The sequence below is a fragment of the Wolffia australiana genome, chromosome 2 (assembly GCF_029677425.1).
Source record: "Wolffia australiana isolate 7733 chromosome 2, ASM2967742v1".
In the NCBI taxonomy this organism is placed as follows: domain Eukaryota; kingdom Viridiplantae; phylum Streptophyta; class Magnoliopsida; order Alismatales; family Araceae; genus Wolffia; species Wolffia australiana.
In genome coordinates, this window is record NC_135836.1 from 16611014 (window position 1) to 16675480 (window position 64467).

At 37.6% G+C, this 64467-nt stretch overlaps 4 protein-coding genes and 1 long non-coding RNA gene across 9 annotated transcripts; 3 read left to right on the plus strand and 2 right to left on the minus strand.

Moving 5' to 3' along the window:
• Positions 1–19506: 19506 nt before the first annotated feature.
• Positions 19507–20762, plus strand: EXPA13 (expansin A13). Its single transcript, XM_078592337.1, has 4 exons — positions 19507–19785; positions 19853–20019; positions 20097–20236; positions 20307–20762. The coding sequence occupies exons 1-4, from the start codon at positions 19605–19607 to the stop codon at positions 20614–20616; spliced, it is 798 nt and encodes a 265-aa protein (XP_078448463.1). The 5' UTR covers positions 19507–19604; the 3' UTR covers positions 20617–20762.
• Positions 20763–38933: 18171 nt separating this feature from the next.
• LOC144717027 (histone H4) lies at positions 38934–39405 on the minus strand. The gene has a single exon (XM_078592341.1). The coding sequence runs from the start codon at positions 39374–39376 to the stop codon at positions 39065–39067; it is 312 nt and encodes a 103-aa protein (XP_078448467.1). The 5' UTR covers positions 39377–39405; the 3' UTR covers positions 38934–39064.
• A 246-nt stretch (positions 39406–39651) lies between these two features.
• APG5 (autophagy protein Apg5 family) lies at positions 39652–44219 on the plus strand. 3 transcript variants are annotated; one of them, XM_078592340.1, is made up of 10 exons: positions 39652–39864; positions 40254–40378; positions 40502–40568; positions 41255–41344; positions 41957–42044; positions 42146–42280; positions 43247–43357; positions 43426–43726; positions 43814–43859; positions 43932–44219. In XM_078592340.1, exons 1-8 carry the CDS (start codon positions 39748–39750, stop codon positions 43686–43688), a joined length of 996 nt encoding a protein of 331 aa, XP_078448466.1. In that variant the 5' UTR covers positions 39652–39747; the 3' UTR covers positions 43689–43726; positions 43814–43859; positions 43932–44219. The 3 variants fall into 3 exon arrangements, with proteins under 3 accessions (XP_078448466.1, XP_078448464.1, XP_078448465.1); XM_078592338.1 differs by having other exon boundaries at positions 43935–44219; XM_078592339.1 differs by having other exon boundaries at positions 43426–43859.
• A 3760-nt stretch (positions 44220–47979) lies between these two features.
• Positions 47980–49625, minus strand: LOC144717028 (protein VACUOLELESS GAMETOPHYTES-like). 2 transcript variants are annotated; one of them, XM_078592343.1, is made up of 2 exons: positions 48625–49625; positions 47980–48262 (listed from the first exon to the last, which is right to left on the minus strand). In XM_078592343.1, the coding sequence occupies exon 1, from the start codon at positions 49517–49519 to the stop codon at positions 48653–48655; it is 867 nt and encodes a 288-aa protein (XP_078448469.1). In that variant the 5' UTR covers positions 49520–49625; the 3' UTR covers positions 47980–48262; positions 48625–48652. The 2 variants fall into 2 exon arrangements, with proteins under 2 accessions (XP_078448469.1, XP_078448468.1); XM_078592342.1 differs by having other exon boundaries at positions 47980–48221; positions 48625–49622.
• A 641-nt stretch (positions 49626–50266) lies between these two features.
• LOC144715431 (uncharacterized) lies at positions 50267–51466 on the plus strand. Of its 2 annotated transcripts, XR_013584633.1 has the most exons (3): positions 50267–50352; positions 50510–50751; positions 51317–51466. It is a non-coding gene; the product is annotated as an uncharacterized LOC144715431 (long non-coding RNA). The 2 variants fall into 2 exon arrangements; XR_013584632.1 differs by lacking the exon at positions 50267–50352 and having other exon boundaries at positions 50504–50751.
• Positions 51467–64467: the final 13001 nt, after the last annotated feature.

The following is a 64467-nucleotide window of genomic DNA, read 5'->3' on the forward strand; positions in this document are numbered from 1 at the left end:
CAAAGGAATAAATCATGTAAATCCCTATCACAAAAGGATATATGCAACAAATAACATTTATGCTATAGTCTGAGATGTCATTATAAGATGGACTACATATTTTTACCTTGTTAAGATAGCTTGTAGCATGTTGAAACATATAGATGTTTTAATGGCTAAAGGATATTGCTCCTAAGTCCTTGCATAAAATTTCTCCAGAGTCCTGAATCAACATTAACTCAAGAAACTGTGAGAAATTCACCACTTGACTTTAGTTAAATCAATTGGGTCTAGTCTCATATTATCAGCACGAATGTCTAAGATGATGCATTTTAGGGGTGCAAAAAACATGTTTAGAACATATTTAATGAGAGAAGAATATTTTTATGATTTATTTGGAAATATGAAATTTTGATATAGATATTTGATGAATGGATGCAACTAAATTTCATGCTTATCAAATACTATGCCCTTTAATCAATGCTAGTCCTTTTGCTTTTTCCTTGGAATTATCTAGATATGCCTTTTCAGCTTCAAGACAGCCTACAAAGTGCTGTGGGGAGTGCTTACTTTCCTATATAGGTATCTGTTCTACATATAAGAAAATAAAAAAATAAAATAAAAATAAATATAATAAAATGACAGTAGATGAAAGGTTAAGTTGTAAAATTAGGTGGATCATAGCTGTTGTGGTCCATTTCCTTTAGATTGAGTGAGATTTCTTGGGCAAGTGACTCATTCTCCACGTAAGGCTTAAGCCTTTGGCCATTAACTTTCATTTTCTTTCCTGTTTGGATTAGAGATTAATGAATCACCACAATAAAAAATTTCATCAATAATAAATGGAACATCCCACCTACATTTGAATATACCCAGAAAAATCTTAAATCGAGAATTGTAGAGCCAAATCTGTTGGTTTACGTGGTATCCTCTTCTACTTAAATTATTGTCACAAAAGATTTTTTTTTGAATTTCATGTAATTCATGCAAATCTACAATTCTACTTTCCTGGTTTTGACCATTGGTATGTTTGATTATTTAATGGCCCAATGTGCTCTATGCCCGCAGGAAGATGACATTTGTTTCGAAAGACTAAACTATATGTTGACATGATTAGATGAGCTTTATATAATTTCCTATATGCCAATAAATCATCATAAACTTTCTTTAACCAATCTTTTACATCAAGCTTACAAATGTTTTGAAGAATTTTCTGATCTCTCTATTACACTTTTCTATTTGTCCATTAGCTAGTGGATGATTGATAAACTCAAATTTTGGGAACAATTACATCATTGTGGATTTGATCTTAATTAATAAAACCTATAATCCTTTACTCATAATGTAATTTAACTAGTTTGTGATGGGCCAGGGTCTTCTCCACAGGGAACAGATCTTAGCGAAATAGCTTTCCCATTAGGGTGAATTAAAGATGATGAGACGGGATACATATTTCATAAGAGGTAGCGGATGGATGAAGATGGTGATCAGAGATAGGGATAAATGAATATTACATGAGAATTATTTAATAAGAATAAGATGATTACATGAGTTCTAGATAATGCATCATAAATGAAGCGAGTGAAAACAAGATAGTAGGAAGAGTGAAGAGGTGGAGATAATACGAGATGAAAAGAAAGGAGAAATGATAATAAAAATATCTGATTGAGGGTTGAATACTCTAGGTTTTAAAGAAGATAGGAGGGTTTGAAGGCAAGAGGTGATAGAGATGATGGTATAAGACGTGGTGATGATGGAGGAGTAGAGTGATGAATCAAATGGATGAAGATTTTGATTTAGGTTTTCTTAGACAAATATAGAGGGGAGCACATGAAGAGATCATGAAAGATTAGATGATACATGATATTATGATGGTGGATGGTGATAACTTGCAAATTAGCATGCTTAATTAATGAATTTTACATTATATTTATGTGTTTTAATGACTATATTTGCATGTTATCATATTAAAATAAAGATAAATCACTTACAATTTCATTTTATTATTATTATTTTTTTTTATCGTTTATCACAGAGAATTTAACCTCATTTTAGTGAAGAAATATTTTTTCAGGGCTTTAAATATTTGGCCAAAGGTTGGTAAGGACTATTCAATTTTTTCTGCATTTTTTCCATATTTTAATTTTTCGACCTCTATATAGCCAAGAAATGATTTTTATATATTTAAATAATACATATTTAATTTATTGGGCATTTTATATATACTAAAGGGCATCCACGTCATTCCCCCTAAATTTGGGCGAATGATTGGACGATTATTGTCAAATAATAAGGAGAGAGAGATTTTTTTTTAAAAAATACGCCCACTAACATGCACGCGCGCAGCGCGTGCATGCGGCGTTAAGTTGCCGTGTGCATTTAACACACGCAGCAACCGACAAGCACGTGCAAATTTTTTTATTTATTTATGCGGCGTTGATTCGCCGCATCAACGCCGCATTTTTAAAAGAAAACGACGCCGCATTTTTAAAACAAAACGGCGCCGCTTTTTTTTTTTAAAAAAAAGAAAACGGCGCCGATAAGCTTACCTCCATAATTGTTTATTATTTTTTTTAGAGAGACGCGGTCAAAAATTGCGTCTGGAAGAATTAAAAAAATATTATATAAAAAAGGAACCTTTTGTCCTTTTCGTTTTTTTATTATTTAAGGTGACGTGGAGTCTTCTCAGCCATTCAAAAGAAGCTTCGATCTCCAATCATTGCGGGTGGCCGACGCGGACAACGATATGTCAGATCGCGATCCAAGAAGGTGGAAAACGAGGTTAAAATGTGGCAGCCAATCAGGAAGCGCCATTTCCTAACTCATTGGAGGAGAGATAAATTAATCCAACGGCTAGGATTAATCCTCAATAAAACTGCGATATCTTGAGATCTAACCGTCAGATTGGGCTGAAATTTTGAGGGCATATCTTTTCTCCCTCTATAATCCAGACGGTTGGTTCTTTATATGGAGGTCTGGAAATGGGCGAAAATTGCTTTTGAGAGGTTATCACCAAGCAATTGGCCAGGAAGGACACAGGAGGGGTTCTTGAAGTCAACAGATCTTGTTTCTGCACTCAAAATTGTAAGTTTCTGATTTGTATTTCAATCATCTTCTTGAATGATTCTAAAACGCCGAGGCATGGGCGAAATGTACATGCCCTAGAAGTTTGTTTTGAATGAAATTAGCACTTCGTTTTGATTCTGATTCAAGATCTGATTTTTGATCCTTAATTCTAAATCAATTTAGAACATTTCTGCATCATTTCTGCATCATTAGGGTCGGATTTCATCTTTTTCCCAAATTCTTCACTTTCTCTCTCTAGGTTAATTTGTCTTATTTCTCTCTCTAGATTTCGATTTTTATTGTTTAGGAATTTAGTTCAATATAGAAAAAACCTAAAAATAAAATTTGAATCGAAAATTCATCCATCTTGAAGTCCAATTTTTAAAAATCCCTTTTTTGATTATTTAATTCCCAATTTTAATTCATAAAAATTGTTTTTTAAATTTTATAATAATTGGGAAATTAATAATCTGAATTAATCTGATCTTAAAATTAAAATATTCCTATCTTGAATTTTCTGACCGAAATATTTAAAATCAAAATTAAGTCTTACTTAATTTTGATTAATTAAAGAATATTATTAAGTATAATTAAGATTAGTAATTGCAAAATTAATTCATCTTTGAATTAATTCATTGAAATTGGATAAAATTCTCACTTGCTGCCTCCCTGTGGTTCGACCCCTTACTTGCTCTATATTTCATATTTAGTAATTAAGGGAAATTATAAATTTTATTGTATAAGTCTAAATCCAAAATCAACGACATATTTACGTGCATTTTTAGGCTTATCAGATGGCGATAGAGGATGACGGATGATGGTGGATAGTGATGATGAATATTGACCACCTAAGTAAATGTGTTGGGGAATGATCAATGTAAGGCAAGAGACTAACCTTAGATCCCTATGTTCTGCCAAGATCACAACATCTTCTTGATGCAGATTAGCCTCCCCACTTTTCTGTTGACCTTCTCCAAGCACCACATGACACCAAATTTTGATGGACCTTCAAAACTTCACTTTCTTTCAATTTGCCTCTCTAGGAGGAAGTGTTCTTAGAGATATTTTTTTACAATGTTCAGGAACTAAATTTATTGATGGATAGATGACAGAAAGACAAAGCTACCCTCAATTTTCTAGGTCAGAGTTCTGGATTGTGGGATATCAAGCCCTAAAGTTGGACAATTCCTAGACGTTGATTTAATCCAAAGATTACTATCTCCTAGTCCTCATCAGTGCCATCATGTCATTTTTAAGGCTTTTCTCATCGTAGCATTAAAAAAATCATTTTCTTGGATTGGCCCGCATCATCCTTGATCAACGGCTCTCGTGGTATCACATGTCCCAACTGAAAAAGACAAAAAAATAGGATTACTTGTATTTATTATTACATTATATAATAAAAAGCAAATAAAAGTGAGACACGTGTGCATGTCTAACACAACATGTACATGTAATGCCACATGTCTCGTTACATGTTGGTAGTGCCACAATAGTAGACTGGTGGATGGAAAAAAATCATTATCTAAAAAAATTTGAGCCTCCATCTCCACTTCACATTTATCGCGTAAAAGTGCTTTTTTATTGGGCCACATCATATTGTAAAATAAAAGAAAGATAAATCGCTATCAATAAATGTAATTATGGCATCGCTAATTGTGCTGTCATAATGATTGGCTATTTCCAATTGTTAACCAATCACTGATTGGTCACCATTTGACGCATCGAATGGTGAAACATGGCACAATGGGAATAAAAAACCAAAAATATCTTAAAATTAATTATAAAATAATATATAAACCCATAAAATATAAGTACATACATATTTTGACTTAGAAAATCATATATTTATGAATAAAATGTCTATAAATTAGGAAAATCATATTAGAACTCAAAAATTAGTTTCTTGCAGAAAATGTTGCAGGAAAAAATCCCTGAAAATAATTAAAACTTCAAAAAATTGAAAAACTTATTCTGAAAATGGATTCAAACATTATAGGGCTGATAAAACTTATATATAACCAACTTAATGTGAATAAATATGTAAGTATGATCATATTAACGTATCAATACTGTGTGTTATCAATGATTAGGGTGGTCACTCTATGATGAAAATTCATAGAATGAGATCATCATTAAAAAGGCTCTAGGGTACCAACTCTTGAAAATATATTTTGTTTGATAGATCTCATACCTCCTTTCTTTCTCTAGTTCTAGTGGAAATAGCTTCTGTCCAATGAGAGACATAATTTAGTGGCGTTAAAATATATTCATATGCATGAGATTTGGGAAAAGATCCGAAATGTGATTGAAAGGATGCCTTTAAAGAAAGTAGGAAGGTGTATTTAATATAATATAGGGTTCTGAGGCTGTGATCAATGTAATATAGGAACAACTAAAGTCCTATAATATAAAGTGAATTATTAATGGATCATTAAAATAAATCAAAACCCGCTGTTGAATCACGCTAGAACGGATCAAATCTGTGATTTCTTGGTTTCTCAACTGAGTAATGTTTAGCTGTTCAAGTCTCTAGTATCCATGCAATCCTTGGCTTATTGAATCTTTCTTCTTCATCTTGGTGACTTTAAGGGGACCTTCCTCTGGTTAGGTCAGCCAAGATGCTTGCATAATGCTGTGTAACGCTCTTCTTGTTGCTTCAAACCACATAATGCAGTGGTTATCTCCTCGAGATGAACTATAACATCACCTAAGGAAGATGAGCCATAAAAGTTAGTTATTTTATCTTGTTCGCTATAATTGAATCAATTAGTGTCATCAATAATGGTCTTCCTTTATGGTGCCTCAGTGACACAGAGTGCTTAAGCTGGCTCGGACTACAAAGCACTTATCTTCTTGCACATAATTTTCAGTCACCTACTTTTACTCTTCTTCAAGAATAATGATCATAATCTTATTATTTGATGCCTTTTTCTGTGTTCATCATGCACACCTGCATACAAGGCATCATAGTTACAGGGAATGATCAAAAACCAAAGATTAATAAACTATATTGACACACATAACACATACTTTCGACTTCAAAAAATCTTCCAAAATTTGAAGGAGACTCTTGTTCATGTTGTTTCCTATTGAGGGATTTTTTATTCACATATGCCAAGCATATGCTCAAATATTTTCAATTCTACATCTACCCAATGCACAATTCCCCTGAGAAGGCTACGTTGTTTACAGAAGTCCATGCATCAAGCATGAGTGAGACTTTGTCAAAGTTGGAGAATTTTATTTGTACGACCTTCTTCATGTCCTTATACAGCAAATGACTTTTTCCCTTAACCCACCATTGATGGGACATAGATCTCTTCTTTCACAATATAATAGAAGTCAAATGAAGTTCTTCTTGGTAACCATATTTAATGAATCATACACATATATGAAGCATACCAGTTTTTTGGCTTCTCCGCTGTGCAGCCAGTTTATATTTGTTCATACCATCTAGTGAATAAATAAGATATTGACTTGTTGGCTAATCTTGAACTCCCCTTTACCTTTAGGGTAATATAGTACTTACGATGTAACCTCTGATGATGTCTCTAGAGTGGAGTGATAAGATTCATTTTTTGTACCAAATCTGACCATATTTACATGTTATTTGCATTAATTAAACTATATATGCATGTTATCAAGATTCAATTGATTAATTCATATTTGGAATGATACTATGAATTTTTGGCCTTTTAAAAGTTATTTTAGGGATTTTTATGACAATAGATTCTGCAAGAATATAATTTTTGGAGTCAGAATATGATTTTTTTGGAATTGTTTGACATGAAATTCAGAAAGAAACACTTTTCTACATCGAACTATATATTAATATGTATTTTTTGGACTTTTTTTATTAAATATGGATTTTTGAACTTCTTTTGAAAAACTTATTTCGCATCGCCACGTGTTTCTGTTTGATTCATCAAACGACGACGAATCATAGCTAACGATAATGATTGGTGACATCTAATCATTTTGCTAAGCAGTCATGGCATTGTGATTAGCGATGGCGAGATTAATGATTTGTGAATCACTTTTGACTTTTTTAGGTGAAGGGCGACGCGGACGAATAAAAAGAAGGCGATCTTTTTTTCACAATAAATGTGTGCATGGTCTGAGGCAAAAAGAAGAAATAACTTTTTCTTCTCTTTCTCTTTTGGAATAGTCAACAAAGATGGCCGTGCAATGTGGCTGCGTGACATGGTGCCACGTGTACACGTGGCATCGCATGTACACGTGGCGTGCGTGCGTCGGAAAGAGCAGTCTAAGGCGAAGACACTTACCTTAGATTCTTACATTGTTCAAGGATCACAGCAATTTATGAGTGCCATTAAGCTCCCCATCTTCTCTAATGCTTCTTCCCACACCCCCAAGACACCAAGAATACACTTGATGGAACTCAAATCTCACTATCTTTCAATCAACCCACATGAGTTGGAAAGAATTTCAAGATGAATTTCACAGTGATCTAGGCCTTTATTTATAGATCAAATGTTATGGATGGAAAGATTGGGGAAGACAAAGCAATGCTGAAAATGTCAGCTCAATCAGAGCTCTAGATATCGCCACCAAATCCTGGTGTTATGTTCTACTATCATTGAAGCAAGGAACTCCCAGTGTTCTGCCTCTATAAGAGCAGCAAAATGGCATTTTTTGGGAATTCAAAAGGCCACCAAATCGCACCATTCTGCAATTTGTTTCAAAAATATCTTGATCTATGTGTTTTGCTCCTTCCTCTCTCCCAGGCAGAACACTGGGAGTTCCTCTCTCCTTGCCATCGGCTCTAACGCTCCCTATTTTGCCGTTTTTAGTTGAACTGTCAAATCCTTGAGATTCCTCATCCTCTGGTCTTCTTCGCTCGCACTTTTTGGAGCTGCCACATGTACTTTTCTGGGAAAAGACAAAAAAGAATAATAAGACTGTATTATTTAAATATATTATAAAGTACTAGACCGCGGCTGATGTCTCAGCGCGTCAGCGTGTGCCACATAAGCGTTTTAGCTTAATTAGGGTTTACTATCACCTTTTTAATATTACCCTACATCCTTAAGTCCCCGTAATCTCATCTCTCTCTACCATCTCACCATTCACACACTCGAACACTATCATATCATATCTCTACCTCACTCATGTATTGTTTCGCATAATTATACATCGATTTTCTCTTTTCTTTGATAATTTTAAGTTTAAATTATATATATTTATATCCTTTTACTCGATATTACTACCTCGCCTAGTAAATTTTTCATAGTTATCTTTTCGCATATCGACAAACACTATGGTAACAAAATTGAATCCTTAACCACCGTTCCCTATGGAGACGATCTATACTCATCACTAGCTAAATATTCATAGGTAAGTACTGGTATATGTTTATTGAATAATCTCAATCACCAACGATGAGTGAAAACCCTAAATTTAAAATATCATGGAGTCCTGCTTTAATATTTGTTACATTCAATAATGTCACTGAAAATGTTTTACCTAAAATTTTGCCTTCCATGGATGTTGAGTGCCATAACACCTAACATGTATTCATGTGAGTATGTGTTTTTGTTTGTGTTACTTTTTTTCAATTCACTTTCAACAAAATATTGTAGGGAAGTCAGTATGTGGGACAATGCACCTTGTTCCATCTTATATTTTTCATCACTTTTCCAAAAAATATTTTTCAATTCAAAAATAGAATTTAAAGAACATAACAGGAACATACAACCCCTAATTTATGAAAAGCTCAAAGAAAAAAATGATAAAAAAGAGGGAAAATAAGAATAAAGGAGATAGGAAAGAGAAAAGAGAGGAGTGAAGAAAAAGGAAACAAAGATGAAGAATAAGAGCAAAAAAATATAGGAAGAGTGAGAATGGTAAGAGGAGGAAAGAATAAGAAACATGGATTGAAGAAATTAAGGAAAAACATATGGAAATTGAAGATGGAAATAGGAAGAAAAAGGAAAATACAAAGAGAAGATCAGATGAGGGAGAGAAGGGAAAATGGATATAATGGTAAGCAAAGAAATGAAGAAATGAAGGAACAAGAAGATAAAAGCTGAAGAAAAGAAGAACTAAAGAAGTGACAAAATGACAAGGAAAAAGAAGAAGAAAAAACTGAATAAAGGAATAAAATAGTATAAATAAATTATAAAGTTGAAGAAAGTATGAAAAGAAGAATAAAACAAGACAAAAAGAGAAGAGGGAGAAAAGGGAAAGAGAGACATAAACTGAAGAAATGAAGGAAGAAGGAAAAAATATCAATAAAGGAAGAAAGTATTTGCATAATTGCAGACAAAAAATAGAAAGAAAATAATGAGAAGATAGCAAGAGAATAAAAAAGGAAGAGGGAGAGAGGAGGAAGAGAATAAATCAAAGACTTCCAAAACCATACTCAAGATATACTCCATCTAATAAAGAGAAATTGAAAAGTCCCATTTCTCAGTTTTTTTAATTTCCATCCCCAATGGTTGCCTGTGTCTATCTCCCATTGAACCCTAGAGAGGATTCTAGGAGTTATTTCTAGACTATAAAATTCTAAGAATCTTTATGAGAATCACCACTGTAGTACCTTACGGTTTTTTGCTCCACCAATAAAATGTTTCATTCATGTTATTCCTTACTCCAACATCAGATTATATTGTCTTATAAGGATGCATGATTACGACAGAATCCATATTCTGTGCAATAGACATGGATGATAACATATTTGCCACTAAACCCCCTCCAAATAGTTCAGGTCATATTTTAAGAAAACAAAGTTGAGTGGTGTACAATATCATGTGGTTATTCTATCTCAGCATTATGTTGGGTCCAACATCATCTTAAATCAAAACAAACAAAATATCCATGCACTAACCGAAAGAGAGAAAAAAAAATTCAACCAAATAAGAAATAAACCATTCCCTAGGCTTCTACGCAGAAACTTTACCAAAGTCTATCCCAGGAGGTGGTCCGATGACATCCATATAAATGATTGGGTAAGGATTTTCAACCTCCATATAAGGTTTGAGTTTCTGCCCATTCACCTTGAGCAACGACCCTGTGTTTTGGTCTTAACTACACATTCAAAAACTCACACAACTATAAATGGTCTTACCATCTTGATTTCAAATTTCCAGGAAATAGTGTTAATTTATATCTATAAAGAAATAATTAAAGGTCCTCAAAGATTTCTATTATCCTCACATGCTTGTTATTAGATTATTTCATCATGGCTTTATTAATATGAGAGTTCTCCGAAGCCAATTTCCTGATTTCCAGATATTTGTGAAGTTTAAGCTAATGATTCTATTTTTGATAAACTTCAATTATTTGTCATATACGTGAAAAAGTGAATACAGTTATTCAGGAATCAACAAGTTATTCTCATATTTATTTTAAATTAACATTTGATTTGATTATCACCTAAAATATTTAATGATTAATAAATTTGATATGATGAGTATTCTGAGATTATCCGGAAATGAAATAAATTAAGAATAAATATGATGGTAATAACATAATAGAAAGAAGAAAGTGAGAACTATAAAATTATATATTAAGTTATGGTTATTCATAAACTGTCATTATGAATATGCAACTGCATTATTTAAGTCACAACTTAATTCAAAGGATAAACAAAAGCTGAAATAAGTGCTAGGCATTGATAAAATATCAATCAGAAGCCAAATATTTACAATCCCTATTATCTTTAATTAGGAAACCTCATGGTATAATAAGAACTCTAAATAAATTTTACTCCAAAAAATTTAAAAGTTTTGGGACAATACATATTTTTTAGACAAATTTCTCAATCACTTATTTTTTATAAAATGGGTTTGGTATTTTTGTACCCATATTTAAAATAAATGGTATTATATTCTTCATTTTTGGATATTAAAATTTTCAATTAATTAAAAGACATATTTTTTGGGGTTTGAATATAGCATATATCTTAGTTGTTTACTATTTCCATATTTGATAGTATTTATTTTGTTGATATGAATTGAAATGGGAGATATATACTATGAATTTTAAAATTGAATCAATATGTATTAAATCATATTTTTCATTTATTGTATACAGGTGATTCTCTGAAAGCTTTGACTTCCTAAATACCTTACATTTTAGCATTAAAATTTTAGAATTAACAAATGGTAAAGTAGACTATCATTTTTTGTGGCGCTTGTCCTTCCATGTTTGCGCACCCTCTCTTCCCCGTTTGCAATTGCCCCTTCATTTTTTTTTTACTCTTCCTATTTTATTCATTTATTTTCTTCTTCTTCTAGTTTGATTTTTCTTATCATCTTCCTTTGATCTTTTATTCTAATTAGTTTATTAATATTTTCATCTTCCTTTCTTATTCTTCTCTTTTTCCTTTTCTATTCTTCTAATATTCTTTTTTCTGTATTCCGTTCTTCTGATTTTAATATTCTTATCTTCTTCTTTCTGTCTTCCGTTCCTCCTATTTACATATTTGTATATTCTTCTTTCTGTCCTCCATACATCCGATTTTCATATTCGTATCTTCTTTCCTTCTGCATTGTCATTTTATTGTCTTCTCATTTTTTCATCTTCATTCTTCTTCTTCTTCTTTTTTCTTCTCCCATTCTTCCTCTCTTACTCTTCTATTCTTCGTCTTCATCTTCTTTATTCTTCCTTTTTTCTTCTTTCCTTCTTTTTTTATTCTTATTTTCATCTTATTTTATTTTTCTTTGACGTTGTCACTGACTAGTCAACATGACTGGACTGAGATTGGATCAGGATCTAACAAGACTGAACTAGAACCAGACCAAAGTTTAGGTCCTTGCTATAAATTGGGATCGGGTTGAGATCGTCAAACCCTATTTATCGTATCACCATTGCTTGCCACCACCATACTTTGGCTGCCTTGTGATAACCAACATTTCCCAGAGATGCTGCCACCTACATCGGGTCAAAAGTATCACCTAAAAACATTCATCCTATCTTATTTAAGAACAAATGTTGGATGTTCTGATACCATATGTGGACATGTGCCTTAGGATGCCTTTGGGTTGCTCTAAACCCAACATAGATCAAACCCTTGGGTTGTAAAGTAGTGTGTCCTTTTTCCCATAAATCTCTGAAAATTAATCTACCTTAAAATGCATTAGATAATTTTTTTTATGAGGAAAGAAATCCAATAAAATCTACAAGTGAAATTATAATAGTTAATTATTTTAAGAATAAATCATGAAAAATCTAGGAAAAATATGAATAAATCCATTCATAAAGTGACTTTCACTCAAAACAAAATGTTATGGATTATATAATTAAGGTCTTTTATCTCTTTTCAAAATATTTTTAGTAAAAAGTCATAATTAAATTATAATTGAGATTGAGACTTCGAAGATGATGTTTCTATTTTGGATAAATACTTTTAAAAACTTTGGAGCTCCCATAGTGAAAAGAATGTAATATTCTTCTCATACCATCATTGAATGACACATGGAATCACATATGGCTGATTTGTTGGGTTCTACGGCCTTGATCAGGATGAAAAATTAAAATCATTCTCATTTAAACATTTAATCATATCACCAGGCATGAATCACATTCGCAGTTTCTTGGATCATCGAGTGAGACGTGCGGAGCTGTTCATGTGGTGCAACATCTAGATGTATCCACACAATCCTCAATGCGTCAAATCTCATCCTTCACTTTGACGAGCTCCGTTCATGCCCGTCATCCTTATTAAGTTGTCCCGATCACATTGGGAACAAAGAGTAGCTATGGGGAGAAGGAAAAAGGAGGGGAAAGCCCTTGAAAATTTCTAGCTTTAGTGAATTTTGTGTAGGGCCTTATCCTATTTATACTAAGTGGGTATTTTTATATAACCCCCCAAACTTTAAGTATATCTTCAGACATCCAAAATACTATTTGTGTGTGGCCCTCTAGGCCCATGTATAAGTATAGTTAATGATTCAAATGGTCAAATAACCTTTATTGGCCTTCCAAATTAAGTAATTTTATCACCATATAGATAAATCAATGTCAGATCGATTTAACCCAATCAATATGTTGAGTCTCCCGCCTATGGGATGCCAAGCTACACCCTATGCTCTAGAAGATACAAAGGAATGTATATCAACTCACTCATGGAACCTGTATGTCATTGGTTATTGTATAATTATAGTTCCTAACCCACTTGACCCTCCTAGGATGACTTAGGGTATGGTCAACTAACAAACCCTAATCTATCATCCAAGGTAGTACTAATGCATTTGGAAATCATTAGAGATCTATTCTATGATATTCCATTGCCTCCGCCAAGGACTTCATCGGATCATCTTCCTTGAACTGCCTCCTCTTATACCGAGGGCAAACAATTCCATCTTGACTACTCAATCATCTTCTTGAATTCCGTGATGCACACGAATTAAGAATTTTTATAATTCTATGATGAGGAACTCATAGATCGTAATGAAAGTATGATTGTCCATCCACAACATGTCTTTGGTGTCTTAGGTCGAAGTATCACTTACACAATAGTGATGGGAATCTACCTAATTGACAGTTTGGTATAAAACCATTCAGGGATTCATATTAATCAATTTCAGTGAATTTTTTCATCTAAAGAGCACTCAATATCTATGATTGGTATCTCCACACTAATGGTAACATAACCAGCCATACTTAGCATATGTGGAATGCTAGATAGTGCTATTACTTCTGAATACTTCAACGTACTTCTTGATTATCCTTCAAACATAAATATTTGGAACATACGATTAAAAACTAGTGATATATGTCGAATGTATAAGTTAATTATACAATTAATATAATTAGACTATTACTAATGGGCCAATACTTATGGGCCTATTATCCGATTTATTTAAAATTGGATATATAACGGCTAGTCAAAATAGCCATTAGAGCTAGTCAAACTAGCCATTATAAATGGAATGCATAAATACCTGTATTGTGTTAATGAAAGTTAAGCTTCTTTTCTCCTCTTCTCTTCTCACCTTCTCTCTGTTCTCCTCGCCCTCTGCTGCAAGAGACCAGGCTACATCGACTGCCTGGGAGTCTTGTTAAAGAGAATCATCCTATGGGAGGATTTCTGTCCACTTTACAAGATTGGTGGTCTTTTTTTTTAGCTGAAGATCATCCTTTTGGAGGAGCTTTCAGCCTCTCATCTACATGGCTGCTGTAGAAGATTTGACAAAGCTTAATAGGGAACTAGGTCCATCATCATCAGGAGCTCAAGTACCTTTTGCTGATAGATGGCTTAGTCATCTTCCAGTATAGCCAAGTGCTATATATTCAATGGGAATAATCTCCTGCTATGGGAGAGAAATATCCAAGCTGCCTTAAGGCCAAGGAAGCTACTACATCATCTCATAGAAGATTGTCCAAGTGAGACTCATCTGAACTACCAGAGATGGGTTATGGAGGAGGAATTTGTGTTTGCCTGGCTACTAGACTCCATTGCATCAGAGAAACAAGCCAGGTATTCATCCTATGAAACATCTAGGACATCATGGGAGGCGATTCATCTTATTATAAAACAAAAATTATTGATCTTATTATACAATCCTACACTCTCAAACAAGGGGATATGGATGTCCTAACCTATTCAAATAAATTGAGGGACATCCATAATGAATTAGATCATTGTCGACCCCAACCCAGAGACCCTATTGACAGAGCTCATAAAGCTACAAATATATTATTTCAGTTCTTAAAAGGGCTACGACCATAATTTGAGATGATCAGGAGTCAATTGTACAACAGGGAAGATGAGCCTACATTTGATGAAGTTGTGACCAAGGTGATGCAAGAGGAAAGTCGATTAAATGCTGCTCAAAGAAATATTGAGAGTACAGCCTACGTCACTAAAGGTCAAAGCCGACCAAGATCAGATCAAGAAAAGGTGAATAAAGAAGAAGTAATTTGCAACGATTGCAAGAAAAAGGGACACATTAAAGACAAGTGCTGGAAACTCCATGGAAAGCCTCCCCATATTGCAAAAGCCCATCTATCACAGCAAGGAGAAAAAAATTCTGGTAATGATCTGCCCTCAGCTCAGGACTTCCAGAAGATGATGGAGGAACTCCAAAATCTGAAGACAATCACCAACTCTGGTTCCATCGTCGGCTCTACTTCTATGGCCAATACTGGTAAAAGGAAACGTCTAACAGATATAGCTCTATTTACTAAGGATCTAGCAAATGCATAGATCCTTGATTCAGGAGGGACTGATCATATGTCATCAAGGAGAGAATCCTTTATAACATACAAAAAAATCACTCTTGGCAAGCATGTTCAAACTGCTGATGGAACACTACTCCCAGTAGTGTTCCTTGGAAATTTGAACATACGCCCAATTGGTGAACTGCAAAACGTGTTGCATGTTTCCAAACTTTTTGTAAGTTTGATTTCAGTACAACAATTAGCTAAGATAAATAATATAATGTCTTATATGATAATATGGATGCCTATTTATGTCATAAGGAACTCGGGTGGAGGATTGGACTAGCTAAGGTCCAACAAGGACTCTACTATCTGCCCTGGCAGAATCCTGGATCATTAGGAGGAGATAGAACCAAGGTGGCAGATGTAGCCATACAATCAAAGAAGTCACTCATGGAGATCCATCAAAGAATGGGTCATCCATCCTTTCATCTTCTAAAACACATGTACCCCCATTTGTTCAAGGACATTTTAGTGGAGAATTTGATATGTGAAGCTTGATAGTTGGGAAAATTTAAAAGGACTACCTACCCTCCTAGTAATACCCACATGGCTAAGCCTTTCCAAATGATCCATTTTGATGTTTGGGTCCCTCTCCACAACAGGATATACTGGGACATCGATACTTCCTAGTATGTGTAGATGATTATAGCAGATACAGTTGGGTGTTTCTTTAGAAACACAAACATGAAGTGACTAAGAATATAAAAGAATTATGCACTTTTATTAGAAGAGAATTTGGTGATCAAGTGCAAGGACTTAGAACAGCCAAAGCCAAAGATTTTCTTAACAACGAATTGATGGAATTTGTTAATGTTGAAGGGATAAAACATGAAACCTCATGTCTTTACACTCCACAACAAAATGGAGAGGCTGAAAGGAAACTAAGAGATATAGTGGACAAGGGGAGACCTCTTTTAATCCATGGAAATGTTCCTGCAAACCTATGGGGATTTGCTGTAATGACAGCTACACACTTGATAAATCGACTTCCTTCAATGACCCTAGACTTTAAGAGTCCTTTAGAACTAGTGGAAACCTATTACCCAAATGTGAGATTGAAGACTAGACTACCAGTTAGAATATTTGGGTGTGTTGGATATGTGTATAACCATGCATACAAACAGAACAAGTTATCCACAAAAGGATTGAAATGTGTTTTTATTGGATATTCTATTACTCAAAAGGGATACAAACTATATCATCTGGTTACCCATAAGTACATAGTGTCCAAGGATGTGGTATTTGATGAAAAATATTTTTATTATAAGCCTCAAGGAGCTGAGACTGATAAAGACATATCTCAGTTACTGACTAGTGAACAACAACACCAGCAAGTATGGACACCAACCAAGATCCATCTGAGGAATACAGATTACCTGAAAATGGAATTAATATTATATCCATCGAATCAAATGAAGTTGAGCATGGAACAGAAAATGCAGATCCATGTCAACATAATGAAATAGGAGTTCAGACAATACAATAGGAAGGAGTACACCAATTAACCCCATATCCGAAATACTATCAGAGGAAGAAAAAGGAGAAATCACCAGGACTCACATTTTTGGATGAAGGGGGAGTGCTCCCTAATGCAGGGGAAGAGGTAGATAAAACTAAAGAAACAGAACACAATAATGAAGGAATAGACTGGCCAATCGCCCTAAGCAAGGGAACATGAGCATGTGTGAAACATGTACCCTATCAGATGATAAATTACTTAAATTATAAACAAGTCTCCCCTAGGTACAAAGTATTCCTCACAAATATACAAGACATTCCAATACCAAAGTCCCCACAAGAATCGATGAAGAACATCATATGGAAGGAAGCAATGGATGATCAAATGAGAGCTCTATTACAGAATAATTCCTTGGAGATAGTTGATTGGCCGAGGGATAAAAAATCTGTAGGTTGTAGATGGGTATACACAATAAAGTGTAAATCTGATGGTAGTTTAGACAGATATAAGGCCCACCTTGCAGCTAAAGGATACAATCGAACATACGGAATTGACTACCAAGAAACCTTTGCTCTAGTTGCAAAGATTAATACTATCAGGATTCTTATCTCCCTAGCAGGAAACTTGGATTGGCCACTAAACCAGTATGACATTAAAAATGTTCCTTTATGGAAACTTGAACGAAGAAATCTATATGGATATTCCTCCTAGATATGAAGACAAACAAAATCAGGGTAAGGTATGTTGACTTCGCAAGGCTATATATGGTTTAAAGCAGTCTCCTAGAGCATGGTGTGGGAAATTTGCCCAAGCTATGAAAATGCTTGGTTACAACCAAAGTAATGGGGAACATACTATGTTATTTAAACATCAAACTGAGAGGCTGATAACAATCTTGTTAGTGTATGTGGATGATATTATCATCACTGGAAATAATTTTAGAGAAATTAAGATCCTTGAAGACCATTTAGATAAGAATGTTAGAGATAAATAATTCAGACCCCTAAATATTTTCTAGGCGTAGAATTTGCAAGATCAAGTGAAGGGATACTAATGACACAACAAAAATATATTCTATACCTCCTGAATGAAACAAAACATATGAATTGTCATGTAAGTGAAATCCCAATTGAAGTTAACCACAAGTTGACTATCAATTAAAGCATTGTGGAAAAATTACTATATCTCTCACATACATGACTGGACAAATGTTATGCGGTAAATGTACTGAGTCAGTTTATGCATTCACCAAGAAATTCTCATTTTCAATCTGTTAACAGAATTTTCAGGTACTTGAAAGGAACACCAGGACTGGGCATCACGTACAGAAGGATAGGTAAGTTAGATATTGTTCTATACACTGATTCTGACTTTGCTGGTTCTCGTCTTGATTATAGGTCAACCACCGGATACTGCACATTTCTTGGAGGAAACCTAATAACATGGAGAAGCAAAAAGCAGAGCGTTGTCTTATAATTGAATACTGAAGCAGAATTCAGAGCAATGTCAAAGGGGATCGATGAAGCAATGTGGATCAAAAACTTACCGGATGACCTAAGAATTATGTATTCAAGGCCAATTCTCATCCGTTGCGACAACAAGTCCGTCATCAACATTGCTCACGACCCAGTTGATCATGATAGGATGAAGCACGTGAACATTGACAGATTCTACATACAAGACCATTTGGAGCAAGGAATCCTAAAGACTGAGCAGGTTAACTGTGAGGAGCAATGTGCAGATATCTTCACCAAGGGCTTACCAATCAAGAACATGCAATACCTTGTGTCCCAGCTTAGAATGACTAGTATACAGTCCCCCGTTTTAGGGGGAGGGTCGAATGTATAAGTTAATTATAAAATTTATGTAATTAGACTATTACTAATGCTCCAATACTTATGGGCCTATTATCCGATTTATTTAAAATCAGATATATAACGGCGAGTCAAACTGCCGTTAGAGCTAGTCAGACTAGCCGTTATAAATGGACTGTATAAATACCTATATTGTGTTAATGAAAGTTAAGCTTCTTTTCTCTATTCTTTTCTCCTCTTCTCTTCTCTCCTACTCTCTGTTCTCCTTGCCCTCTGCTGCAAGAGACCAGGCTACATCGACAATATATATTATAATCTCTAAGTCTGATCATGGATTCATGGACTTCATTATGAGCACCACATGTGCACAATAATGAAAGTGAGCTCCCCATCCCCTAGGTCGCCCCCTTCCCCGTCCATCCATTTGACCCATCAAAACCTTTTCAATCACATTATTGACGATAATTCATTGACATAACACCATCATTCATCCACCCATTGTGTACTAGTCCACAAACCCATTATGTTTATATTCCCATATACATTCGCATCCGCTTCTACCTATTATCCTTTTTATCCCCTGATGAGGCCTACCCCTCACTCCTCTCTTACCATATATCTCTATATCCACACCTCTCTCACTCTTACATTACAAAACATCCCTCCTCATCTCCTTATCATTGTTTCAAAGATAATTTCATTTCCTAATCTCTATTCCCTTTGAAGACCGCCCTTGCTCATCATACCTGATAAAATCTTTAGAGTCAAGGTCATCATTAAATAGTTTTGATTAAATTCAATGGGGATCATCAAAGGCCACTCACCCATGGACTGTAGAAGAAAATGTGACTAACTGTAGAAGAAAAAAAATCCCATCAATATCAAGAATCATCATGAACCTGAAGCACTTTTTGTCAAAAAGAAAACAAACGGCCAGGATGCACTGCCCAGTTCAAAAGGGTCGGTTCAAATACTCCTCCAGGAGCCACCGTCGCCATCATGCCACTAGGAATCCCGTGACAAAGAGAAAGAGACAGTGATCATACCGCTACAGTCCACGCTCTTCACCAAAAGCCATAGCCGGAGGGAAGATGCCGGCCCCAAATCCCACCCAGCGGCGCCGCCCCCATCTTCTCCTCAGCTTGCACTTCATCCTGGCCGCCACGGCGGCCTCGCACCAGACGTCGTCCACGTTCCCCGACGACGCCCTCAGCGAATGGAAGCCAGCCCGCGCTACGTTCTACTCCACCGACGACCCCCGCGACAGCATCGGTGAGCACCGTCGGATCTCACAAAAGATCAGATCTTGATCAGGATTTAACGGCTTCGATCTCCGCAGCGGGCGCCTGCGGCTACGGCGACCTCTCCCGCGTCGGCTATGGCCTGGGAACGGCGGGCCTGAGCGAGACCCTCTTCGAAAAGGGCCGCCTCTGCGGGGCCTGCTTCGAAATCCGCTGCGTTGAGGAGCTCCGCTACTGCATTCCCGGCACCTCCATCAAGCTCACGGTGAGGCTGAAATCTCCGCCAAGTTGAAGTCTTTTCATGTGAAATCAAATGGGTTTTCATGAAGCTTTTCTGGGTAGGCGACGAACTTCTGCCCTTCGAACTACGGCCTGCAAGACGGGCCCTGCAACCCTCCGAACCGCCATCTTGTGATGCCCATCGAAGCCTTCGAGAAGATAGCCATCTGGAAGGCCGGGAACATGCCCGTGCAGTACCGCCGGTGGGTTTTCTTTCTTTGTAGTTTTCGCTGGTTTAGAGGGAGGATTTTGAGGAGGAATGGTTCGTTTCAGGGTGAAGTGCTCGCGGGAGGGGGGGTTGAGGTTTACGGTGGATGGGTATGGAGTTTTCCTCACTGTGCTTATCAGTAACGTGGGGGGGGCGGGAGATGTAGCGGCGGTGAAGGTGAAGGGGGCGAAGACGGGGTGGCTGCAGATGGCGCGCAACTGGGGGCAGAACTGGCAGATCAACGCCGAGCTACGGGGGCAGCCGCTCTCCTTCGAGGTCACCACCGGCGATGGCGCCACTGTTACTTCTTATAACGTGGCTCCTGCTGGATGGACCTTTGGCCAGACCTTCGTGGGCAAGCAGTTTGGCTCTTGAAGGGGGAACGGAGAGGCTAGTTTTGTGAATCGACTGAAGTAAAGGTATGAGATGAACTTATCCACACAGAGAAACAGTGTATGTTGTTCAGCAAATTGAGGCAAGTGAGAGAGGAATATAGAGAACAAACTGGCCCTGATCTTTGATCTTCTTGACCCAAACGTAGAATAAGGGATCAGAGAGAAAGATAGATAAATACATCACGGTTTTAAGAAACATCAACTCTCACGCATCATTGATCAAATCACCTTGCACGGCACTAAATATGCTTAAATTAGCTGTCTCATGAGGCACAAGTGTCTGACCTCTAGACATACCCACACAGTCCATGGCACATCAGATCTCCTGGTCATCTTCTCGTTCATGCCGCCATAGATCTAGTAGGGTCTTCTTATCATTCTAATCATAAAAGGACGGGAGGACACTCAAGAAGCAAGGGAGGAGGGGCATCAAATGTGAGATTTGCTTGTGGGTTACTTAGAAGGGATTTAGTCCTTTTATACTAAATACAGATTTTTATAACAACTTTTATACTTCAAATATATCATTCAATATTAATGAAACCATGTGTGTAGGACCCTCTAAGCCCATGTACAAGTTTGGTAAATGATTCCATGAGCTTAGTAACTCTTTACTAGGTTACCCAATTAATTAACTATATCTAACGTATAGATTACTGAATTAATTACAGATCAATGTGACTAGATTGATAGGTCAAATAGCCAACACATGCTCTAAGTTAAACTACATGTTCTAGAAGATAAACATGAATTTATCAACTATTTTATGAAACATCTATATCTTTAGTTACTATGCATGTATAATCCATCATCTCTGTGACACTCCTAGAATAACTTGGGATATGTCAATTTGTTAAAACATAATCAACCAGCTAGTTATTACTGATGCAGTTTTAAATTCATCAGAATTAACTAAACCAGTGCATGGGCCTAGAGGGTCATGCTCACAATATTTATTAGACATGAGAGAAACTTAATCTAAAAATTTTTTTGTGAAAAAATTCTCATTGAGTATCAAAGGAAGCCCAAAAAAATTACCCTTGCTAGACTTTTTTTGAGTGCCCTGCTCAGTCCCTCCTATGGGGCCTCATGGTGTAATGAAAATGATGAGAAGGTCATCATAGAGAAATGTCATTGCTATATGAATAGAAGACGTGTATGTTTGATGTGTTATGGATTGCATTAGTACATTTAGAGGCTAGTCACATGCGGCTTATGATGACTCATTTGAGGAACCAAAAGGATAGCATATTTTGTTATGGATAAAGTCATTAAGTCAACATTTTGATTTGACTTTAAAGGTATGTTATGATTTTTTTTATTGTTATATGAATCATCTTTGAAGTCTATTGAAATGAAGAAATTCAAAAATAACTTTGAATCCTACTCTACTCATCAACCGACTACATCATACAATGTGTTATGACATCAGGTTTTATGTCTTCAACCTATTGTAATAGTTCATTGCATACCAAGGACGACGTGTCATGTTGAATTACATGAGAGTGATATTTTAACTTTTGAAACTTTATCATATCCCATTGCCACATTCCCTACTGGCCCGACATGAGCATCATTCTCAAGGACATAGACTATTCTCAAAGCTGAAGACTATCTTTGGACTGGTCAACAATTTTTACCTAATATAACATATAGTGAGTTACATAACAACCTTTTGTTTTTTGGAGATTAGGCCTTTTAAAACCTAGGATATTCAAAAAAACTTTGTTTTAGTTAGGGATTTTTACTTAATCTTTAAAATATATACAACCATCAGATGTTTAAAAATGGAGAAACAAGAAACTGCGTAATTGGTTTTAGAATATCAGCAACTTGTATCACAACCTTGTGGCAAAACAACAAATCACATCTCATGGGATAACATAAAATTTTGTCTATTGATTTATCATATATTGATATATGCTTAAGATAGGAACTAAAACTCATTGACAGGTCATGTAGTTTACAAATGTGAGTGTCCCTTGAATATTTTGAACTTGTCAAACCTAACAGCACATTATCATTTTCTTCTGGAAAACAATAACTTCAGGACACCTAGTTTTATAGGTTTTCACTCCACTCGAGATGACACAAAATAAAATTACACATTTTAAATAAAAAATAATATACTTAATATGTTTATCATATTATTTTTTGTTAAACTAAAACACGATAATTATGTTTAAAATAATAAATAATAACTCAAAATTTTTATAATAATAAAAAATAACTTACACATTTTAAGCGTACATTTCAAATTAAGATAATTTTAACTTTTGAATTAATTCATTCAATATGTCCAAAAATATGTTCCCTAATATTACAATTTTTATTGAATTCAATTAATTTCATCAAATGTAAAACTTGGGGTTCAAACGTCATCATCAAACTCGATACGGAGAAGGCCTTTGATAGAGTTGAATGGCCTTTCCTTACCAAAGTGTTGTGACACTTTGGTTTCACTAACGCATTCATCGATTTCAATTATAATTGCATTAGAGATAATTATTTCTCTCTATCCGTGAATAGAAACTCCTATCCTTTCTTCACTACCACGCATGGTCTACGACAAGGTGACTCTATCTCACCCACCCTTTTAATATTGATGGAAGATGCCTTCAACCGATCACTCACACGAGTGATTGCCTGAGGTCTCATCCAACCATATTTTTTGAAAAGGGGTTGCCCGATCATTTTGCATTCTCTATTCGCAGATGATGCAATCTTTTTCCTTAAATGGATCAAAAAATGTATTGAGGTGCTTATGAGTGTACTCACTACGTACGAGAGGGCCTCGGGTTAGCTCCTCAATGTCTCAAAGAGTAGCTTTATGGTAGGACCATTTACAACTGTAAAATGCTCAGAGATCATCTAAAATTACCCTCGATACTCACGAGGATGCCTACCTTTTGACTATCTTGGATGTCCCATCATTCTTGGTCACGCATGAAATTATTATTTTGATGCCTTGTTGACCAATTTGAGAAAGATACTTGAAGGATGTACACTCAATTTTCTATCGTCCGGAGGTATTATTCAACTCATACATCACATCCTTATTAGCATCTCGTTGAATATTCTAGCGCTACACTCTGTATCTCTCACTGCTCTTTGACTCATGGAGCCCCTAAATGTGTACTTCCTATGGTCAGGCCACTTCGAAGGAGGCCACCAACATCATTGAGTCTCTTGACAGAAAGCATGTCAACAGATGGATGAGGGGGTCTAGGGATCAGGCACCCCTACGACTTCCAAGAAATCCTTCAAAAGAAGCTCGTGTGGCGTATGCATGCCACAAGCTCTCTGTTCAGGCGCTTTATATCAGCCAAGTACGTTGAGTGGGCTCGGGGTGAGTTTAATATCATAGGCTCCAAATGGTGATGTACTTGGTAACGCCACTATCTAGAGATATCAACAATGACCATTGGCTCATCAACCAAGGCAAGATTAGTGCCTAGAACAATACTTCGCTAGCGGCTACCGCCTTAGCTCACTACCCTAATTTTCTACAAAACCGACTCCAGTTGTATGTGGCCCAATTGCTAAAGGGGAACACAAGACTCCAGTGGGAGCAACATGGACTTCCATTAGACTTCTTAACGATGACTATGGCCATTGAGATAGGGACCTCCGCTGAGCATCTTATCTGAACACTCACGCCTGATAGGAGTTTCTCATGTCGTGCCTCTTCAAATAACTTCTGAGAGAGATTCCCTACACAGGCTTGGGGTCAACACATTTGGCACCTAGTGATTATCACCCACGTCTCGTTCTTCCTTTGGAAATTCATGCATTGTGGCCTACCTAATGATGATTGAGTGGCCCAGACTAGTCACTCCATTAGCTCGTGATTCCATTGTTGCTTTGTCTCTCCTCAAATTGCGACTATGGAACACATTTTATTCCATAATGAGATTGCTACTGAATGTTGCCACCAATTTACTCATCATTGGCATCCAATTTTCTGTTCCCATACAACACTAACATCACTAGAGTGTTTGGTCAAGATCTTTATCTCATCAACACACTCTAAGCTTAGTCCTTATCTACACATTACCATAGCATACTTTGAGAGGTATGGAAAGAGCAAAACTCTTCTTATTTTGCAGGGTCCACCATGAGTGTACAATATGTCATGATCCATGTTAAGCAATGGCCACGGCAAATCCATCCCCTCTTACCACCTATTGACGGACGCTCACTACATACGTGTGATGTACCCCGCATTTGGGGCATGATTGTTGCTTTGACCCACATCACTACTATTGGGTTCTCTCAAGCTCAACGTGGATGGTGTGGCCAAAAAGAGCTGGGGTCGATCTGGTGGAAGTGGTCTTCTTCGAAACCACACAAGGAGTATCATTTTTTGTTTCTCACATTTTTATAGGGTTCAGACTAACACATCAACAAAGGCTATGTGATAAGCAATGGCTTGCTCCTCTATAAGGAGCGAAACATTCACGATATCATCATAGAATCAGATTCACAGTTCTTAGTCAATATGCTATGTCCAGGCTCATGCTCCCAGTGGCATCTCCAAAGTGTGTGGCAAGACATCACATAGTGTCGCACACGCCTCACCAGCATTTGGTACCAGTTGCGAGAGGGGAATCAGACTATAGATGCCCCCATCAATTATGTAGTATGCTCTTGCACCCATTCCCTCTATACTACTTGGCAGGATCTTCCCTCAGAGGCCCAAGGCAACCATCACGTCGAGAGACTTGGCCTGCCAGCTCTCCGCACACATCGAACTCTTGCGATTTATGACCCCCACGAGTAGTGTATCGCGCGCAACGTTGGAGACGAGAGTGGCCTTCATGGACCTCAAAGATGATATTGATGAGCACACACATAAGACTTGAGGTATCAAGCGTAAATATCCCAACAATGGGGAACACGACTGAGCTGTTGGCACTTGAGGTATCCACTGCGACATGTAGTGGTATCACTATTGTATTTTTTTCCTTTGTGTCATGGACATGGGCAAGTGGGGTACCTTTATTATTGGGATATTTACGCTCATTTCACGCCTATAAACTCTTCCAAACACTCAACCAGACATGTATAAAATCTCCCTTGGTGGCGTCCAGGGCACGACTGGATCGGTATGAGAGCACAACCCTAGGGTTGGTCACACTCGACATCGTGTTTTTGCCAATAAAAAAATTAATTTCATTATTTAAATTATTTATGCTACAAATTGAGTACATGATTTCCTAATTTTATGATTATTAAATCAAAATATTTTAAAAACAGATTAAATGAGATAAATTATACTACATAAGTCAACTCTTGTATATGTGTTAGCCAAGTCAACTCGTTAATTTTTCTTGATTAATTTTTTTATTTTATATTTTAGATAATAGAAAAAAATATAATGATTATAAGAAATATTTTATTTTACTTTTAATAATTCATAAATTATAAGAAAATAATGATTACATCAAAAGATTGACTTTGGCTTTCAAAAAAATATAAAAAATATTATAACACTATAAAATATAGAAATATATTTTAACTGAACATTTACTTTTTATATACCTGCCATATGTGGATTCAACCCTTATTCAGCCTATGATTAGAACAAATTTTATTGCAAAAATATAAACCTTAAATGATAAGTAGTCACCAGTTTATGTCTAATTTGTGGTTTATTACCTAGCAGGCAGAAGTGGTCAACAGGGCGATGATGACATGGCTGAGTACCACTAGAACTTAAAGAGGGTCCATGACTGTGATTTAACCCACTGTCATTGAGTCCTTTAAAATGTAAATTGAAGGGCCAAGGGCAAAATTGTTCATTTTTGTTGATGGGTCCATCGTTTGCAAGCCATTTTTTGGTGATAAAATTGGAGAACAATGCCGCCTGGATTCCACAAATGGCTTGGAGTGATCCCATTAAGCCTTCGCATGTGTAGATCATTCCTGGCCTATAAACCTTAATTTTGCATTTTTTATCTATCTTTTTTCTCACCGTGCTAAAAACTTGAACTGTGAACGGAGGAAGATCCTCCTCTTTCTTTTCTTTTTTATTTTAAGTTTTTGGTCATAAGGTGGCGACAGGCTTGGGCTGAATGATGGTCGTTGAGATAAAGATACGAGAGAAATACACCGCTGTGAGGTCTAATGCCAATGCCTACCTTCCAAATGGTGATAGATTCCAGTTAGCCAAGGTGCTTCAAGAACTCTTACATGAAGAATTAGATGAATCCAAATATCATAAATTATAAACACATATATGCGAAATACAAATTTCAACTAGAAATTTTAAGTTCTCTTTAAGGCACCATATCAAACATCTTTGGATTATCTCATTTTCCAACTTTTTTCTTCATTTTATCAGGATTCTAATTCAATAAAAATCTAAAAAATGCCTCAATTCTCAGATCTAGATTCAAATTATTCCACTAATATTATAACTCTAATTCAATAGAAAGTATAATTTCTTCACAAAAATCTAATAAACGCACACAAAAACACACATACACTCACTCTCTCAGGTGTTTTTACAAATAACTAACATGATATAGTCATCTATTTCATTTTTCACTTTATTTTCCCTCTTGTGAAAACTTTTCCGCTCTCTAACTATTTCACTATCTTACACATGTCCATATATACTCAGTGAGGCCCGTACATCTACCAATAATCTCTCTACTAATAATCCTTACTAGAATTATTATTTTAACATTTATTTATTTCTTCTAACTCTTAAAGTGATTGTCTCTAAGTGCCAGTCTCTGAGAATGACCTCACTCTCCTATATGCTTCTTTGAGAGAGATTAACATTTAATAAAGCTGATTTGATTAGAGAAAAAATAATTACAACAAAAAATAATACCCTTAATTGATGGTGTCCTCATGCTACGTTGCGTTGTTGTTGTGCCTCCATGTAGGCACAGCTATGTAAGCTACTGCCATGAGCATGCATAAATATATTTTCCTTTTCTCCCTAAAAATGTTAAGAATATAGAAAAATATATATATTCAAAAATCCAAATCTTTTAATTTATATGACCATTGTAAATGAAATTTTCTCCATTAATTTCTAAATTTCATCTTGACTAAATCCCATCTTCCTGAGATTTCAAATTACACACAAAAGGGTTATTTTGGATGAATCACTAGTTTGACTGGAAAAGCTAAACTAGGACATCTTTGAAATTTGACTTTGATTTGTATATTCGTTTTCTTCTGTTCTTTGACTTTGCTGTTCATCCGCTTAAGTCTAAATATAACTTATGGAAATATATGTGGCCAGCAAGCCAATCACGCATTCCATATCTTGTTCCTGTCCACTAATTGAACATATTCATTATAGTACACATGTGACGCTTATAATGAAGTCCATGCATACATCATCGGACTTAGCAAATTAAGATGAGATTGTAATACGTAGATCACGAGTCTTTAATCATGTGTTCTAAGAATTTTTTGATGGAGGACCATCCAGCTGATCACATCCAGATTCGTCGCCAGCCCCTACACGAAGCCCGAGCCGACGTGAAGAACCGACACTTCCACTATCAGTTTTAAAGCAACATACGTGTTGTCTTGGAGCGTGCCATGCCGTCTTGGTGTTTTTTCATTTTTAATTGTCTTTGGATTGTTGGGAGGCCCCTCCTGCGTGAGTACCGGCCTCCTGCATGTGTTTTTTTATTTTAATTATGATTTAGCTACCATCTTTAGGGGAAGAAATCCATATCATGCTTCTTCTCCCCCTAAAGATCCCTTTTAAGGGGAAGCCCAATAGGCTTTCCCCTTAAATGGGGGCCCAATTGGGCCTCCCACAACTGCCACTTCCTCTCTATAAGAAGAAGGGTGGACATGGGAGGCTTATGCTTGTTGTTTTTTAAGAACCAGATCTGTCTTTACCAGTTGACAGCTTTTTTTATCTTGGGTGATTTTTTTGTTGTACGTAGTATCCATCTTCTCAATCCCCTTGGAGAAAGTTGTTCTATGCTTGCTTGAGATCAACCATGAAGTGTGCATCGCCAGATCTTCCACCATTGTTGCCCTCTTGGCACAACCTAGGAATCTCATTGAAGTGAGTTGAAGTGAGAATCGCAGGGAAAAGGGCATTCCAATCCTTTCTCTAAGATGATTCTTGTGGATGCCCACAAAAGGTGGTTTTCTCGATCGATGTAGAAGCTGAACAAATCGTCAATCGCAGTGCCAGTCTGCCAATCGACAACCTTGATTCACGATTTGGTCATCCGTCTTAGAATTACAAATCGAAGATATCATCGTTAACTCATTCCGCCCTCGTTGTATTTCACCAACGAAATTGTTAACTATTGCTCGTGAATCATCCGCTCATCCACTAAGACGACATCGCACGGATCAGGTTCTCACCGTGCTGTGTTTTCCATCAATGACAGACGAGATCCACCGTGTCTGATACGATCCTATCGTGGGGTCATTCCTCTACTGCCATTCCAACGACTCCACGAATGCCGACATTGATGAACCCGCCACGCCGCCTATGCAGTCAGCCCTGTTATCGACAACTTGGTTCCAATCCCTGACATTACGACACCCGAGCTACAACGGCGAACAACATCAACGAACCTGTGGTCCTCATCTTGATCGTGGATTCACCTTGGCCTGGAGAATTTCCAAGGAACCTTTGCAATCTTCTAGCGACGATACACTATGACAGTGGAACTTATTCTCAGGAACAAGATCACCTCGAACCTCGTGGATCAAACCCCTGTTAGTTGTGGACTATGAGTTCCCCATCAGTTTCCCTCACCAATCGGCTTCCGTCCACTTGTTTTCCCGTCCCACAACCTTGGCAAGTCTCTACACGCCTTCTTCAATCAACCGCTGTGGACCGGTTATCAGCCAATCACTTCTCGACGGTCCTTTAGCGCACCTCTTGTGCTAAAACTGATACTCTACGGTCATCCGCGACTTGATCAAGCCGTAGCCATTTCCAACGACAGTCTCTCAAGTACGTCTCAATTTGCTTCCTACTCACGACGGTCTTCAGGTCACTTTCTTGCCCCCCCCCCTTTTATAAGCAATATTATCTTTTTCAGTATCGATCTCTAAGTGCTTAGTGTCTCAAGAGAGAATTATGTTTGTGTTAGGAGTAGCCACCATCTCGTGCTAGAATAGATCTTTGACGGTGTTAGATCTACTCATTTGCGTTGATGGTATGGACGCTCTTGGACTACGGACGTTCCTCGCCTCGTTGGTATTCGAGCTGATTGCATGGGTTATTGGGAGCTCGCCTGTGACACATTTTCCTCGTGTTCCCTTACTGTCTCGTCGGCCATTTCTGCAATTTAATCTTGTACTACTCGTTCATTTTTTAAAGTGCACATCATTTCATCACGTTCACATCTCGTAGCCACACCATTTTCCATGTGGTGTAACACGAACCGTTTGCTTATGGACATCGTGTTACATCATTCTTTTTCAAAGGATACTGGAGAAGGACATCGAAATATCTAGATATAATAACATTATCTAACCTCACTCATATGATGAGGATGGGTGTTCCTGTAGCCATTAGTGTGGAGACACTAAGGATAGATAGTGGGTGCTCTTTAGTGGAAAGAGTTCACTTAATTGATCCGTACGAATCCCTAAATGGTTATACCAAACTGTCAATCAGGTTGACTCACGTCACGGTTGTGTAAGTGGTCCATAGACCTGAGACACCAAAGACATCTTGTGGACGGAAGGTTGTACTTTGACTATGACTAACGAGTCTCTAACCATGGGATTCTAAACGGTCTTAGTTCGGGTACATCAAGAAGTTCGCAAAGATGATTGATGGTCAAAATGGGATCTTCTACCCTCGGTATAAGAGGTGACAACTCAAGGAAGATGATGCGATGAGAAGTCCTTGGCCAAGGTAGTGAAATATCGCAGAAGAGTTTTCGGATGATTTCCAAACGCATAAGTACTAACTCGGATGATTGATTCGGGTTTGACAGTTGACCATACCCTAAGTTGTCCTAGGAGCATCAAGTGGATGAGGGACTATACGTACACGGTAAACGATGACAAACATGTTCCATGAGTAAGTCGATACACTCTCCTTTGTATCTTCTAGAGCACAAAGTGTAGCTTGGCACCCTACGTGTTGGAGACTCAACCTATCAATTGGGCAAAATCAATCTGACTTTAATTAATCTATATTATAATATAATTAATTAATTTGGAATGCCAATGAAGGTTATTGGGCCGTTGGATTTTTTAATTAGAGAGTCACATGCAAATGGTCTTTTGGACGTTGGAAGATATACCTAATTTTTGGGGATTTTTAAGAAAAATATCATCTTAGTATACATAATAGAAGGTCCTGAATGAAATCACCCAAGCCCGAATTGTTTAGGGGCCTTCTCTTTCTTCTCCCTTCTCCCCAAACCTCCTCTCTCCTTCTAATGTGATCGGGATGGTGTAACGACGATGACAGAGGGTGAACAAAGTTTTCAAGGGCAAAGGAGGAGATTCGATGTGTTGTGGATCGCGTGGATATTTCTAGAGGTTGCACACTTGAGCAGCTCAACTCTTCTCACTCTTGGATCCAAGAAAATCACGAATGCGGTCCGTGCATAGGTTCTTCATTTCAATGTTTTTATTGATGTTTTTTCGATTCCGTGTAAGTCTTCTGTTGCGGATCGTTTCAATTTATTCATTCAGCTCAAGGCCTTTAGAGCCCCAAGAATAACTACACTTGATAAATTTGTTAATCATTACAAAGTTCAATGATGAATAAAGGTGTAATTACCCTTAACATAATGTTATAATTGAGACATAATGGAATGCAACAGTAATGGTGAAAATCATAGACTAATGATAGCATGCATCGTAATCATGATATTTTGGCATTGGAATTAGTGAATTGTGATATAAATGAGTCCAAAAGATACATAATATTAGTTCTCAGATATTCACTCTTTTTGGACCAAATCATATTTGATCAAGATGGGGCTCCACCACTATGAGTGAGCATTGCACACCAATAGTAGCATAATGCAATTTGTCTTTGACTCCAATTCTTGCCAACAGTTCATGTTACCATCGACCACACAAAGAGTGTTAGGTTAAAATTTTGGGTTCATTAGTCGTTATTGTTTTCAACATAAATTATAATATCTAGATATTTTTAGTTGAATTTGTATATACTTAGTTGGGTAATCAAGGTTTGGTCATTAGGAGGAAGAATTTAGTATCGCTGGCTTTAGATGCTAAATAGAAGATAAGAGAGTAGGAGAAGAAGGTAGTGATTTATACTTGAGAAGGATTTTTTGAAAAATAACTCTATCTTCTTGTTGCCCTAAAATGAAGAGAGAACAAATATTCATAAATGACATTATTTCCTCGTTTAAAATCCTAGTATACCTTGTAGTCATTATGACTGCCCATTGGTGGAATGTTCATGTCTCTCTGCTCAGTTTTTTGCCCAAATTTTATACATTTTCTCCTAGGCATAAACAATACTAGATCCCATACTTTCTTTATGAATGCCAGCAGTTGATGGCATCTATGGTCCGGGAGAAATCTTCCTTGAATTCACTAAGATCTTGAAGGCCCCAAGGAATTATTAAAGTACAATACTCTAATTTTCTGCACCCATGACACCGGGAAATTGATATAATTAATAATGTTTGAATGATAAAATTTTGTGACCTCTATGATGTCCAAAAGGTTTGGTGTTTAAAATAATAAGATGATCATAATCTAGAAGCTATGATTTTAAAGTCAACTTTTATATGAATATTGCTTTGAATTATATGAATAAACATAGTTGTTTTGAATAATTTGCTACTACAATAGCTATATGGCATGAAAGCATATATATATAATAAATGGTTATTTATTTAATGTTATCATTTAGCAACCTTTGGCAATTGCCTATAGTTGTTGTAGTCACATGACCTTTGGTGATTGATGTCGGTAGTGGTACCGAAACTATATACCTAGAGATAGTGCTAGCATTGAGTATTTTGACAATGAAAGTATTTAAATACGGTGACCGCTCATCTATAAACATGTATTATAACTATTCCTATTCTATAAATACTCAAGATGGACATTGAATTATCTGAAATAAAAGCATTATCTGATCCAACTTATACGATAAGTATAGCTGATTGCGACCATTTTGTGTAGAGACACTAAGGCCAGACGGTGGGTACTCTTTAAGGAAAGAGCTCAATTATTTTATCTGTATGAATCATTCAATATACCTAAATACCAATCATTTTGATTCGTGCCACAATCATATAAGTGGTCTTTGATCTGAGCACTAATAACATTATGCATGAACTTGTATATTTTCACTATGAATTATAGTCTAAAATCATGGGGTTCAAATATATATTAGCTCATATAAATTAAGGATTACACAAAGATGACCGAGTAAATATGGATCCTCTGACCTATGTATACAAGAAGATTGATTCGAGGAAGATACCATAAAACCATAGCCATGGAAGTGGAGATATTGCAAAAAAATTTCTCGAGTGATGTCCATTATGCATTAATACTAACTAGCATGAGGAAATAAGTGTTTGATAGCAAATCATACCCTAAGTCATTCAAGAGTCTCACATTGACGACTGATTGTACATGGGCAGTAACCAATGATTGTTAAAAAATCCAGAAACTAGTTGAATCACTATTCTTTTAGAGCACGAGGTATAGCTTGGCACCCCACGGGAGGGGAACTTAACCCATCTGTTGGATTAAATCCATCATTTAATGATTAATCTATATGTTGATATAGTTAATTATAATGCTGGCCAATAAATATTAATAGGACATTATAAAAATTAATCACACCAACATATGGGCCTAAAGAGTAACACAAAGATCTATGGACACTGCTGAATGTACAAAATTTACAAGGACCCTTTTAAAAGTACCTGAATAAGTGTAAATAAGGGGTGCACCCAGTTTAGATACCCATACTAAACAAACCTGGGGGCCCCCTTTCTTCTTCTCTTCTCAGTTCACTGAATTCAGAAGTATGAAACATTGGTTGACATTATATCAAACTTTTAAGTTTATTCACATTAACATTATGTAGGTGGTCTTTAGACTTTAGACACCAAAGACATTGTGGATGGACAATTACATTTTGACTATGACCTATGAGTTCTAATCATGAAATCTGATAAGACAAAAATAGGAGTAAATTTTGCAATTTTATAATCCCTTATCGTTGTTGATTTTAGCTTTTACAATAAAATTTAGAAAACATTAACTTAAGATGTTGATAACACCCTAAATTCTGTCTTTATTTCATGTTATTAGCAAAATTTTATGCATTTAAAGAGCTTAAAATGGGGTTGTTATCATATATTTACATGAAAATAGTGTTTTCAAGTGATTTCTCATTTTTCCCGTATTTTCTGTTAATTCTATGAATTTTAAAGGATTTATTGAAGCTCAAAATAACTATTTTTGAATGAAAATGCAAGTTTAATATTTAATTTCGACATTTATCAGCATGGGGATGAATCAGTGAATTTTCGAGAATTTTCTAGAATTTTTTACGAATTTTTAGGATTTTTCTGAGATTTATTTGAAGAGGAAATGTATTTCTTCTAAGGAAAAAGGTATATTTATAAGAGAAAAAAAGTATTTATATCATTTTTAAACTTTGAAGGGCCTTTTTGCAAAGTTTCGTCGCAAAAAGACCCTGAAAACAGCTCTCGGTCGCCACTGCTGGCGTAAAGATGTAATTTAAAATCTTCCAGGGTTTTATTGCAATTATTTAATATATTTTTTAATGTTTTTAGGAGAAACCAGAGGAGAGAGAGTGCGGCAGGGGTATATACACAATTACTTTTGGGCGGCGTCCAACAGCAATTCCAGGCTTTTTAAGGACTTTTCTGCAAAAAGGAGGATTCAAAATGCACCAGCCAATGAGAGAGCGACACGTCATTGCGTGTTTAAAAACGAAACTAATAAATAAATCAATTTTAAATCCAATGGATTAAATTGGTTTAAAATTGATTTATTAATAACTTTTGATCCTGAAGTCCGATTGAGATGATTTTTTTATGGATTTGTTTGTATTGATCCCCTCTTTCTATCTGTATGGTTGGATCATTCAGATCCAACTTACATTGATAGATAAATATTAAGTACTAAACGGGGGTAAAATGGTGATTTTTACCATATAACCTAAGTATAAAAGCTAAATTTTGAGAGGGGGAGCTCATTCTTGATGGTTCTCTATCACAGCTGCAAGATAGAGAGGAGCCCCAGCCTGGATCAACCTGTTTGGTACATTTCCCTTTCATTGTATTTGGATTTTTGTGCATTTTGAATGAAATTAGTTCAATTTCTTGTTTCTTCTTCTTGATTCTGATCTGAACTTCTAAATCGCTTGGCTTGAGCGGCATGTACAAGACCTGATTAGGATTGAGAGGAGAATTTGAGGGATTTAAGTAGGCATTCAACTGCATTCCCAAAGAAAAACTCTAAAAAAAATTAGATTTAATTTTTAGGAGATTAAATTACCCCCATTTCATTTCTGAATTATCAAACTTACAAAACCAACCAAACTCAAATTTAAACTTCCCTCTCAACCTCTCTAATTGACCTCTTTGATCCTTTTATTTGGATCAATGAAACCAATTTAGAGCTCCCAATCTCTTCTATTCATCTCATCTCTTCTACCCCCCCCCCTTTCTAAACTTGTCTTCTAATTAGGGTGAGTTGGTCCTCATTGAAGATCAAATTCACTCTAATTAAGGTTAAACTACCAAGAATATCATCAAATTGAATTCCTTACTAGCTTCCCTTGGACGACACTCGTACTTATCACTACACATCTTAAGTAGAGTTTTTATAAATTTTATTGTATAAGCTAAAATTGACGACGACAAGGGTTTAAAATTGCATAAAATTTACCCTATTTTTGGGCTTATCAGATGTATAATGATAAGTATAGGTATCATCCAAGGGAAGCTAGTAAGGAATTCAATCAGTAATCTATTTGAACAATTTGACCCTAATTAGAGTTAATGTGATCTTCAATGAAGATCAGATTACCCTAATTAGATTAGGAATTTAGAAAGGAGGTTAGACGAGATAGGAAGACCAGAAGAATTAGGGATCTCTAAAAGGACTTCTTTGATCCAATAAAAAGGATCAAAAGAGTCAAAAAGAGTTGTACATTCCGCTCACTCCTCTTAATCATAGTAAGGACTTGTACATTTCGCTCAAGTCTAGTGATTTGGAAATTCAGATCGATATTAAGAAGAGCGATGAAAAATTCAGTAACAAATCATCCAAATCACACTAAAAATCAAATACAATGCAGTAAAAAAGTACCAACTACAGTTGGTCAAGGCTGGTTCTCCTCTATGTCTTGCAGCTTTGAAAGAGCCCCTTCCAGAATGACATTCTCAACTCAAAATTCTGCTTTTATGCTTAGATTAAATGGTAAAATTTACCATTTTACCCCCAAATAGTAATTCATTTTTTCATTGATGTAGCCTTGATCTGAATGATCCAACTGTACAGATAGAATGAGGAGGTTGAGATGAGGAAATCCATAAAAAATGACCTCAATCCAACTTCAGGATCAAAAGTTATTAATAAATGAAAATTGGCCAATCTGAGCTGTTGGATCAATTTTCATTTATTTAATTTAAGTTTTTTCATATGCGCAATGCCGTGTCACTCGCTGATTGTCTGGTGCATTTTAAACTTCAATTGGCCGGTTCATCCTCGGCGCACCATGTACCCCTAATGGAAATAAGAAAAAATAGAAAAATCAACATAGTACATTGCGCTTTCCACGTACGTGTGCGTTTCTACGAGCGCGATCCACTCATGCGCCGCCATGTCACCTTCTATGCGTGCACTTTGTATATGCAGCACGGGCGGTGAGCTTACGCCCAAAGGAAGAATTTTCGTTGAATGCATTAAAGCCATCAGATTCCTTTCTGACGGCCGAGACGATGCCACAAAGCACTAGTAACTCGATATCCCGCAATTTTACAGTAAAAACCCTAATTAAATGGGCGCGCGCAAACGGATGCTGCCCAAAAAACATTTATGTATAACCCCCTTTGATTTCTTTCTCCTTCATATTTCCTAAAAAACCTAGAAAAATCATAGAAATAGTTTTGATTAATTCAATAAAACCCTAAAATATATTTATTGGATTTTTATGCCTGCAACACACGACCAAGAGCCTTTTAAGGGCATATTTGTAAGATAATTTCAGAAAAGTCCCTCCGACTTTAGAAATTGCTTAAAAACTCCTATTTTCTTATAAATATATCATGTTTCTATTTTAAAATTCATTTCTTTCTCAAATAAATTCCCAAAAAAATTGGTAAAATTCTTGAAAAATCTAGAGAATTCAATATCCCACATTAATTAACATTAAAATTATTTTTTAACCTGCCATTTTCCTTTAAATAGAATTATTCCAAGCTTAAATAAATTCCATAAAATTCATAAATTAACAGATTATGAGGGAAAATCAGAAATTACTTGGAAAAATTAATTAACATGTAGATATATGACGAAAACCCTATTTTAAACTCTTTAAATGCATAAAATTGTGCTAATTACTTGAATTAAATGTCGAATTTAGGGTGTTATCAAACTGTCAGCTCGGATAGTGCAAAAAGTTCACGGAGGTAATTGAGTGGTGAAGATGGTATCGTCTGATATCAATATAGGAGAAGACAACGAAGATGATGTGATGAAGTCCTATGTCAATTTAGTGGAATATCGAAGAATACTTCTTTAATGATTTCCCAATGCATTAAGGCTAATCAAGATGAATTAATAGGGTATGATAGTTAACCATATCCTAAGTTTCCCAATGAGCACCAAACATGTACGGGATTACACAGATATGGTAACTGATGATTGTAAGAGTTTCATGAGAGAGTTGGCATACGCCGTATCTTTTTTAGCACAAGGTGTAGCTTGTCACTCTACGTGGTGAAAATAAACTTATCGGTTGGGTTAACAAATCCATGATTAGTCAATCTATAAGTTCCTAAAGATAAATAATAAGGTTGGATAATAAAGGTTATTGTGCCATTGGAGGCACTTACTAGACTGATACAGAGGAGTTTCAGAAAGAAATATATTTTTGGATAATACAAATAGTCTTTTCGATAATAGAAATACTTAAAGTGTGGCATTTTATGAAAAAAATATGTTGTGTTCAAAACAAAATTTACCCAAGCGACAGTTCTTCGCATATACATACTTTATATTCCCCTCTCTCTGTGACACCCCACCTCTCCAATGTTATCTGAATGAGAAAATAATTATGGTGGATCAATAAAAGGGTCCATCGAGATTAAGGGGGAGGCTCAGTGTATCAAATATTGCACATATACATCAAAAGACTGAATATTTGAGCTCAACATGACTCACTCGAGAAATGAGGAATCTTAGATCAGATCTGTGGAAAGGTGATTCAATCAATATGTTTTTTAATTGTTATAAAGAGCCATTATGATTCCACTTTGTCTTAAACTACGTGACAATCATGACCTCAGAAACTAGCCTTTTAGACCTCATTTTCTTCATTTAGCTAGCCAATGATAAGGCATAATGGAGGAACGCTAAAAAACACAAGGGACTCATAGTTTATTGTTTGTGTATCATCTCTTCTAAGATGTGGAAAAGGATGGATGGATAGCAAGGAATGATGTGGGGCCAGTAACATTTCCCTAAACCCTTTATATCATCTTCAATTAATGGTAGAGGGTTGCTAGATCAAACACATTTGGAGTTCGAATTTGTATTCTAGATTCTGATCTGAATTTGGACTACACATGATTGTCCTCTTGGGTCCATTAAGTCATTTTGGGACTCCTTTTTCCAATGAGGCGTTAGATAATTTTATCTATATCTCATTTCAGAGCAAAAAACTTGAGAATATTAGGAGACATAGGTAGCCACAAAGAGGTCAAGTAAGATCAGGGCATTATGTTCTAAAATAAGTGTGAACACCGTGGTAGGATACCAATGTGGTTATTCTATGTTACAAAATGATACTATAAAATATTAATTGTATCATCTAATTGACAAGATTTAATTAATATTTGATATAATATCTTCTATTGTTAAGTCATATATGATATAATAGACGAGCAATTAACCAGACATAGTGACATTGTGCATGACTATGTGGATACCTATATGAAACCATAGTGATATGTTGTAAAACTTACCATTAGAATGTTTTAGCCAAACGGATCTCTAGTGCTGTTCTACGCTCTGTATTGGGGCACATACAGTAGAAATTAAGGAACTTGCTCAGAATATAAATGCTGCAGCTACGCAAACTAGATGTGATCCATATAAATTTTAAATACTTGCATCAGTAAGCCCAAGGGATAAAAGCAGGATATACAATGGCACTTCCACAAATCATTGAAGCATTCCTAGGGTTCCTAAGCTGTTCATCCTCAGCCACCGAAACCGTAGAGCGTCCTGCCCTGCCTCTTGAGGGCATACACCACATCCATGGCGGTGACCGTCTTCCTGCGTGCGTGCTCCGTGTAGGTCACCGCATCGCGAATCACGTTCTCCAAGAAGATCTTCAAGACACCGCGAGTTTCCTCGTAGATCAGACCGCTGATACGCTTCACACCTCCTCTGCGGGCGAGACGGCGAATTGCCGGCTTCGTAATCCCTTGAATGTTGTCTCGAAGCACCTTCCTATGCCTCTTCGCCCCGCCCTTTCCGAGCCCCTTACCGCCCTTGCCTCGCCCAGACATTGTCGATGCTCTAGATTTCGATCTCGATCTAAGATAGAAAAGTAGTCAAAACCTTGTAGAAGATGTAGTATTTATAGGTTTGCGAAGTCACGTGGATCGGTGACCTGGACTCACGAGGATCGGTGACGTGGCGGCTAGGACGACTTGAGAGCCGTCGGATCGAGTAAGACGGCAGATCGATTTCTCCCGTCATCTGAACGAACTAAGGATGACGATTTTGTTTCATCATCGTCATCTGTGACGGCAAGTTCGAGAGTTTTGTAAATTGTGATCTGAATCTTCCCCGAGATCGGAGATTTGTTCTTCGTTGCGTCGGATCTTGGCGAGTGCGCGTGAGATTTGGGGAATTTTTAGCGTTCTTCGAGGATTGGATGATGGAGATGTGCTCGGAGGAAGCGTTGAAATACGTCTGGGAAGGAGCCATTCCCATACAAGTCCACCTTCATGAATCTGAAGTCACCACTCTGCCCCGTCCGCCCCCTGCAATGGTAAATTTTCGTGATTTTCTTTCCTTTTTCAAAAAAAAAAAATTGTTCCAGTGCTTGCTCTCTCTGTACAGATGCTCGCGTAGAATGATTCGATCCGGTTATCCTCTTGCCTCCTGTTTACCCTTTTGCTCACGGATTTTTTGCTAAATTTAAGTCTGATGGAATTGTGTTCCTTCGACTTCCAATTTCCGTTCTTTGGCGATACTGTCGGAGTAAAGATATTGAGGAGTTTAAAATCAATACTGGAGAGTCTAGCGACAAATTGCCATTTTTATTGATTATAGTAATCGAAGGATTTTCTTGTCGGGCATGTTTACCCATTGCTTTGGATTCAGCAGATTTTATCATTTGTTGTGATTATTCTTTTCTTTTCGTGGTATTGATAACAGGCATTAGCACCTCGTGCTGGGTACCTTCCCCTATTGATCCCTCAGATAAAGCCTTATTTTGACAGCGCATTGCCCCCTGGACTGGACACAGTGTGGTTTGATTACAAGGGTGTTCCGCTCAAATGGTACGTGCGTGTGCTAATGTATTGTTTTGCACATAAATAAGCGTATAGTCACCGCACATAAATTAGCTTGTTTCTCTTGAAATTCAGTCTTTGAATCTTAATCTGCCATGTCTTTTCTATCAGGTATATACCAACTGGAGTTCTCTTTGATCTTCTATGCGCTGAACCTGAAAGACCTTGGAATTTGACGGTATGACCGTAATATTTTACTGAAAGAAGTTTCATTTTGTCACTTCTTAAAAATAGCTGTCGAAGTTGGACATTAGACCAGCCACAGCGTCTTTCTTGTGCCCATCATACCCTGAACTCAATTCCGAATTACATAATTTCAAATTTGAACGCGCGGACACGTCCTACAGAAGCAATGGATCTCAATCATATGATCTTCTGTGCGCTGAACTTCTTAAAATATGATCCTATGATCCTACAGAAGTTATGGATCTCTATCATATGTAATTTTACAGAAAAAAAATCCATTTTGTCACTTCTAAAAGAATATATCGAAGTTGGACATTAGAGCTGCGACAGCGTCTTTTGTGTGCCCATCAACCCCCACCTCGATTCCGAACTACATAATTTCAAATTTAAAGTGGCGGACACTGCCTACAGAACTTATGGATCTCAATCATATGTGTCTTAAAACTAAAGTTAAATGCAAGAGAATAACCCTTTGAGGTAGTCAACCTAAGAAAATGCCCACAATAATGGAGAATAGCACCCTTATCATTTTCCGCCTCAATTCTACATTTTTGTACTTTCTCATTAGTTCAACATTTTTAGTCTGTCTTTCAAAAAGCATTTTTAGCCTTTGTCAGTCTCTTCTGTCGCTGCCACTAGAGTTCAACATATCATCATACTCTTAAAGCATTCGTTCAGGTCCACTTCAGGGGTTACCCAGCAGATAGTCTGACACCGTGTGCCAGTGAAGAGGCTGTAAAGTGGAGCTTCATCAATTCTATGAAAGAGGTACCATTACAACAGGCAAATGATGAAATGTTGATGTATTAGGTCTTCTATACTTTAAGATTTCCTCCTCACTATGCTGGCCCAGTGTTCTTTTCAAGGTGTCATCAGACCGTTATGGAAATAAGCATCTCTTCCCCCTTTTCCCACCTTGTCACAGTCCTAATTTATTAACTTAAACAAATTGAAAGTACTTGCATTTTAGATAGAAGTAGGTGATTTTCATTCATATAAGCTTGAAAATCTGTTACTCGGATCTAACTGTTTTTTTATTCTTCGCAGTTTCCTCTTTATTTCTCCTTGATTCAATGCTTTAAGCTTCTATCTCTCTTTCAAGAGATTTCATAACTCATTTTGAAAATATGTTTTATGCTCTGGCATGTGGCAACCAAGTTTGGGAAATGTAGAGGTTGGCCCTTTATTTTTTTAACGACGAGTCCTCCTTTTTTCTGCATTTTCATGCCCTAGGATATTGACCTCTGAGTGCGGTTATTCTACCTGTTTACACATTTTTCAGAACTCCAATTTTACAGTACCCTGATTCTATTATGGATCTGTAATCTTGCCATTCGATCTTCATTTTCTGTGCCTGACTTTATGCTGGTCCTGGACTAGGCAGCCTATATAATAAATGGGAACTGCAAGAGTATCATGAACATGTCACAAGCTGACCAGTATGACCTATGGCAATCCATGTTGAATGGTAACATTTTTACTCAATCATTTTCACAAAAGCATGGCATTAGCGGCATGGATTCATCTCCAAGTTATTATCCAAAGCATCTAATTCAAATATGCGCCCAGGTGACCTGGAAAACTACAGTAGAGTCGTTTCCAGACTCAAGTTCGGTACATTGATGGAAGACTGTAAGACAAGAACTATCTATCGACCTCAACAAGTATCCTCGGAAGCTATCAACTCGTTGCCAAATCAAACTGGTAACTTTTTTTCTTGAATCGCCTGCTGATATACTTCCGGGACGCGGACGGGACGATTTTTTCGTCCCGGGATGAAAAATCGTCCCGTCCGAGGTCTCCGGACGACTTATGGGACGAAAATTCGTCCGCTGGCCACCGGACGGGACGGTTTTCGTCCCGTGAGACGAAAAAATCGTCCGTCTGGGGCCCCCGGACGAGGGACGAACGAATCTGGGCATACAACCGCCGGATTCACATCCGACGGTTGAGATGTTGCCACGTGGCATCTGGGGAGGCTAGGGAGGGGAGGAGCGGGGAGAGGGCGGCAGAGGAGAGGGGGAGGCCATGGCAGAGGAGGCGGCGGAGGAGGAGGGCGCGGCGGAGGGGGAGGCCATGGCGGAGGAGGCGGCAGAGGAGGAGGAGGGCGCGGCGGAGGGGGAGGCCATGGCGGAGGAGGCGGCAGAGGAGGAGGAGGGCGCGGCGGTGGTGGCCGGCGGAGGAGCAGACGGCGATGGCGGCGTTGAAGGATATAGCGTCGGGGGAGGGGAGGCGGAGGAAGACGGAGAGGGCGGAGGGGAGATGGCCGCTGCGGGCGTAGGCGGCGATGAGGGATTTGAAGAGGAAGAGGGAGGCGGGGGAGGAGGGGGGGAAGGGGAGTTTGAGCGCCGCTGCGTGGAGAGTGGCGCAGCCGCGGAGGTCGGGGCTCCGCCGGAAGAGCATTTTTCGTCCAGGACGAAAAAATTTGTCCCAGGAGGACTGGACGGTACAAAAAATCGTCCCGAGATAATTGGACGGGACGGATTTTTTGTCGGTGGATGAAAATCCGTCCCGTCCTTCGTCCCTGAGATTATGTCGGACGTAGATCGGGAAGAAGTCCGTCCCGTCCCATCCTTCGTCCCCGTCCGGGACGATCCGGAAGTATACCTGCTGGAAAAACACAATTCTTATCGCAAATGAACTAAATTTGAGGATTAAATTTGTGCCTAGGTAGAATTCCTGTCCGTTTATACATCAGAAATTTGGAAGAAACAGAAGATTTGGTTGATAGCTGGGAGAAAATTTCCTTCCTGAATCGACCCATGGAGAACCGCATTGAAGGTGTGCTCAAACCAGAGATGCTTTCTCAAAGATAATATATTGATTGATCGTCTTGTTACAATGTTCAGATGGCCTTTTTACCTTACGTAAGGCGATGGAATCTCTCCTGCCAGAATTATTCCAATCGCTGAACGGATCAAAGGATGATCCCTCGGAAGGATCCCCATCGTCGGTGCTAAAAGGAGCTGATCCCGATCAAAGATCAAGAATCAGGATCTTACGGATTCAAGGAATTGCGCCCAGCTTGGACACACCCTTCGCTTGGGTTGCAAACAACCTTGCTCACCCGGATCTGTTCCTCCACATCTGCATCTTCGTCTCTCAGTCATAGAAATGGCATCGCCCATTTAATTATTCACAACGATTTGGGTAATCATTCGATCTGTATACATATTTCACTATAGTGTTTATATCTCTCACATCACATGCACATGCTTCACATCCTTGTTTCCAAAGGTCTAAATTGCCTGCTTCCCAGTGTTCTATATCTTCTATCACCTCTGTAAGTGTATGGATTTCATCTTTCTCACTTCCTTTCCAAAAATTCAGTCATCTTTGTCCTTCAAATGATTAGCAGGTCTGGACATGGTGTGCCCGAGAGATGCTCACCAAGAGAATGAGGATTTAGGTTGCTGTTGAGGTAACTTTTGTAAAGTCCCAACTTTTCTTGATTAAACGGAGTGTGTTGGCTGGGGAGCATTCTTTTATTATACTTTCCTTTATTAGGCTTTCTTTTGTATGAAATGTAAGAGGCCCTTTATGGAGCCCGGTTGTATAACATGTCATGTGTTCCGTTATATAAGAGATTCAAGGGAACAGATAAGTAACTTGTCGAGATAATTCTTTTCTTGTTCTTTCTCTATTAGTTTTCCTCTGCACCTGTCAGCTAAGTGTCAAACTGTGATTATTGCCTAATTACATTTTACTCGTTCTAATGCAAAGTATGCTCCACTCGGTCTGCCAAAGGCACCTAGCTGCAGTGCTCTACCTCCATCTATTTCTCTTCCTACATTTATTTATTTCTCTAGATATATAGTCCTCTCCCTATGTACCTCTATATCTCCATCTCTTATTCACAAAAAAAGCTTATTGAAGCTTATTTTGGAGTACAACTGCTCATTGGCTTGTCCTCTTTCTCTTTTTGGTTTCAATTTTCTCTTCTTCCATGACACTTGGCCTCTCAAACTTGAGATAATTCTCCATTCATAGAAAACTTTCTTCTATTAGATACATGTTATGAAGGATTCGTCATTATGATAAATGTTAAGAGCTTTCTCTTCCTCCATGACACTCGGCCTCTCAAACTTGAGATCATTCTACATTCATAGAAAACTGTCTTCTTCTGTGTTATCTCACAGTTATGTCTCAACCAAGGATGATTGTTAGAGGCTCGTGAAGAATCATAACCGTAACTTAAACGAAGTATGACAGCACACATGAAGGTGTAGAGGGGGACAGCATTGTCTAAGAAGATTGAATATTTTTTCTTTGAGAATCCTATCAGATCCAAAAATAGGTAGGTTTCTTAGCCAATCTGGTCAGATTACACATGAAATATGGCATTTATTTTCAAATTACAAAGAGAATAATAGCAGGGTTCTAGTGATGGAGAATGATGCTCTGTGCAGTATTGTTGAGAATGGATTTATGAAAACTAAAATGCATTGTCACAGTTGAATCACAGATATTGGACCAATTACAATTTTCAGACATGTTAATAACTTAAATAATGATTTTAACTGTTAAAACAACTGACAAGAGAGGCTATTAGTATATTATGTAATGAAGAGAATTATTTTGGTAAAGGAGAACCTTTAAAGATGAGGGATATATTGTAATGATGAAGCACAATTGAGTTATAAGGTGGATCTGGGACTGTAATGTATTGTGACATGCATACATGATTTATAAATATTTTAATGGATGTCATTAAATTATCCATACATCACGAGCATGTTCTACTAAATCTTTGGTTGTCCAAGGTTGAATTTTAAACGAATTTATTAACTAACTACAGTCAGCTTCACTCAGTCCAAGCTAGTTATTATTTAATAATGATCATTTTGAACTTTGATGTGGTTTATCTATCTCATTTTATTTTCTTGGATTACCACATAATAACACATAATTATATTGATGGATTTATATGCTCAGGTAATTATGAGGTTTTGATAACATATATAGCTTAGATTTAAATGACACGTAGATGCACAATATACATTGCATTTTCATTTATGATACTCTTAGAATATAGATATTTATATGTGCTTCTCCTAAAAAAATATCAATATATATTTTAGTTACACCATCTCCATTTACTTTCTTACATCTCCAAATAGAGTCTCTCCCCTCTTATGATATTTTCTTGTTTACAAGTTTGTATGCCACTGTTATCGTATTTCCCTTTTCTCTCCTTTTTTGCCTATCTTCCCTCAATTATTTTTACTTCCCTGGACTGACTATATTTTAATATAGTTTCTCACGTAATATGTATTCATCTATCTTTCTCTCCATCTTTCATTCTTTATTCCTACCAACATATCTGTCTCCTTTTTCTGTTAGAGCTAGCTATCTTACCTCTCAAATCATTTTTAATTATCTCAAGTTATTACGTATTCATCCTTATTTATCTCATGCTCTTTTATTTTATTTTATTCCTCTCGCTCTCTCTTTCAAAAAAATTCTACCACTGTCTCTCTTCACCTGCAAATCCTCTTGCACACTGTGTTTTAGCTTAACCTTGTGTAATTTAGCCCTCGCTACTGATTGCAAAATAAGTAACTGAAAACACTAATAATCTCAAATCAAAGATATTTGGATGTGTGTGTTTCGTTCATAAGCCTAATGTGGGATTGAATAAGTTGGAATCAAAATCTATTAAATGCATATTGTTTGGTTATTCTAACATCCAAAAAGGGTATAAATGTTTTTATCCTGATCTAAGGGATGTTTGCATCAAAAGATGTTACTTTTCATTGGAATTACATGAACTATTTGAGCACTGGGTCTAGAAATGCTTACAAGAATTGTGTTGAGCATAGGAGCTCGGGATCCACAATGAATGTGGAGATATCCCAAATTTAGATAGCCAGAATACTGAGATGAATATTATTCTTGATGAAAGTCTTCACTCACTTCCATCAGCCGACAGAGAAGAAGCAAATGACTTTGGATATCATATGGATGAATATGATGTTGAAAACCAAAATCCTGACAAAGATAGTGTAGAAGAAAGACTGACTGATGAACTAAGCCTTCCTATAGCCTTAAGTAAATGAAAAAAAGGTAGGTACAACAAAATTATTATAACCTATTGAAGATTATTTGATCTATAAATGTGCCTCATTATCAAATCAAAGATTTTCACCAAGTTGGGTGAAGAAAAAAATATCTAAAAGTGTGGGAGAAGCAAAAAAGGATCAAAGGTGGAAACAAGATATGGGCGAAAAATTAGATGCATTAAGGATAAATAGTACATGGGCAATAGTTGTTTTATCTCAAGAAAAAAACTATTGGATGTAAAAGGGTATTCACTGTTAAATATAAGCCACAAGGAGAGGTTGAAAGATTTAAACGTAGATTAGTGTCTAAAGGATATGCACAATTTAGCATTATAGACTATCTTGAGGCATTTGCATTCATGGAAAAGATGAAGAATGTGAGGATAATTATCTTTCTAGTCTCTATTTCAGATTCAAAGTTACGTCAATATGGTGTAAAGGGTGATTTTTTACCATGTAGAATTAGAGGAGGAAATATAAATGGATATGCCACTTGGTTATGATAAAGAATCTAATGACAAGCTTTGCAAATTGCAGAAGATAATCTATGGGTTGACAGTATCACCAAGATCTTGGTTTGGAAAGCTTACTAAAATAATGAAAAAGTTTAACTAGGAAGAGAGTAACCATGACCATTCTTTATTTAGAAACACAATAGGGTGATAAAACTCATCATCATATTAGTTTATGAAAATGACTCATTGTGACTGGAGATGACAAGAGATAAAAATCTTATGCTATTAATTATCTCAGAAATTTGATATGAAATACTTGGCGGTTTTGAAATATTTTCTTGGTGTAGAAGCTTGATGTCTTTCTTCTTGTTTAGTTTTATCACAACAGAATTATACCCTTGATTGCTGATAGAAACACATTATCAAGAGTCCCAACTTATTGATACACTAATTGATTATAATCTCAAACTGAAAATGGAAGAAGATGCTGAGGACCTAATGTCATGCATCTCAATGACTCATTGGTAAAATATTTACTTTTCTCATACTACTCCAGGTATATCTTATGATGTAAATAATTTAAGTCAATTTCATGCAAGGACCTAATATTAAGCATGTGAAAGCTGCTTTCATAATTTTGAGATACCTAAAAGGAAAGATAGGATATGGGTTAGTCTTCAACAGAAATTATGTTTTGGATTTAAATATCTATACTGACACAGAGTGTACAAGTTCATTGGTAGATCGTAGGTCAACTATAGGAATGTGTACTTTTTAGGAGGAAATCTAATTACTCGGAAAAGCAAGAAAAAAAAAATAGCATCTGAAGCATGTGTAAGTGAAGCTGAATGGATAAACTGTACGTTTAGTGAATTAAATACGATACTACAGGGTCCAATTAAGTTGTTGAGCAATAATAAATCAGCAATAAACATGGTCCACGATCCGGTTCTACAAAAAAGGACAAAACACGTTGATATTGATCTATGTTTCATCAAAGAAAGACAGAAGGCTGGAGACATGTTTACAATTCCACCGACATCTACTCCAAGGGACTGGTAAGACTTCAATATTTAAAGCTTATTCAGGAGCTCAGGATGGAGGGAATCCACATTCGCTTGAGGGAAGCTGTCCACAAGAAGGCAGATCAGTCACTGAACTGGTTGTGTCTGAAAATCAAGATGAATTATTACGAGAGTATAATGTTTCCCCTTTATTCCAGACCTAAAACACACTAATCTGCAGAGTTAAGGTAAGTTGTTCTTGAATCTCAGTTTTCTCAAGGCCCACAAAAAGGAGATGACAGAAACGCCATCTGCATTTCATCACAAGATACATTACCTACACTCAGATCAACTCATATGGTGCTAAAACAACCTGACAAATAACGCCAATGATTCAGTTAAACTACTGCTCGAACCTAAAAGACCAACATCCGGGCAGAGTTTAATCTACAAGTTCACTTAAGAAATATCAGCCCAGATCATCGCAGAAAACCACCGAGTCAGAACAAGTAAATGCCACAATTCACCTGCCATATATTCACATTTCATCTCGTTCTAAGCTCCTGTTTCACCGCCACCATCGTTTGAGAACGTGCCTATCACAGACTCAGCAAACGTCTGTCCCACTTGCTGGGCAGCCCCATCGACGAACCCAAGGACTGCCGCACCCATTATATCGTTCGCCGTCACCGCGTTGTTATTGTTGTTCATCGGCGGAACTTCAGCAACGACGGGGTTACCATTCGGATAGCCCACCGGTACTTGTTGCGGACAAGGTAAGCAAAGCAGGGTTCCTACAGCCACGTCTGGGTACAACGCCGGGACGCGCAGAGGCTGTCGCTGGGCAAACTGATTTCCTCCAGCCATGGCCGCTGGCTGCCTGGCGGGGGCGATAATTGACGTTGCGCAGCCAAGATGAGCGTCAAACTCGCAAGAGCCGCAGCGATACAGCCAATGGTTAGAGCCGATATGACCGCAGATATCGCAAGTGAAGCCGCGGGTCTCGTAGGGGGGATTGAAAGCGAGCGTTAGCGCGTGTGGGTGAGAATTATGGCCGAGGAATAGAGGCTTTGACGCGCAACTGACGTGCAGATCGACCTGACAGTGGCCGCAGTGGTAGGAGAAGCCGGTACCGCTAAGTCCGCAGGCGTCGCAGTTGAAAAACCCTTCTGGGTAAGCCGGCGAGACGAAGAGGACGAGGGAGTGGAGGGGATGGTAGGGGTGTTGGATTAGCTCTGGCGTCTTTGCGCAGGCGAGGTGGAGGAAGAAGCGGCAGGGGTTGCACGAGTAAGCCCAGCCTCCTGGAGCTTCTCCGCAGCAAGTGCACTTTGCCCCCGCCAGGCCTTCCCACGTAGAGGAAAGCACGAGGGGGTGTGCATGGCTCTTGTGCCTGATCGTAGACTCGTGCTCTAGCTTCCCCATCTCTCTCTTCTTTCCTTCTTGCTCTCTCTGTTCTTCTCTCCCGGATCTCTTCCTTCCTGTTTCTCTATCGTTGAGGACCAGTTGCGAGGTGTATCTTGGAGGAGAGAGGTCGCGTGTGCAAGGCGCGCTTTGACTTTTGATACCTTCTCTTAGCCGTCGGATTTCTTGATTTCTGGTAGAACTTCACGCGGTGTATTTGTCTCTCGTGTGGGTGACTGGTCAGTGGATAGAGTTTGGTTCGTTGAGGTTGCTACTCACAAGTTCAAAATATGTTTTCTGGCACTAAATGTCGTGATTTTTATGTAGGAAGGTCTTGGGCTCTTGGCAAGTGCCAAGTGGGTGGTTCGGATTGCAGCCCGAGCGGTTTGGCGCTGTGGGAAATTTACTCACATGGGGAGAATTTAAAGTTGTAGGAGTGGGATATGCGAGCCGAGTCAACGACCTAGCCTCGTTAATTTATTCTAAAGAGGGACCTACAAAACTGTAGAAGATTCTAATATGAGGTGACATCTGATGGGTTGTCGTTGGATAAAAGGTCAGGACTCAAGAGATTGGCTAGAAATAACTGCATCTCCATTTAAGAAGGATTGACAGCATTATTAAGGCTACTCAGTCCTAGAAATGAAATGTATGTTATCCTAGCATATCACCTTTCGTGGTCTTCCACAAACCACTAAAGTTGGTCAAAATTACTGATAAAACAGCGTGAATCTGACGACTAGGCTCAGAGTGCTCAACTTGATCTTTCTTCAAACGGATTTAATGGATGTAGTGCAGGGACGCAACGCGACGCAGATGGTTTGGGACGAAATTTGTCCCTTCCTACGTCCCATGTAAGTGTAGGGACGAAGGATGGAAAAACTATCCCGTCCATTAATCGCGGGAACCGTCCCGTCCTTCATCCTGGACGGAAAATTATAATTAAGTTATATTTTTAATTATAAGTTGTAAGCTTTCCTATTTTTAACGCATAGTTCCCGCACGGCGCAGGATGATCCTCTGAAGGAAGGGAGAAGAAGAAATTGTAGGGCATCCTCTGGAAGTCTGAAGGAAGAAGAAGACCACCAGGGCACCAGGCACAGGGCGATCCTCCATTCGCAGCTTGAGTGTCTCCAAAATCCGAATATTATTACGCATCTTCGCCTTGCTCGACACCCACTTCCCTGACCGGCCCGAGCCTCTTTATTCCCCTCACTGCATCATCGAAACCGGGGAAGAGGATCTCATTCCTGGTACATCCATGCATCTCTCTCTCTTCATCTCCACATCCATGCATCTCTCTATCTCTCTATCTATCTCTCTACATATCTTTTTATTCAATATTTATGGGTTCATTCACCTGGTTCATTTTGCCCAGAACTTTTAAATCTTTAGTGGTGTTAACACGTCATTTGACCTATTATTTTTCTCAACCTTTTTTTCCTGGTGGGGTTCTGTTGATTAGCTTCTCCCGTGGTCCCTCCCACATCCCAAGTTGCTCCCAGCCCATCAATCAACGCGGATCTATCTTTCATCTATTTATCCATCCAGCCGTCCATCTTTGTAGCTATCTATCTATCCATCCATGAATCTATTAACTATCTATCCACCAATCCATGCATCTATGTAACTATCTTTCCATCTATCCATGCATCTTTGTGACTATCTATCCATCCATCCTTGCATCTTTGTAATGATCTATCCATCCATCCATCTTTGTACTTATCTATCCATCCATCCTTGCATCTTTGTAATGATCTATGCATCCATCTAAATCCATTTATTAAGTCTCACCTCGATCACTCTATTTACCTTCAGGAAGTGGCTAGGCTTTGGTCGTGGGGGAGGCAGCTACGGTGCTTACCGGCCTTGTACTGAAAATACTTTATATTAAAGTAATCAGCAGGATTTTCTGTTCCCTTCTCATGTTGTTTGTCTAATTTCCTCGAACTGAAAATACTTGTTTCACAGGGTGTGTAAGCATCTTTTGTTAGTCATGTCCTTTCGTGAAAGATGTTTCTTACTCTTCTTAAATATCATTCACAATCATTTACTCATAATCTGAAGTCAGGTATATTCTCAAGAGCAATACCAGAAAAGAGTTGACATCTCTGTGACTCTCGCATTGCAGTATTTAAAGGGACTGCATGAACATTTAAGTAAGTTGATGTCTACAAATTAAATTAATTTGAAAAATTAAAAGTTTTATATTGTTTAAATGCTCAGCTCGAATAATTAACCTCTAGAAAAGCAATATTCAATTTCTTAAAGAGGGAACCGATTTTTTAGGTCTCGGTTTTCCCTATTCACTGATTTAAGTAATCAAAATTGAACCCATAAACATAATATTTTAATAAGTAGAGCACGATAATAATAAGTAATAGCGCAATTTTTTGTTACCTTCAGGGATGCTAGAATTAATTTCTCCATATCTAAAACTAAGGAATCAAAATTGAACCCATACACATAATATTTCTCCATATCTATAATTAATTTTGATTTATTAAGCTCCCCAAGTAAATTCGATTAATTAAATTGGAAATGGACTCAACTGTAATTAAAAAAATACTTACCCTCAAGTGGGGATTTTAATTTATTTGAAAATCCATACATTTTTTGGGAATTAAACAAAAATTCTGCCAATTTTTTTTCGACCACATTCGTCCATCCACCGTCCAGGACTATCGAATGGACGAATTTCTCGTCTGACAGGACAAAAATCGTCCCGTCCTATCGTCCGGTGGACGATTTTTTGTCCGCAAGTTCGTCCAACCCCCCTGGACATGACAATTTTTTTGTCCCGGGATGAAATACCGTCCCGTCCGCGTCCCTGCACTATAATTATGGAATAGAAGGCGAGTTTAAGAGAAGAAGGTCGACTTTAAAGTTGGACTCTTAGATATTCAACCCTCAACCAACCTAGGATGAAAGGGCAACCAGATTCAGAAAAGAATGACGATCCTAACTGAAACATTAGAACCTTCTATCTAACTCAATTACCTTAAGCACAATGTGTGGTAGCATTAAAAGTAGATGCGTGCAACACTAAGTCTCACACCCCGTGTATCCAAAGATCATGTCCGTTATTTTTGCGATAACCAATCCAAGTGATGGAGGAATCATGTATTCTTAATTCCCTTGTACTTGAAAATGTGCAAGAATGAACTATACAATAGAAGCTTTAATATAATACCTACACATATTTTATTGGAGTCATCAAAACGCAGCAAGTATGTTTGTTCGAAATAATGGGATTATCCACCGACACATCTTGATCAAACACTCCATCTATCCTTTAAAGATATGAGTTCAATGCCAATCATGCCCACCAAGGTCTTTGGTCCATATATAGTAAGACTGCAATGGCTTCATTACTTTTATGTTACATTCCATTCAACAAATCTAATACGTACAACTTTTCAAATATAATTGAAACTTTTATCTCAGATTAAACAGAGAAGTCACGTAAACATGTATTAAAATAATTTTATTTATATAAACCTGAAATTTATTAAAAGTTGAAAAGTTTATTATTAGATAACACAACCTCCGTTTAAATCTTACACAAAATTATTATTTTATTAATTAAACATATAAATAAAATGGATTATTCCCCAGAAAAAAAGAGCCATGATAATGAACCTTTAATGTAAAATAAAAAATAGTGATGCATAACTTTCACATGCATTAGTAACCAAAAAAATTCCTTTTATGTCTCCTTCATAAATATAATATGTATATATATTAATTTTTTGTAATAAATTATTATTAATTTGATGAAATAAGGTGATCCAATTATATTTAAGCTTGTAGAAACCATTTTATGATCATTCATTTGATAGCACATCTATTTCTAGAGCCTTTCATCGTTATGTTAAAACTTTGAAATTTTACAGTTCATTAAAAAAATATTTTTAAGAGATAGACATAGTTTTATTAGAATATATGACAAACATTTGGAGTTGAAACTATAACTTACTAATGTTATGTAATATGATTAATTTTATCTACTCCAGCTAAACGTAATACTCGTATCATATTCAACACTCTATAATATGTTATTTATTCCCGAATAGAATGTCCTATTATGGATACAATGTCCTCAAATAGAGTTTTCTAAATTAATATTCTGAATCTATAATTTTTATAAAAAATTAAGACCTTTTTAGATTATTATATTACATATGAAGATGTTGAACTTTTACATAAATCATACAGAAAAGAATATGAGAAATTTAAAAAAGTAAATTAAATATTAATTATCGATTAATGATATGAAAACATAATAGCTCAAAATCTTCTAAAATTTCCAAATAATTTTTATTAAAAGAGATATATTCATTAAATAGTGAAATTTCAATCATGATTACTTATATCACCATAAAATTTGAATGAAAAGGATAGAAAATATTTGGGAAGATACCATGATAATTATTTATATGTGTAACTTCTATATGTTTCCACTCTTGAGAAACTATTTTGACACTATTGATGAAGAATAAAAATTAGTTGATAATAAATAATGATCAGCCCATCTCCAAAACAAGAATGATGTAGATCACCTATAAAGCAAGAAAAAAAATTAAAATATGACCACGATTTGATCATTTAAATACCTAATAAATGATCGACAAAACAGGAATAATATAGAGACAATAAATTAATATCTCTGTGTGCTTATCTTCATCACGTCCATTATAATTAAAGATGGCATTTAACATACCATGAATATTATTAGATTAACATTAAAATAAAATTGATTATTTTTACACATTACCTAGTACAAACATGGGTGAATACAACTTGTGAGTCCTAAGTTGGTGGTGATGTAACTCAGAGGAAGATGAGAAGAATTACTCTCTATGTTTTCTAAATTCTTTCTATGGATTCATAGAGTTGTCACTCACTGATCAATCTCATAGTGCACATGTATTTGTATTCTAGGTCATGGACTTAAAAACCTCATGTGTCATCTAAGGAGAAACAAGTCATGTATTTGTATTGAGCTGCATTTGAGGGATTTATCAAATCACCCAAAATATTTTGGAATCTCTTACTAGTTTCAGTTATATTAATCTTACTTTAAAATTTCAGCTGTAATGATACAAATCAACAAAAATTAGTAGTGTTCTAATTTTATTTGATATTAATGCTGGTATTATTTTGATCCAATCTTAGTTGTCGTGTTTGAATCCTTAACTAATAAATGATTTATTATGTCATGATAATTTTTATTATAGCCATTACATATTAGGAAGTTAAGATATGTGAAAAGGAAACAATTTTTTTACATATTCGTGCTAACATACCCAAATATTATATAATAATAAGAATAATATTAATTTTTATAGATCTAAATATTAAGTATAATTTCATGAAAAATTAAAAAGTTTAAGTAAAACATACGGACTCTTTTTGATATTGATTATCATGTGTCTACAAACACATTTTCAAAAGCATTGAATTTTGGTTTACCATATTCCATAAGCTATAATATTTATAAATTACATAGATGAGTATCATTATGACTTGAATATTATTATCAAACAAGTTACCATTTTAAATTGCCTTTATGCAAAAAATAAAATGCAGTAGCTTGATGTATATAAAGCACATAAAGAAACAATGAAGTGGTATCGTGAGGACCTTAAGAGAATGGATCCATTAGTAAGTATGCATTTAATTTACTTAGAGGAATACTTCCGACAATCAATATAAACACATGGGAGGGAGGTTGAACCCATGTGGAAGATACTACAATAGATGAAAAAATGAAACGACCAGTTAAGTAGACTAATTAATGCATTATTATAATTTTACTTACACATTTCCTTGCACTAAAATGATCATACATGCATTTTAAGAAATACTAATGTGTATAATTAATCAATTAATTTTTTAATTAAAATCATTATTTTTTAATAAATAATAATGCGCTGAACTGATCCGTTCACCTGATTATTAACAATCATTAATTTTTAAGAAATTGTAACTCATAGAATTAATTCATTTTCCTCGGTAATTATAAATAAATTGTATTTTAAAAAATACTACATAACATATCTAATTTTTTCAATTGATAGCTATCAGTTATTGAGTTTAGTTAAATACTAACTCATAGAAATAATTCATTCACTTCATAATTATCAATCATTTGTTTTTTAGAAAGTAATAATGCATAGCATTAATGATGGAACGCACCCAAACGACATCGACAAAACATCATCGGAGCCGTCTTCGTCATCAACTGCATCACCGCCGATCCGTGTCCAGCCCGACCGGCACACCAAAGCATCTGTGAAGACGCCCGGGTTTAAATACTCCAGGTAGAGCACGTCCGTGCACGTGTTCGCATTTAATTATCTGTTTTCGTTCGTCTAATTTCTGTTTTGTGTTCAACAAGACAAGTGCACATTACTCATCTTGACGCGTTCGTATCGTCGCATTTTACCTATCATTTTATTTCAAATCGTTTTAGATTTCTCCATGTTTTTATTATTTTAAAGTTGTAAAAAAGGGGTCCCTTACTGGGCCCCTTATGTGAACTATGAAATGGGTCCATCATGGTCCTATATAAGGCCATGATGGACACTGATTTTTTTTCAGATCTGGAATTTGTGGAAGTTATTTTGATTCAGTTACTAGATCTCACGCTTGAAGAAGAAGGGGAGGAGGAAGGAAAGGAGGAAGAAGAAAGGAGAAGCAGAATCATGGGGAATAACATTTGGTCGGGATATTGCTCTATTGGGTTGTTATTCTCCTCCCTTCCCAGCAACTCCGCCAGTCTTTCCCTGTGGTTGGTCGTCATAAGTCACTGTTCACGATGATCGGTCGCGACCACCGGAGTCCTCCCAAGACTACCCGAGCGATCGTTGATCTGCCGTCTGGTAGAGTTCCGTCAAACGCCTCTGGTTCTACCCACGACGACTGCTAAAGCCAAACAGCTGGCGTCACCTTTGGCTCCCGACACTTGGTCAGCTACCGTGAGGGCATTCCACTGACGACCACCGCCACAAGGCCCGCGAGACGTTCGTGGCTTCACTGATCAACCATACCCTCCACCGATGGCCGTCGACTTAAAGGGGAAGCCAAACCGTGATGTTCGTCCCATATCCGCCTGCTGCTTGGACGTTGCCTGAGCGACCTCACCGTCTTGAACCGCGGGTCGGTTGTGGTTGTGCATCAGACCCCCAGGTGTGGTTATTTTTGGGTTCTAGAGGCCTAGATTTGGATGAAGAAATCAAAATAATACACAGCGGAAGACTTTTGTGAATCGAACGGCATCAACAAGAACATTGAAGCGAGGTACCTTTGCACGAATCTCATTCGTTATTTCTTCGATCCCGGAGCAAGATGAGTCAAGCTGCTCAAGTGTGCAGCCTATAGACGTATCCACGGGGTCCTCGGCATGTCGAATCTCCTCCTTCTTGTTGACGAGCCCCGTTCTTTCTCCGTCGGCGTTGTTACGTCGTCCCGATCACATCAGAGAGGGAGAGGGTGTGTTGGGAGAAGGGAGAAGAAGGGGAAAGGTCCCTGAACAATTCTGGCCTAGGTGAATTTCGTTCAGGGCCTTCCCCTATTTATACTAAGTGGGTATCTTCCACAAAACCCCCAAAACTTAAGTATATCTTCCGACGTCTAAAAGACCATTTGCGTGACCCTCTAGGCCCATGTATCAATCTAGTTAATGTTGGGTTCTATAGGCCTTTAGATGGATGAACAGAACAAAACGATGCGTTGCGGAAGACTCTTTGCAAATCGAACGGCATCAACAAAAACATTAAATAATGTACCTTTGCACGAATCTGATTCATGATTTGTTCGATCCCGAAGCGAGACAAGTCGAGCTGTTCAAGTGTGCAACCTCTAGACGTATCCACGCGGTCCTCGGCATGTCGGATCTCCTCCTTCTCGTTGACGAGCCCCGTTCTTTCTCCGTCGGCGTCGTTACGTCGTCCCGATCACATCAGGGATGGAGAGGGGGTGTGGGGAGAGTGGAGAAGAAGGGGAAAGGCCCCTGAACAATTCTGGCCTGGGTGAATTCCGTTCAGGGCCTTCCCCTATTTATACTAAGTGGGTATTTTTCATAAAATCCCCAAAACTTAAGTATATCTTCCAACGTCCAAAAGATCATTTGCGTGCGACCCTCTAGGCCCATGTATCAGTCTAGTTAACAACTCCAATGGCCCAATAACCTTTATTGGCCTTCCAAATTAATTAACTATATCATCATATAGATTAATTAACGTCGGATCGATTTAACCCAATCGATAGGTCGAGACTCCAACATGTGGGGTGCCAAGCTACACCTCGTGTCCTAGAAGATACAAAGGAGTGTGTATCGACTCACTCATGGAACCTGTTCATCATCAGTTACCGTGTATGTATAATCCCTCATCCACTTGACGCTCCTTGGACGACTTAGGGTATGGTCAACTGTCAAACCCTAATCGGTCATCCGAGTTAGTACTGATGCATTCAAAAATCATCGGAGAACTCTTCTCCGATATTTCACTACCTTGGCCAAGGACTTTATCGCATCATCTTCCTTGAGCTGTCACCTTTTATACTGAGGGTGGACGATCCCATCTTGACCACTTAATCGCCTTCGTGAACTTCTTGATGCACCCGAACTAAGACTGTTTAGAATCCCATGATTAGAGACTCGTTGGCCATAGCCAAAGTACAACCGTCCGTCCACAAGACATCTTTGGTGTCTCAGGTCTAAGGATCGCTTACACAACCGTGACGGGAATCAACCTGATTGATAGTTCGGTATAATACCATTCAGGGATTCGCACGGATCAATTCAGTGAACTCTTTCCACTAAGGAGCACCCACTATCTATCCTTAGTGTCTCCACACTAATGGCTATAGGACCAGCAATACTCATCATATGAGTGAGGCTAGATAATGTTATTCTATCCAGATACTTCAATGTCCTTCTCGCATATCGTTCGAATAGGAATGTTTAGAACACATGCTTAAAGACTAGTGATCTCCGTATTACGATCTCATCATAATTCACCAAGTCCGATCATGTATTCATGGACTTCATTATATGCATCACACGTGCACTATAATGAATATGTTCTATTAATGAACATGAAACGAGATGTGGAATGTGTGATTGGCTTGCTGGCTACATATATTTTCATCATAATTCACTCAGTCATTGCACGTATTCATGGATTTCATTATAAACATCACAAAGAATAATAATGAACTTAAATATACATGGAATGTGTGATTGACTTGACAGCCACATTATTTCCATCGCGCATATCCTTTGAATGGGAATATTTAGAAAGCCTTCTTAAATACTAGTGATTTCTGTATTACGATCTCATCACAATTTACTATGTGCGATCATATATTCATGGACTTCATTACAAGCATCACACGTGCACTATAATGAATATTTTCTATAAATGAATATGGAATGAGATGTGGAATGTGTGATTGGTTTGCCATCCACTTAGTGTCCCTATGTTTTGAGAAAGTCCTTTACAATTGCGTCACATTTAACATGCTCTCACGTCATGTCCTTGTCCCATCTTTGGGTGGCACTCCCATCACGCGAGACACAAGGTTATGTGAACATTTTTATACGTGTTTGTCTTGGTCTCTCTCCCTTTTAACTTTCTTAGTATGTCCCTCTTATATCTCTCGGTCTATATTTCTCTCCTCTCTCTCTCTCTCTTGATCTCTATTTCTCTCCTCTCTCCTCTCTCTTGATCTCACCCTCTCTCCTCTCTCTTGGTTTCTCCCTCTCTCCTCTCTCTCGGTCTCTCCCTATCTCCTCTCTCTCTCTCAGTCTCTCCCTCTTATCTCTCGACCGTCTCTCTTCCTCTCCTCCCTCCCTCTTTCTCAATCTCTCCCTCTTATCTCTCTCGGTCTCTCTTTCTTTCCTCTCTCTCTATCTCTCAGTATCTCTCTCTTGATAATTATCAATAATATATTTTATATTACAAATCCCTTTATTACATGGGAACAAGACATATAAATAGATAGTTTATTTTTTGCTTTATCGTATTATTGAGATAATGATAACAAGTCCAAGGTGGACTTTATTTAAAGGAGATGTAAAGTAAAGAAATGATTTAGTACGATAAATATTTAAGTAAGATATATAATTTAGTAAAATATATGTAAATTTGTTATATTAATACATTACTTTATATTATGATATTAAAATAATGTCAGATTTTGTGCCAAAAGGATTCCCAAACTGAGGTAAGGTCAGCAACTGATGTCATAGGTCAGTCAAACAAAACAGGATTTAGACAAGCTCTTGTGTTTATTTTTTTCATATGGACAACATATAGTGAGAGAAATAAATCAAAATACGATGTTGGGTTTCGATCTCCATGTTTTGAGAATTAGGATATCTATCCCAATATCTGATATTGGACAGATTTCCAATACCATCTGAAATACGATATCTGGTTTCTAAAACTGCCCCGTTTTCATCTAGATATTGGATATTGGTTGTCTAATATCAGATCTCAGACATATATCATTTGTGAAACACTAAGTCATGGCCTATAGGCGTAACCTTGATGCTTGTTGACAAGGTCATGAGAGTGTCATCTCAGTTCGAGAGCTATGTGGGAAATATGATGGAGAGTCTATGGGTGTGATCCTCCTAGATGTATTGGCGGAATTCAACTTCAACACAAAGGCGTACACTGAGCACTATCCTCGTCTATCACATTAAATTTAGTGGAACAAAAATTCTTTATAATGGTTTCCATTTCAGATTTGTGTAGTAACGATAGATAATGCATCAAGTAGCAAAAGAAGGATGGCCATATTTGGACAAGAACTATGTGATCAAAGCATCATTTTCAGTGTCAGACGCCACATTCCATGTGTCACATATTGAACATCGTCATTCAGTCTATGCAGGTTTTGATATCTCTATGTGACACCCATACTGAAGGTGGAGAGAGATGTGATAAAGACAACCAATGGTAGTGACTCCGAGTTGGAGGATGGACCAGACAAGGAGGACTCATCATGTCGACTCACTAGTTCTTTGTGAGGGGCAATGACAAAGGTCAGAACATTGGTTTGGGCCATTCATCAAACTACAAAACGACAAAGGTATTCTCCAGAACTAAGTTGGACACACAAATTGAAGCCAAAGTTACATATGCTTGACTATTGGAGGAAGTTATTGTGAAGCAAGACATATGATGCATGTGTTGCATTCTTCACATGAGAAGGGAAGCACACGAATAGCTCTTTTGATGAGTGGGAGTTGCTCAAGGAGCTCACCTTCTTGTTGGATATGTTTGCCTACACAATAGATCTTGTGATCCGGTCAACAGAGTCAGTGGTTGGACATCTCCAACTAGTGCGGGTACTATTGTGGCATATGAATGTGGTCATGACACAAGTTTCTAACACTACATTTTTCATTCGGAGGCGGTTACCTCAGGATGAATGAGCATCATTGTTAAGTGTGTGCATATTCATACAAAAAAAACTAGCAATCTATGAGACCTTGCTTTGGAACAACAACATCGTACTTGTTGCCATACGAGCTTCATTATGTAAGGGCACGATGTTTGATGAGGCACCCTACTCAAAAGTTGTGGCTTCTACATGAGCTACCTTCCCAATTGATGCTTTGGCCACAAAATAGATAAGTGATGTGAATTATGTCAGCAGTCAAGAATCACCATCATGAGCATGGATAAATCAGACCTTCATCATTGAAACCATAACGTGACCATCAACACTAGCTCTGTCAGAGAAATTAGATATCTTCCTACGTACGACACATTAAGGAGGTGGTGAAATTGTGTAAAAATGGTGGAGCTTTAAAGGTGTACTTGTGTAACCTATGTTGGCAAATATTTCTCACGAATATCTGTATCATAGTTTGCTATAAGTGCTCCATCAGAACGGTTGTTCTCAATAGGATGCACTCTTATCAGTTATGAGCAATCTCGGCTAGGGGCTCCAGGCATCGAGGCACTCGTGTGTGTTTTAAATTTAGCATTGGTATCGAGGCAAAAATTGACAAGGAACCAGAATCTTTAGGTACTGCACATTTAATTTGCATTTGTGTTGGCCATATAGAGACTATACCTTACTAATTAACTTATTTTCATTTCACTTAATTATCACACCACGTGATGGCTTAGTGGGTAATAGGGCATCAAGGAAAGGAAAATATTGGCTTTATCAACGCCAAAATATGTTATCTCATGTTTACTCCAAACTCACTAAAACATTTGATGTGCTTGACATTGGGATGTTTCATTTTTTAAAATATAAAATGTCACATGACATATGTTCACGTATGTCTTTCAAACATGGAAAATGTACTTGCAGGTAGAGTATGTTATACATAGTCAAAATGGCTCAGCCTACAGCATTGAAGGCATTATGCAACCATCAAATGGAACATTAGCCCAGGGTCAACGCATACAACACCTAAGTGTGTGACTCCTACAATGGCTAGCCAAGCAACCTCGAGACTCTTGTGTGATCATGGTTGACTCAGCTTTTGAAAAAAATTGTGACAAGGATAACAGCGCTGATGCAATGAATGATGCGCCAAGCGTTAGCGGAGTCATGCCGTTCTCCTTAGCACGTAAGACACTAAGATGGGTTAGTATCAGGTGCCTCTTTCGAGGCATCCTTGATCTGGCTTTGGTCAACTCCATGATTGAGCCATCCTCTTCGTTTGGGCATTACTTTGTCAAGTGGGTTAATAGTATATTTTAAAGCCATTACTTTGTCAAGTGGGTTGATTTGGTCCAACATCAAGTCGGCCGCATTGTTTGACCAAAAGTTGAACCATTCAACAAGAGAGACAGAAGTGGCAATGGGTGGCTCTAGGAATAAAACACTTTCTGATCTCGGTCCAGCCTTCCCTAGATCTTAGCTTCATTTAACAATCTCTTATAAAACTCATTTCATCAATTATTCTTCGAGAAACATATCCTTATTCTAGTTCTACATTTCTTCCATCCTAGCTGTTTAATTGTATTTCAGTTTGTCGTAAACATTTAATAGCTAGGGCCCCAAAATAACCTTCAACTTTTTTCATTCCTTTAATGTTTCATACATATTAAAAAATCATTTTATATATAATCCACATGATTATCATCCTTACTCTATTACTTTCTTATTGATTTTAATTTTCTTAATGGTATATGATAACAATTATCAACACAAAACCTTTAGCAATATCAGTATTTGCTTAATGATGTGAGTGTCGGCTGTCCTTATCTGCATAGTGATATCTATGGAACGACACGTCTTGGACGTGATGGCCCGGATGTGACAGGACGGATGACGTGTGGTGATGGACAGGGACGTGACAAGAAGTTTGCCAAGTCTTTGGTCCTATCACACGTCTCAGGATTTTGGACAAATCCATCACATTTGTGTCACGCGTCACCGACTCTATCGTCCCATCTTCGTCCTGTCACCGGATGGCATCGCCGTCACATGTGGCGGAAATATATGATCTGAAATAAAAAACCCAGCTTAAAAATTAAAAATGCTTGGATAGTGAACCCCAATACGAAAAGGATGCGGATATTTGAACAGAGTGCCAGATACAGAAAGTGAACATTAAATCAACCTCTCCTACCTGATGAAGTGATGTTTGTAGGGACAAAATTTAGGCGCCCTTCTCTCAATTCCTTATGCTCCTCACTAAAATGAAGATTATCTTCTTTGAGGAGCAAGGTTTATTCATTTCCATCTAATAGAAGATGCAGACTGCCGCCAAGAGGGCGCCATGATGCTGCCCGTATCCCAAATATATCCACAAAATCACAATTTGATGCCGGCCTTATCAATCGATTGCATATCTTTCCTAATAACTCACTATTTGATGCTGCCTGCAATTATCTTGCTCATTATATAATCTAAATATCCTTCCTGGTATAAGTATCCCCCACAACCTCTTGTGGAAAAATAAGGAGAGAGAGTGAGTGATGTCAGACGTCGTCCAGTCGACACCAAATATGATGGTTTGCTGCCGATAAAGGGTTATGGTATCATACGTCAACAGTGTCGTCGTCCGACGGTGTCAAACCCTAATGGGTCGATGTAACTACAATGCGTTGAATGCCCTACGTGTCGTACGTGCATGCTCTGACTCGAGGGAGGCGCCGAGCTTCAAGATTGGACGGGTCGCCGGGGTGGGGCGACGATGGCCTCTCGAACCTCGTCAGAGCGTCGAAGGCGTCTACGGCCGAACGGAATCTATCCATAGGGCTCGCACGTAACGGGCGTACTCGTCCGCATTGGTAAGACACTCAAATGTCGTAGTTTTCTCTCAAAGCCTCTCTCACCTACCTAGCCCGAGCGCGGTGGAGTCAAGACGAAATTATACTGCAAGAAATAAGTAAACGAGTGTCGGAAGATGAAGACGTACCTCATCAGTGGGCTCGTGGTGCAGAATTTGATGACGACCGGTGGCAGCGAAGCGGGTGGGGTGGAGAGGCGCTGGCGAGCGGCGGCGGCTCGACGAGCAATGCAAAGATGCCAGAGCGTATGTAAAGGGTTGGAGGAGAGGAAGAGTGAAGGTGTAGGCCGAGGTAACCCGGCTTCCTTGAGAGTTGGTGGGCAACAAGAGTTACTGGCCCACTAGTGAGACTGGCGACGTCAAGGGGCGGCCACACAGGACAATCTCCACGCTTGTTGAGAGGCGGTGAGGAAGCCACTTTCCTCTAGTCCAGGCTACCGTCCAACTCCAGAAGTAGGGTACCTCTAGACTAGCACGTCGCCGAGTTCCAGCAGATGACTCAGCAGTAGGATCACGGCTGTTGGACAGGTTGACCTCAAGGTGGACAAAGGGGAGGGCAAGGCGCTTCCCTCTTAACCTTTCACCAGCTGAGCAGAAGTCTGAGGAGAGTCCCTGCAAGTTTACGTAGTGGCCTCCCTCGAGTTTCATGCCGGAGCGGCAATCTAGGGCGTCGGTCAGATTCCGTAGT

What these genes read in the sequence shown, in the direction of transcription:
- APG5 (XM_078592339.1), top strand. Translation starts at nt 39,748, where the DNA reads ATGATGGAGATGTGCTCGGAGGAAGCGTTGAAATACGTCTGGGAAGGA. An exon ending in CCCGTCCGCCCCCTGCAATG is followed by an intron (nt 39,865 to 40,253) that starts GTAAATTTTCGT and finishes TATTGATAACAG; the next exon opens with GCATTAGCACCTCGTGCTGG. An exon ending in CTCGTTGCCAAATCAAACTG is followed by an intron (nt 42,281 to 43,246) that starts GTAACTTTTTTT and finishes ATTTGTGCCTAG; the next exon opens with GTAGAATTCCTGTCCGTTTA.
- LOC144717027 (XM_078592341.1), bottom strand. Translation starts at nt 39,376, where the DNA reads ATGTCTGGGCGAGGCAAGGGCGGTAAGGGGCTCGGAAAGGGCGGGGCG.
- LOC144717028 (XM_078592343.1), bottom strand. Translation starts at nt 49,519, where the DNA reads ATGGGGAAGCTAGAGCACGAGTCTACGATCAGGCACAAGAGCCATGCA.
- EXPA13 (XM_078592337.1), top strand. Translation starts at nt 19,605, where the DNA reads ATGCCGGCCCCAAATCCCACCCAGCGGCGCCGCCCCCATCTTCTCCTC. An exon ending in GCACCTCCATCAAGCTCACG is followed by an intron (nt 20,020 to 20,096) that starts GTGAGGCTGAAA and finishes TTTTCTGGGTAG; the next exon opens with GCGACGAACTTCTGCCCTTC. An exon ending in ATGCCCGTGCAGTACCGCCG is followed by an intron (nt 20,237 to 20,306) that starts GTGGGTTTTCTT and finishes GGTTCGTTTCAG; the next exon opens with GGTGAAGTGCTCGCGGGAGG.